General features: G+C 53.6%; 4 protein-coding genes and 2 non-coding genes across 13 annotated transcripts; 4 read left to right on the forward strand and 2 right to left on the reverse strand.

Annotated features, from left to right (window-relative positions):
- The first annotated feature begins 11,942 nt into the window (after window positions 1-11,942).
- TRNAV-CAC (transfer RNA valine (anticodon CAC)) lies at window positions 11,943-12,015 on the forward strand. Its single transcript has one exon. It is a non-coding gene; the product is annotated as a tRNA-Val (tRNA).
- A 337-nt stretch (window positions 12,016-12,352) lies between these two features.
- Window positions 12,353-12,424, reverse strand: TRNAG-UCC (transfer RNA glycine (anticodon UCC)). The gene has a single exon. It is a non-coding gene; the product is annotated as a tRNA-Gly (tRNA).
- Window positions 12,425-15,036: 2,612 nt separating this feature from the next.
- On the forward strand, window positions 15,037-34,643 carry DPP9 (dipeptidyl peptidase 9). 7 transcript variants are annotated; one of them, XM_059831924.1, is made up of 20 exons: window positions 15,037-15,099; window positions 18,080-18,333; window positions 21,100-21,212; window positions 22,276-22,449; window positions 22,677-22,845; window positions 23,005-23,118; window positions 23,426-23,554; window positions 24,070-24,131; window positions 24,668-24,768; window positions 26,207-26,384; window positions 27,196-27,361; window positions 27,468-27,547; window positions 29,095-29,247; window positions 29,463-29,598; window positions 30,309-30,454; window positions 30,756-30,902; window positions 31,058-31,210; window positions 31,745-31,887; window positions 32,225-32,336; window positions 33,378-34,643. In XM_059831924.1, exons 1-20 carry the CDS (start codon window positions 15,044-15,046, stop codon window positions 33,468-33,470), a joined length of 2,679 nt encoding a protein of 892 aa, XP_059687907.1. In that variant the 5' UTR covers window positions 15,037-15,043; the 3' UTR covers window positions 33,471-34,643. The 7 variants fall into 7 exon arrangements, with proteins under 7 accessions (XP_059687907.1, XP_059687909.1, XP_059687910.1 ...); XM_059831926.1 differs by having other exon boundaries at window positions 30,762-30,902; XM_059831927.1 differs by having other exon boundaries at window positions 30,321-30,454.
- Window positions 34,644-37,678: 3,035 nt separating this feature from the next.
- LOC132319910 (procathepsin L-like) lies at window positions 37,679-39,812 on the forward strand. Its single transcript, XM_059831940.1, has 7 exons — window positions 37,679-37,795; window positions 37,940-38,062; window positions 38,304-38,453; window positions 38,709-38,933; window positions 39,019-39,187; window positions 39,386-39,500; window positions 39,713-39,812. Exons 1-7 carry the CDS (start codon window positions 37,679-37,681, stop codon window positions 39,810-39,812), a joined length of 999 nt encoding a protein of 332 aa, XP_059687923.1.
- Window positions 39,813-40,762: 950 nt separating this feature from the next.
- MYDGF (myeloid derived growth factor) lies at window positions 40,763-44,761 on the forward strand. Its single transcript, XM_059831939.1, has 6 exons — window positions 40,763-40,918; window positions 41,757-41,807; window positions 42,382-42,443; window positions 42,773-42,854; window positions 43,442-43,514; window positions 43,886-44,761. Exons 1-6 carry the CDS (start codon window positions 40,763-40,765, stop codon window positions 43,963-43,965), a joined length of 504 nt encoding a protein of 167 aa, XP_059687922.1. The 3' UTR covers window positions 43,966-44,761.
- A 2,007-nt stretch (window positions 44,762-46,768) lies between these two features.
- Window positions 46,769-54,322, reverse strand: TNFAIP8L1 (TNF alpha induced protein 8 like 1). Of its 2 annotated transcripts, none has more exons than XM_059831937.1 (2): window positions 54,290-54,322; window positions 46,769-48,225 (listed from the first exon to the last, which is right to left on the reverse strand). In XM_059831937.1, the coding sequence occupies exon 2, from the start codon at window positions 48,221-48,223 to the stop codon at window positions 47,663-47,665; it is 561 nt and encodes a 186-aa protein (XP_059687920.1). In that variant the 5' UTR covers window positions 48,224-48,225; window positions 54,290-54,322; the 3' UTR covers window positions 46,769-47,662. The 2 variants fall into 2 exon arrangements, with proteins under 2 accessions (XP_059687920.1, XP_059687921.1); XM_059831938.1 differs by lacking the exon at window positions 54,290-54,322 and adding an exon at window positions 50,502-50,537.
- Window positions 54,323-60,948: the final 6,626 nt, after the last annotated feature.

The raw sequence follows: 60,948 nt of genomic DNA on the forward strand, positions 1-60,948 counted from the left end.
TAAAATCTGGGATTCTATGTCCCTTAGATATTTTAAATGCTGTTTCTCACAATACGAGAAGTTGGTGCCCCAGTGAAATTACCGGGCAGTTTAAAACAAACAAAAATAAGTGCTTTTTCACACAGCATGTAATTAAATTTTGGGGCTCATTTGCCACAGGATATTGGGTAGACTGAAAGTATAAATAGGTTCGAAAGGTTTTAGACAAGTTTATGGAGTTTTGGTCTATCTGTGGAGATTAAACTTAATAGTCTGGATGCAACATCCAGGCCATCCTCGCAGATTGCTGGAAGCTACAAAACTACAAGTAGCAGAAGCCTTGTTCTTTATATACCCTTGTACACTGTCCTAAGCATCTTCCTCTACTTACTACCAGGGCCAGTGCACTGGGATGAGGACGTGTCTGCTGTGGATCGGTCAGACAGGGTTTATATTCCTAACCATACCGTGAATCACCAGTTTAGGCTTTCAGAGGGATCTTAATAATCAATCATTTAGGAATCCTGATCTTCAGTGATCCTCATCTCATTTATTCTGCTACAAATTAGATGCTGTTGCCCCTAGATCCTAGCGGAATTACACCTCCGTGGAACTCACCTCATATGGTGATTTCCAAACAGTTAATTTAGGGTCATTTGACACTGGATTTGAACCCAGTGTCCCCTCTGCAGAGAGATCTAGAGGAAGGTTGGCAAAAACAAGGCTTTAGTTGGCATAAGAGTACATATTACTGCATAGCAAGACAGTCCGATTCAGATCCCACCACACTGGTCAGAAGCAAATTCAGAAAACATGTGGTCATTGTGCTTCAAAGAGATTTTTCAGGCAATGCTGCTCCACATGCCCATCCCAGGAGAAAAGTAAACTGCGTGTGAGGAAAGATGTAAAGGCAAATTCCATTCTCACATGCAGTGGTGTCAGTATGGAGTATCTCCAACAAGCTGACAGATGCTTAACTAGCGCAGAATTAGGCTGGCAATTAGTGAGCACAGTGCTGATCAGAGAGGCTAAGTCCTGAGAAACTCCACTGATGTGGGTAGAATTACCATAACCTGATACTAATTCCGAAGTGACTGGGACTACCAGAGGCAAATGGCAAGGCTTGGTCACTGAATATCTAAACCAGAGAATAGTGGCCCATTGATGTCCGTATGTCTTGTAATACTTCACTTCTGGCAGCAGACAATGCTGCTTCGAAAGACAGACGTGTCCCTTCCAATATACAAGATCAAATGTCCGGTAATCGTTCTCTGTGTGTGTACGTATGAGTTCCTCTCATTGGGGTCCCTGGAGACCGTATTGGTCCAAACCACAACATGCCTGTCCTGCATTTATTCCTGTCCCTTCTTCATTTCTTTTCTCCTTCTACTCTTATCCATATTTCTTCTCTTCTGCCCTTCTCTTCCCCTCTGTTTCTGTCCCACCCTCCCTGCACCCCACTCCAACTCAAACCCCCAAGTCTTTTTTTGGATGAAAATGATGAAAAATAAACCCCTTGTGAGAAGTGTGTGCTCTGCCAGAGAGCGGTCTTATTCATTAAGGTAATGGTCTTGTATGCATTTGGGCATGTTATCAGTAACACTCCAAAGGGAAATGGACTACTTAAACCTATTATATCACTGCTTTATTCACCATGTGCTGCCATTTACCTCCTACATGACGCTGGGTTCTAATAGCACCAGTTCTGAGAAACCCTGCACATTAGCCACAAGCAGCTCATTAATCCACTGTTTTCATTCTTGCAAAAAAATGGGCTCCGACCACATGAGAGCTCAGATGCCGAGCACTCAGCCAAAAACAAAACAGCTTTGTTGTGCCAGCAGCTCTGAGGTAGCCCCAAACAGAACAGCACTTTCTGCTGATGGGGCACAGAGGGGGTCCTTGGGCTTGGGGGACAGGGATGTGCATCAGGGACTGGGACAAAGCTGTCAGGCAGCAGCTGCTGCAGAGAGACTTGGAGAATCCGATTCCTGGAGGCTCCAAGCCAGGCCCGTGTAGCCTTCACTAGAATCGATGCAGCTCCATCCCAGGATGTCAATTGTCCCAGACAGAAGAAAGAAAATGGAAGGCATCTCTTGAACTCCAGCATGGGGAGTCTGTGATCAGACCGGGGATTGGCAGAATTAATTCCACGCAGGTACAATGAGATCTTCCTTGAGAGCCCTTGAAGAAAATGAAAGGCCCCGTGTCCCAGCCCCGAGCCACAAATCTATGAGCCTTTTTGCTTCTTTGCAAACACACAGCGGTTGTGGCATAAAAAAGCAGTCGCATCTGCTTCATCAAAGAGAAGAGCCCTGCTAAGGGCCCAGGCTTTCTCTCCCTAGTCCACTGCTTGCACCACGCTGAGGAGGCAAGCTGCTCCATCTCCTGGCTGACTGGGCTCCCTGTCCAAGCCCCTCTTTATTTCAGGGCAGAGCTTGCTGGAGGATGGTGCAGGTGTCTCCAAACGTGATTATTTCTGCTGAAATCTCCAAGGCTAATAAACAAACCCTTCTAACTAGAAGATGTGCGGCTTGTGGACAGGAGCTCACATAAAAACAACTGCTCATCCATGTGGGAATAATAGAACATCTGTGTCCACAAACTAGGCACGGACCAGAAAGAAGAGGCAACACTTTTTAATGAGTGGGACATCAGGAATCTGGGATCTGTTCTTCTGGGACCTCTTGGTCACTATTTCCTGCCTTATTTATCAAAATAGCTGCTGCTGCCTGGCTGCAGATCCCTGCTTTCCTACAGAATAAAGAGAAATATAAAGGCACGAGGATCTGGCCAGGATCACTGGTGGAAATGGGAGCCGAATTCAGGAGCTGCTGCAGTATTTAACAACCCCACTCTGAGCCCTGCCTTCTAGTTTAGTAATTCTAGTTCAACTACTGGCTCAGCCACAGCTCTGCTATGTCATGGCCATTGTCAAAACTTCAGCTCTCCTTTTCAGTCTTATGGAAAGCTGTTGCAGAGGGAGTGAGAACCAGAGATGCAAACATTGGTCTTTATGACCTACAGCATCTTGTTAACACCTCTGCTTCCTCCAACGCAAAGAGATCGCTTTCCCAGCTGGAAAGAAGGGTAGAGATGCTGCTACCCACAGAGGAAGGGGAGCTGGATGCGGGATTCAGCTCTGGAGATACTGTGGGGCAGAATTAACCACAAGAGACAGTCATCAAATGATGGATCTTCTCTGATTCAAGATCCCAGCTGCTGCTTCTGGACAGCAAGCAAACCTAAAACCACTGCCGGCCTACTAGGTGTGCACAGCTCTGTCCCACTCCCAAAGCCCTCCCAAAGTCACTGGTGTGCACGTGTCGCTTTATTTGAGATGGCTCAGTGAAGAACCTAAGCAGGGAAATAGAGCTTAGAGGTGTGCACTTGAATTAATTTCTGCTCTTGGGTGAGGACATGAATGAAATGGGAGGCGAGGGCTAGAGGGCTGCTACTGGCGGAAGAATTCCTGCCCAGCTGGGCTATGAGCTCTGCTCAGAAGAGCCTACAGCCAGACAGTGCAAACTGCCCAGGGAGACCAAGGCTGATAAAATAGCTACTGCCAAAGGAAATGTGATTACAGGCCTGATCCTGTGCCCTGCCTGCTTCAATGTGTCTATGCAGAACGGCTCACATTGAGTGCAAGGCTGAGAGGCACTTACAGAGGCATTTAGTCTAACACAAAACGTTCTCTTGGGGCACAAGGGGAATGGAGCAAGGCTGGGCGGACTCCTCTCCATTGAGCTCAGCTTCACTGAAATCAATACATTATTATGGTAGTGACTCCAGCCCTTAATACTCTACCTCTGAACAGTATCATGTTTGTGTTGAACAAGGAAGACTTAAGCTAGACACCAGGGAAAATTCTTTGCAGTGATAGGGACAATTAAGTCCTGGAACAGAGCACTGGGGAGGGGATACGATTTCTAGTGCACCAGGTTTTTAAGAAGAAATTCAGACACAATTCTTCCAGAAGGGATGTGGGGCAGGGAGGGAACCTTAGGGCAGCAGGACGGGACTTCTGCTCAAACCTATTTCTGCTCTCATGAAACAGAGTTAGAGTGGGTTTTACAGAGCTGTATGATCTCCTGACAGCTCTTTGAACAATATGGGTGACAGGCCCCACCTTCAGGCTTCTGCCGCTCTTTCCTACCTCCCTTCTCTAGTCCATAGCTGAAGCTTACCTGCTAACTGACATGTAAAACAAAGCTGCAAATCCCCTCTCCCCCACCTCTTGCATGTCTCTGCCTCTCGCTGCCCCACCTGAGGCCTTGTTTTCTCTTTTGATGCTGCTAATGAAACTAAGTGGCTGCAACCAGAAAGTTTCCACTTTCTGCCTCTGGGCTGATTACCACGGAGCTGACACAGGCAGCATCCTGCGCCGGAGCCTCTATGGATGGGAACCCTCAGGGGAGGGGAGAAAGTAATGCTCCGTGCCCTCTGCTCGCCAAGCACCATTAGAGTACTGACTGCCTAACCTGGCAACCTAAGAGAGCAGGACCTCACCAGCCTGACTTCTGGGAACAAGGTCTCAGGAAAACATGCGCTAGTGCATGGATGCGTGATATCCTCTGCAGTCCTTGATACTGGGCCTCAGTATCAGAACCTAGGAAAGAATAAGTAAAGTTCTTTTATCAGCCGTGCTGCAGCAATTTTGGCTGGTGCTGCTAAAGGGGAGCTGGTCTCACTTGCTATTTTTGTGTGCGCTTAATACTGTCTAGAGACACTTCCCCACATCCCTGGTGGATGGAGACTGTTTGTGCCCGGAGTGGGGACAGAAGGAGCAGCTGTAAGGTAGTGGTCCATCTTTCCAACCCCCTCCGCCTAGCCAGCCTCATTTTTGAAAGCTGGTGAGGGAAGAGTCCAGCACAAAGGCCAGTTCAGGTCCTGGTTTTCCTGCTGACAAGGATTTCTACTAGACATTTCCGAGCATTAAGGCTGAACTTTTCCAGAGCAGCCACTAGCTTTCTGCCTAGCCAGAAACACTGAGGTTGAGTAAGCTGAGCTCACTAGGATTTGCAGATGACTGAGACACCCTGAAAATTGCACTTAGGTCTTAGAAGGCAGGCTGCTGCCTTGTTATTCCCCCTCCCTCAGTTCAGGAACTGTGAATGCATGCTCAGAACTTGCCTCCAGGTAAGGTCAGTGCCAAAGACCTCCACCAAACATACCGTGTGTTTATCAGCAGTCCTGGCACTAACCAGTTTGTCATGGACAAGGCTCATGTGCCTATTGCTCCTGGCACCTCTCCTGCAGGCTGCCCCTTTACTTTACTGCGGATTTCTCCTTTAGCCCGCATGCTCTCTTCCTGCATGTGAATCAAGGGCTTCCCAAACAACATCCTGACCTCTTGCAACTACGGCCCTGTTCTCAGGCTGGACTCTGACTTAGATCAGGGCTGGTTGATGCCATATTGCCTGGGCCTCTCAAAGATGGCTCTTGGGTTACGCTTTTACACCTTTGAGTTCCTGGCCGCTCCTGGAAATCCGGGCCTGTAACATGCTGACATGAGGGGAAAATAAACAAGATTCTGCTCAGCACTGCAGAGACCAACTGCTCCAGTGTTGCCTGGCAGATGGGGCCCAAAAGGGAGACCATCTGTTCCTGAGCAAGGCCCTAAATTTCTCCCTGCGAGATCCTGGGCTGAAGATATCCAACCGAGTTCAATGGGCGCAGAGGCACAGGGGAGCAGCCACGACCTTCATTGCTACTTCAGTCCTTGGTGAATGGGAGTCTTGCAGAGCTGAGCCAGGGCTCGGGCCTCGATTCCGTGGGCTGTTGGATTCCTGCAGCGTTCCTCTTCCCTACATTAATTTTTTTTTCTCTCTCTCCACAACTCCACCGTCTTTTCCTCTCTGCAGTCCTTCCCACATGCGTGCAAAGCTCCAGTACAGTACGTATTCCCTGCTGCAGAACCAGGCAGAGGCTATGTAGTTCCCCTGCAGCCCTCACAGCTGCCACTACCTCTGCCCTCTACCCACCCTGCTCTCCTTCTCCAAAAAACTGCAACTGCCCTGTGCAAAGGCCATTTGCGTGGTACCTGGCTGTTGGCAGTTCATCTGGCTCCTCCAGGACATTCTGGTGTCACTGGAGGGAGTTAAAAAGAGGCACACTGGGGAGGTTGCAGAAATGCTGTTTGAGCTCAGGGAAGGGGCTGGCATCTCAGAGAGAGAGAGAGAAGGGGATGACATCCAGGGAAGGCTGGAGAAGGAAAGAGCAATCTGCTGATAGTCGGCATGTCTGAGAAGCCGGGAACATATTGCATTAAACCGATAATAACACCTTGAACAGCAGGGTGGTAGTTTCCATCTGGCCTCGTGCTGAGCTTGGTCTCTCTCATTTCTTCCCCCCTGCAGCCAGGGAATCTGAGGTGTAGGGTTGGCCACAGGTCACCCAGCAAGGCTGTGGCAGAGCAAGGATGAAACAGAAGAGCCTTATAGTGAGAGCAGGGTGCTGAGAAGCAGCAGCACAGCCTCTTGACTCTCCTTTCGCCCCAACTAGATCCTCCTTAGGCTTGGGAGGTGGGCAGGCACTAGAGCTCTTCGCTTAATTAGTAGCAACAGCTGAAGCACTTGAGAAACAAAAGCTCCTCTCTCTCTCTGCCCCACTTTTACTTGGGAGCCAGGGGTGGGGAGCAAATTGCTTGGAAGCCAGAAAGCGCCCTGGATCTTGTCACCATGGCTGCACAGACACAGCCTCCTGTTATCTCCAGAGGAACAAAACCCTCCTCCCACCCTCTCCTGTCTCAGCTGGAGCTGATAAAAGAAGAAGAAATAAACAAAACAACTAATAATACTAATAAAAAAAATACCCCAACCCAAACCAGCAAATAAATCTCCAGGGAATAAACCAGCCTTCTGCAAAACCTATTTGTTTCTGCAGTGGTTTTGGGGTTACTGGAGAGCTGAAGGACTCCAATGAGCATTTCAGGTTATAGAGTCCATCTCTGTAATACTGGGATTTACAAAATCGCAACTCAGGAATATCCCAGATCATGCCATTTGCTTGAGAATAATGATCTCTAGCTATACATACACCTAATTGTATAGTTCCGATTTATTTATATATATGGATGTGGGTACTATTAACATGATTATATATAATTTTTATGTCTTCTTGTTTGGAATCCACAGGGATCGCATCTGTAAGTTTTCTGTAAGAGCTGGAGTCTTGCCTCTTCTGTCTCCGCATTGCACCACGTGCAGGGAGAGGCACCAGAGTTGCGAGTGAGCCGAGTGAAGTAGTAGAACAAATCGGGTAACACAGATTTTTGTGCTACCACAGTTAAACTGCTTTTGGTATCTGGGCACCTCCAGCCTTCACTGCAGCGTGGACAGGGGCTTTAGAAAGTAAACCAGAATGAAAAACAAAGTGGGACTTTGTTGTTGTGTTGGTTGAGTTGTGTTCTCACAACTAAAAGGCTGAAAATATGCCAAGTAGCATAGCAGTAAGGCAGTGAAAACTAGCAACCATATATTTGTATTTTGAGAGAAATTAGGGCTATTATGGTTGCTCCAGACGGGCTTCCTACATAAACTGGGTAGATAATTTCACTTGGTGCTTCATGCATCAAAGCTCTGACCATCTGGCTGAACACGAACATACCTTTTAGCAACATGTCTGATTTTGGCTTGATGCCTTCAGGGCCACCTCCCTACAACAGGCACTATTTCAGTGCTTAATTACACTTACTGTTAAAAAAGGACAACTTATTTTTAGTGTGTATCTTTCCAATAACAGCTTCTGGCCACTGAATATTCTACTGTCTGTGTATGCATGTAGGAAGGTGTATGTTTAAATCAAGCTGTGAACTGTGTAGGCCATCGGGGCTCAGAAGATGGCCCACAGAATGACTCTAAGTTGCCTTGGGTTTTAAAAAAAGTCATTCGTATGTGAACAAACAAATGAAGGAGAATAAGAATAACTGATAATTCAAAGTTTAACCTAGTTTTCTCCTTTTGGCACTAGCTGGCACACTCAGTCCTGTGGCTCACCCACTTTTTTACTATCAGTAGTTGAAATTATAATGCTCGCAATTCTAGTAAAAAAGTTATGATTTTGTGATACAATAAACATTTTGCTTACATGATAAGTATTGTCTTTGCTTACAACTTTTTCTTCCAACTGCCAAAGAATATCAGGTTGTCCTTTGATTCAAAAAGGCTGAAGAACACCATATTAAATGGCTGATTATGTCTTTCAACTTTTCCACACCCGTGTTTTCTCCCATCAGTAGTTCTTTGGCCACCTGTAGCAAAATGATACCTGTAGAAGTCCCATCTGGGTCACAAAAGACCATTCAGTGAGAGACATCTCTGCCTGGGAGACTTACGGGGGTGGAGGCTTGTTTTTAAACTTACTTGACCTTCCTTTGCATATGGACTTACCTCGATAAACTCATTTAGACCATGACAACAGCTTGCTCAGCCCGGCCTGAAAAGATCAGGCTCATGGCTAGCTCTGAGCACGCTGTTATTGCTAAAGAAAGCATGCTGCTCTCATGTTCTCCCGTTGCCAGATAAACACGAACATCTGCATAACTATTGTAATAACAGCAATACGAATATTAATGATAGTGGGGTGAGAACTGGGACTAGTCTCCAGTGCTTATATTCTCCTGTGCAACTGTCTCCAGGACCTCTCTCTGAAGGCAGTCGGACACTCAGATGTCTTTGAGAACCTCAGTTAAGAGATCATTTTGAAGGAGCTGGTGATTTTGACCCAAACCCACCAAGCGATAAGGAGCTGAGTGTAGGATTTCATAGCACATCAGGTGTTCAGGCTGGATGTGGACTTTTGATGAACTTACGAGGGGAAAGAAATTGCAAATCCTGGTCAACGCTGGGGATTGCAACCCAGGTCTCTGGGGCTTCACACCCTGACTTGCTGGGTGCTCCAGAAAAACTACTGTCCCTTTGCAATTTATTTTTTTTTGCCAAGAGGAAGAGCAGTATGTCTGGGCCTAGGCTGCGAGAAGTAAGTCCCTTAGTACAAAGGGCCCAGAGGGTCTCTGCCCCCCTTCCCTCCTGTATGATCAACAGAGTTTGCGCTAGTGCGCAGGGAGGATGTTACGGGTCACCATCATTGTCACCCCCTTTGCCTCATAACCAGTTATGACTAAAGACCAGTTTCCAAGGATGCCTGGCTGTGCTCTCGCACCCCTTGGTGTGGCAGAACTAGCTGATAGTTTTGTTTCTGCAGAGACAGTGTTTGACCTCTCTGTCCCCTGCTGACCATGTGCCCCCTTTTATGTATTAGCGCGGTGCTGGTTGGAGTGTCTGCCCCTCTGCTATCACTCACGTACATACACCCCTCATCTCCCAGCACCCACCAACTCCTAGCATCTGTGCCACTTGCTTGGCCTCTTTTCCTTTATGCTGCTCCCCTCCACAGTCGTGTGACTGCTATTGTGTGGTCCCTGCCACACAAAAGCTAGCCTGACCTAATTTAAATCAGTGCTATTGAAGCCGTTCTTGTTTTATCTCCCAGCACAAGGGCTGTGCTCCCCATTTCAGAGGTAGCAGGAATGAATGGCTAATTGGGGGGGTATTGTGCAGGGCGGCGTTGTCTCCCAGCCCTGATTGTCAGCTCTCCCGCTCGACAGTGCTCCGAGCTCCCCTCTCTTGTAACAGCCATGCAGGCTGTTCAGGGAGTGGAGGGAGGAAAAGGGGAGAAAGGGACTCCGCAGCCATCGCAGCGTGTCAGGCAAACAAAGCAGAGCATGGCCGCCTTCAGCGCACTGGTGAAAAGGCTGGCTGGGGGAGGGTTCCCTTGTTCAGAAAGGGCAGATGCTGGTGATAATAGCAGAGAATACCCATCCTTCACCTCCAAATAAGCCCCCTGCTTTCTTTTTCCTGGGTATTTATGTGACAGTCCTTCCTAGCGCTCTGCAGACTGTCCTTGGGGAGGGGGTGAGGCAGAGGGGGCTCTCACACGCGAGCAGTGCCGCAGGGGTGGTAAGTCTTGGGAGCAGAGGAAGTGGGATAGGTCAGGGACCAGAGGGGAGACTGAAATGCTGCCAGTCTCTTTGTCCTGCGGGGCAAAGTCTGAGCAGTCACTGACAATGGATCTTTGTAAGAAAAGCGAGAACATCCCCGGGAGCCATTCCAGCAAGCAGCAACCAGCACGAAGAGGAAGCTTTGTCTGGGCCCTCAAAGTCAGAGTTGCCCATGCAAGGAAGATCTAGAGCCCACAACCATCTACACGGTATGTCTCAAGGCTACCAGGCTGCCTTAAAGAAGCACCAGCGCATTATTTGGGAGTTAATATTGGCAGCACAATGTCTTTTGTCTAATTTCTTCCTCTGCCTCCCACAAGTACCTTCCAAGAGCTTCCTCCCTGGGGCTGTCTGGTCTGCAGCTCTCCTTTCACCACCGATCACCAGACTGAAAGAGGTCTGTGGAAGGAAACAAAACCCGAAGCGTTTGAATCTTTCCATTGATGGTCTGGGGTCACTTACAGATCCACTTCCTCCTGCTCTAGGCAGAGGACTTTGCCCCAGCTATTGATCTGGTTTGCCCCCAGTGCACTCAGCTGATGCACAGTGCAAAGGTTGCTACCAGAGTCCTCTCCTGCCGGCTCTGCCAGCTGCGGGCAGAAGGAGTGCAACACCGGGATGTTTAACAGCAATGTGAAGCAACCAAGTCCCAGAGCTTCAGGTTTGTCATGGACTTTAATGCAATGTTCTAATCCTTATCGCAACTCAGATCAGAATAAAGTACTGACAAGGCCTGGAGTTGAAGGACATGTGACAACCTCCTCTCTATGCCTTTTGGCCCCAAATCAAGAGATTAGCTACAAAACTGTAAAATTAAAAGTAGGCTTTATTAAAAGTAAGTTCTATTAAAAGTGAGGTTCTTTTCGCTTTCATCTGGGTTTTATGATTCATTTCTCCCTTCTAAGCTCTCTCTGCAGCCAGCAGAGCATAAAACACACTTCAACAAACAAAACAGGAAAAATAATTCTCACATTACCACCTGATTCCAAGGGCTGAGGTTTTAAAAAAAAAAAAAAAGAACGATTGCCATGGGTGTATGAGTTGTTAACACTGCATTAAGACGAACAAAGAGGAAGTAGCATATTCCTAGAACCATCCGGGATTGTCCACAGGGACTTTACCCAAGACCTCAGTGATGGGCTGCCCTGTCCCATCCTCTCGCACGGCTCCCACTGCCTTGGGGAGACGCCGGTGATGAGAACGGAGTCTGGGCCACTGTGCGTTAGAGAAGCTTCGTTTGCAGGGAGGAAAAACTTCGCCCCAGCGAAGGGAGAGCACGAAGGGTCTGTGCTTTTGCTCAGGAAACAGCCAGTCCTCTTCCAGCTCCGCTCCCCTGGGCTGGATCCTCCCCCTCCTGAGCAGCTCTGCAGGGAGCTCCCCTCCCTGTTGCCACTATTCTACCGACATCTGGTGGCAGCTGCCTCAGGAAGAAAAGATGCTTCTTCGAAAGTGGCCCAAGCCCTGGCACGTCCTGCCCGCCTTAACCTGCGCCCGGCCTCCACCGGCTGGCGGGCCCGGGGATGTGCCCAGGTTGGAGGCCGAGGCCGGGCCTGGAGGGTGAGGCCAGGCCTGGGCCTGCCGGCAGCCCCCGTGGCAGGGAGCAGGGTGCAAGGCCCGGCCAGGCCGCTTTGGGGTGAGCCCCTCCTGCTCCCCCTCAGCGGGAAAACTCAAGTTCCTTTCGGGGCTGTCCACTGAGGGGAGCGCCACCCAAGAGCAGCCGCGCGTGGGCCGGGGACACCCGCCTCAGCCGCCTCCTGAGGTGAGCGGGCCTCTGGAAGCACTAATTACTCATTAAGGCTAATCACCTGGAATCCCGCACGGCGTTTCTCGGTGTTTGGGGTAGGTTTTGTCTGAGGTTGCCGTGCGGTGAGGGACGCGTCTCCTCAGGCGCCGGGACGGCGGCGCGGGCTCGCGCAGAAGGGCGCCAACATCGGGCGCCGCCCGCAGAGGAACACCAGCGCGGGTTTCCGTAGTGTAGCGGTTATCACGTTCGCCTCACACGCGAAAGGTCCCCGGTTCGATCCCGGGCGGAAACACCTACTTTTTTTTTTTGTTTGTTTGTTTTTTCTGTGGGTTGGGGGTTTTTTTGTTTCTTTGTTTCTTTTCTTTTCTTTTTTTCCCTTCGGTTTTATTTATTTCCCCACCGTTCCCCCATCGGTTCGGGCCCCGCCGCGAGCTGGGAGGGAAGTAACGGTACCATGTGCCTCAGCGCTGGGCAGCGCCCGCGCCCCGCCGCGCCTGGCAAGCGACCGCCGGGGTTCGGGTGGGTAAAACGCAGCCGGGCGGGGCGGTTCGCGTGCAGACGCGTGCAGAATGTGCTTTGGAATCGGTGGGGAGCGGGAAAAAAAAATTGAAATTGAGAAAACACAAAGCTGCGTTGGCCGGGAATCGAACCCGGGTCAACTGCTTGGAAGGCAGCTATGCTAACCACTATACCACCAACGCCCGCTTACACGCTTTTCCCCGGCCTCCCTTAGCAACCTCTACCGCCTGGACCCAACCATCCTCCACGGGCCGTGGGGGGGCGCAGCGAGCGCCGAGAATAGCACCACACTTGCCCCACGGCGGCAATAAATGCTGAATTAGGGGTCCGTCCCGCAGCTTGTGTGGGGAATGAATATTCTCTTTGTGCTTTTTTTACTCTGTCAGCCTCAATTCTCTCTCTACCCCTCTGACTAAGGAGAATGGTTCCGTCCTCCCGCAGGCATTCCCCCCCCCCGCAGTGGTTCCTCCCAGCCCCCGCTCTCCCCCACCACCACGAGTTGGTACTTTCCCTCCCGCCGCGCGCTCCCGCCATCCCGCCCCGCGCGCTCCCGCCACTTCCGCCGCCGGGTGAAAGGTCGCGCTGTGGCAGGCCGCCGCCCCCCCCCCCCCCCGCCCCCCCCCCCGCCGTTTCCGGGGCTGCCCAGTGTCCGGGACATGGAGCGGGAGTGACGGAGCCGCCGCCGCTCCCCCCCCCCCGCCCTCCCGCAGAGGAGCCGCCCCCCCGCCCGTCAGGGGGAGGTCGCCGCGCCCCGGGGTGAGTGAGGAGGGGAGGGGTGCTCCCCGGGGCCGGCGGGGGGGGTACCCCCGGTACGGGCAGGGCTCGGCCGGGGGAGGTGGGGACCCACCGCAGCGTGAGGGCGCTGACGCTGGGGAAGGAGTGTTTGCCCCCTCCGTGGGCCGCCTTCCCCCTCTCCCCTGGGCTGGGGGGTGCCTTGGGGGGCGAGGGGTGTATGTTTGGCCCCCCCGTGACTTGTGTGTGCCCCCCCAGGGTGCGGGGGGCCGCCACCCCTTCCCCGGGGGCGGGGGGTGTTCTCCCGCCGTCCGCCCTGCAGCCGTGGGAGGGCCGCCCGGCCCCGGGGGGGTTGTCTGTATCTCACCCCCCCCAATGCCCCCCAGGGATGGGGTGATGGGGCGGGACGCCTTGCCCTGGGGCGGGGGGGGGGGGGGGGGTGCCCCCCCTGTGCTCTACCCGAGTGGGTGAGAAGTGCTGGCTCCTCTTTTTCCACAGGCAAAGAGCCGTCCCCAGCAGTGGAGGGAGGTGGGGGTCAGCGTGCCCCGTCCCCTCTCCTGCTAACGCGTGGCTCAGCCTTCCCTCCACAGCAAGGGCAGCAGCGCCCTGTCAGGGCTTCCAGCCCCGCTCTCACAGCGCAGAGACAGACAGGGGCTGCTGGCAGCCTTTGCCAAAGCTCATCCCTCTGTAGAAAACCCCCCACCGGTTTATTCCACCCTCAGTTGCTTTTATTTTTGGAGAAGGAGGTCTTAAAGCTCCCGGCCATTGCAGAGACACGTTTATAAGGGCTCCTCGAGGTGACTGTGTTGCTTTGGCTCTTCCTGAATGCACCAGCAGGCCCCTCGGGGTCTCGCTGACAAATGAGTATCATGATTCATGCCGGATTTCTGATCTCTCCTGTCTGTTTTGTTCAGTTTCTTTTTCTCTGGGTTCAGCACTGGGGATGTTATTGTTCCTTTTCTCTGTGTGAGCTGTGGCGGGTGGGATGAGGGTGAGATGTTCCTCTGCATCATTAAAATCACAGAATAACCGAGATTGGAAGAGACCTCAGGAAGTCTCTAGTCCAACCCCCTGCTCAAAGCAGGGTCAGCTGTGAGATCAGACCAGGTTACTCAGCATTCCTGAGCATCGCTCCTGTTGTCCTTCATCCTTGCATTGAAAATTGCCCTTAAATTACTGGATGCTGCTACTTCGTCCCTCTCTGTTCTCCTCTGCAGTTTAGGAACTTCACTGCTGGTGCTTCTTTGTGACGCTTTGTCTCTCCTGATCCTCTGTGAGTGCGGTTTTGGTGGAGAAACGGCTGTTTGGGCAGACCAGGGGCCTTGGCAAAAGATAGTGGCAGGTCTCGGGTGTGTCCGTGATTCAGAGCTCTCTTGAAGAGGAGACAAAGATCTTTGTACTTCAGTGTACTTGGGTAGAGAGGATGATAGTGGAGGTAGCGCTTTCGTACGCTCATGGAAAATGGGCTTGTGTGGTGAGCCCGCGTTCCTCCGTGGCATCAGGCTGAGGCCAAAGGAAGCAGCAGTCTGGCTTGGAAGACAGATGTGTTTTTTATGTCCCAGGTGGGACTGTGACGCTGTTGGTAGTGGGGCTGCTGACCCTCTGTCTGGCTCCTTATGGTGTCCTTTGTTTGACTCTTGCCTGTAAGTGTATGGACCAGAGCTCTGTTTTCTCAATTCTTAGTACCTGATACTTAAGAGAATTTAAAGATTTTGGGAGGGGAATGAAAGGAAGGGTCAGTACTGAGGATACTCAGATTTTAAGATGAAATTTTTAGGAAAGAAAGAGATGGGCCACAGAGTTCACCGAGTCCCATTGTTCAGGTGAAGAAGTCTGTCTCAGGTTTATCTAGATTGTTAATATCCAGCCTGTGCTGGTGGAACAATTTGGACTGCAAAATGCAAACCAAGGATTTTGTTTGTGCCTCTGCACTCAGTTGGAAATGTGACCTATGGAGGACGCTTTTATACAGTGTTATTGCTATGACGGGGGAAACTGCAGTGATATGAAATTTACTTTTTTCCTCTTCCTTCCTAGTTTCCTGTCCTGCCCAGCTCGCTGAGTAGTTAATGCAGAAGATAAAGAGGGTTCGTCTGGAAAACGAGACTGCAGGAAGTTGGAGAAGGTATGTGTCCCGGTTACTCCCAGGGCCCTTATTGACCTTTAGGTTGTGTGGGACAGAGCAATAATCACCTCCTGGAGTGAGTGAGGTTTCTGAAAAATCCCAAGTATATAATTCTGCCCGGGGGGCTCTGTGTCAGGATCTGTGGGTCAGGAAGTGACTCAGGAAGTTAACTTGTTTCACTGACCTCCAGTTCCAAGCTTTACAATTTTTTTCCTGTGCCGATGTCCCACCTGTGCTTGCTTGTTGTCTTCAAACTAACACGTTTCCCCTGAAGGAGGGCTTGGTGGATGTGTGCCTGATCCATCTAACCTGGCCAGGCAGGGCAGAAGAAGCATAAAAAAGACCTCCAAGGGACAGCTGGAGGTTTTTGGGAGTGGGGTTAGTGATGCTTCTGCAACAACACTGAATCATCTAAATCAATGCCTCAGCGTGTGAGGACTGTGAAGGACAGCCTTTTTCCAGTAAGGTGTAAATCTCAGATGCGCTATATTGATGCCGAAGTTTCAAGACCGTCTAAGAATAAGATGGTTAAAATTGGTGTCTTGATCCAACTCACCTTTGAATAATCTCATCCCAAAATTCACCCTGCAATTGCAGTTGGCTAAGTGACTCCTTATACTTGTTACTAGGTGTATGGTGTTGCCAAATACTTGTTACGTTTTGTCCAAGAGATGGCTGTATCGACCTATGAAGCAATTGGATTTTGTTTTTACTCTGTATCATGCCAGGACCTGAGTTTTGTGAGTTTCCACCAGCTCCAGCTATGATAGTGGTGTTTCCCACTGCTTTCACATAACTTTGTGTGATGGCTACTTTGCTTATCCCACTACTCCACTGTCTTCAAAATCACGAGGATGAGAGCAGTACCAAACTAAAAGTTGTGCGTTTTAATTCCCTAGTGAATCATAAAAACATGGCAATACAGTTTGGAAGGGGCTGCAGCCTCCAGCTCAGTTTGGGACAGTTACCAGTATTACATTTGTGGACTGTTTTGAGCCCTTAAAGGTGCAACTTTCCCTCGTGAGGAGCCGAGCTGTCTGAGTAAGACACTGTCACCCAGCTGGTGAAACCAACCTAAGGGTCAGGCACCTTGAGCCAAAGCCAGATTATTTTAATAGACTGCCTTGACCTGCAGTGCGATTGGGTTGAGAGAACTGTACCCAGTTTATGGGGTTTTGTGGTCTTCCTGTCACGCGGTTCTGATAGGCAACACTTCTGCCTTTAGATGGAGACCCTGGATATAAGCAGTAGAGGCCGCAGGCACTCTCACAGTCTTAGAACATCCCGTCACATTCTCTTTTGTGGTTTTACTTGGGCTTCCTGCCTGGCTTTGATTGGAAAATACTCCTCTTTATTCATTTTCAAGCTGTGGATTTACTGCTGGGCAGTAGGTACCAGGAGTACCTACAGATTTATTTCAGGAGATGTTCTTCTGTTATTATTCGCACATTTTGTACAATTTGGGGACTTAGCAGTTTGAAGATATGGTTATATTTACAGCCCTTGTACTGTGTGCCTGTAGTTTAAGGAAGTCCAGATGTACTTTGGTTTAGGTTTGCTCATCTCCTGCCATAGTTGCGTAAGAATGTCAAACTAGGTGAGAGCTTCCTTTTAGAGAGTTTATTAGAAGGTGCAAGCTCGTGGGGAATCCTCAAGGAACACTCGGGGTTCTCCTGAAAAATACTCCTGTTAGAAAATGGGCAGAGGTGACTGTTTTCTTGTGGTGATATAAATAACCATCCTTCTCCTTTCCCCTGATTCCCTCCGCTGGGGAAGAACTCATTGTGCATCTTACTGAGGCTGAAGTCTTCAAGATTTGGTTTATGTGTAATTCCTGCTTAATCCTTCATCTCAGAAACTGCTCTCCTGTCAGAATGCAGATCACTGTCACAAATGACAGGCAGCATTCAAGAAACATCTGATTTGAAAGTGTAAATCTAGGGGCTGCTGAGAACAAGGCCTTTTTTGGTGTAATCCTTAGTCACTGGTTTGCTTCTTGATGCTGTGTCAAAGGTAGTGATTCTGTCTCCATGGAGCAAACTTCTCCGGGCTAATTTTTCCGTAAACTGAAGTTCGTCTGAAATTCTTTGTAACATTCTTCCAGATACCCCCAAAACAACTAAAATGTCCCTGTGGAGGGAAATCCAGCTTCTCAAATGGGGTGATGGAAACTGGTTTCCCTAGTCCTAGGCTCATTCCTGCTTTGCAATAGATTACATCATTGACCTTGGGCAAGTCTGTTAGTCCACCTCTCCTCAAATTAACATTTGCTGTAGTTGCATGTGGAGGCTTTTTTTGTAGACACTCATTCAATAACTGCTAGCGTGGAAATGTATGAGGAATGCGTGCCACATTTTGCAGGATACGACCAGGTTCTGTTACTGCTGTCTTCTTTCAGTTAGCAAAGACAATTGCACTGTTGTCTTCCTGTTTTGCCATCTCTCCTACTTCATTCTGGCTGCAGTAGCTCTTCAGGTAAGTGAAGTGCTGTGTGTGGGCTTAAACCTCTGTCTCTAAGTGACGAAGAGGCTTTCCTGCAGGGCAGGAAGGGGACTTCACTTTTGTGGTCTTCCAGGGAAGAAGTTTATGTGCCTTTACGATAGGTCATAGCTTTGATGACTTATCCATCCAAATTCCTGGGGTGGTTTTCCTTTGAGTCAAGCTGATTGTTTTCTGCACCAGAATCTGCTGCTTGTACTTCCTTTAACAGCTTATTTCTAGAACTAGTCCTGGGAGAGTGAGTTTTCGGAGGTTAATATCTTCATTTACAGGACTCGGTATGGGATGGGAGACTGACTTTTCCTTTCAATACATCGATGTATGTTTAAAATGTAACCTTCGAGTGCAGAGAATCCTAGGATCTGTAGTTTAAGGAGCGCCTGTTCTCTTAAGCTTGTTGCATGCTTACAGCTTTCTCTAAGCAGCAAAATGTGCCTGCTTGATTTTATGGCTTAACTCTCTCCCTCAACTCCTCTCTCAGTTTTTTGTCCAGTTCTGAAGGGGAAGAGAGGATGACTGCAGTGGACGCGCTATCAGACAGCTCTGAAGTGGTCGAGATGGAGGATGTGCCTTCCCAATTCCAGGTGCAAAAGCATTCTTGGGATGGGCTGCGTGACATTATTCACAGCAGCAGGAAGTATTCGGGCATGATAGTCAACAAAGCTCCCCATGATTTCCAGTTTGTCCGGAAAACAGAAGAGTCCAGCCCGCACTCTCATCGTCTTTATTACCTGGGTAAGCCAGCATGCCAGACGCCGGGTGTGAATATGTTACAGGAGAGCTTCCAATCTAAACAGGCGAGGAAAAGGATGGGAGGTATCTCCGTTTATGAGATGGGGGAACTGAGATTAACGTTGCTCAGGGTTTGCACACTCAATCTATAGCAAAGCCTGGAATTCTGAGCAGAGACCTCTCCAGTCCCAGACAAGTGCTTTAACCACAGCCTTTCTGCTTAGCGATAAGGGGAAGGGCTGGCTAGCCAGACCTGCCTCATGACGGAGGTATGAATGCAGTGTCCTTTGGCAACCCAGGTCAGCCCAGGAGATGAGGCAAGAGAAAGGATGTTCCTCAAACTCAGGACTATCTCATGCCTCTGTAGCTTAAGAGAAATGGGATTTATTTGACTGATAACCTGACTGACTTTCCAAGGAATTCGCTGTCAGTAATTACTAACTATATGTTGCAAGTTCTAGGTACTAATGGCGGGGGGGTGATGTCTCCCTGCTTTATTAACTACCAAGTAGGTAGAATGCTTTCAAGAGTAGGGGGGGAAAAAGATAAGGTTAGGTGGGAATGAACTATTAATGGTATTCACAGGGAAATATCCTCTTCCTTACAGTACGATTGAGAGACAGCAGAATGCTGTGTTGTACAGGTCCCTCATTATAGTTGGAGCCACAATGTAATTAGTGACAGAGCGGTTGGATTTTAGTAACTGGATAATTTTGTGGTTGGTAACATGGGAAGCTTTATAGACTATAAAGAGTTTGTTGTGCTTTGGGGCATGAGCTGATCATTACTGGGCCAGTAAAGAAATTGCCTGATGTGCAACTCCATACAGTGACTGCTTTCCTGAAGTGACCCTGCTTTTTTTTCTTCTCTTTTTTGAGTAGTTGAGTGTAGGTCACTGTAGGACATTGGATGCTGGATTTGAGGGACTGATTTGTTTTGTCATTAAGCAGTCCCTGTGTGTCAGTGACTTGATTTGTTATAGTTCCCCATACATCCTAATGACACAAATGCTACTATAAAGGGCAGTATCCAGAGTTAGCATATTTTTCTTGTTGAGTCTGAACAGTGAGACTTGATTTAAAGCTGAATGTATTTCAAGGGCAAGTTGACTTTGATACAGTTTTTGATCTAGTTGACTAAAGAACTAAGGATCTAAGTGGCTAATTTAAAATTTTTTTAACATACTTCTGTTGTATGAAATGGCAACCAGACCAGCTACCAGTTGGTTGGTGTTCTGCACGGGTGTGACTTTACAGGAGCCAGAACCAGGAATGAAGATACACGAGCGTCTTCTCAGTGTTCTCTTCCTTAAGGAAATGTACAGGGCATAGAGCAGATTGAGCCATCATTTAAGATCAGTTTCTGCCAGGTAATACCGGGGTACCTCTTCTCAGGCATTCCTAATAAAGAGTAAACACTCATTCTTTCTGTTGCCGTAATGAGCATCTTTAGAGTCACATACCATGTGCTGTTAAATACTCAGAACCCATTTCAGCAGTTCATAAGTGTTTAACATCAGTGTGCTATTACTGTCCCAATGTTAAATAACGTTTTCATGTGAATACTGAATGCTGGGGGGTAGGATGAAGACTTCTGAAGAACTTTGCTGTAAAGGTTGAATACTTTTCTTCACTTGGGAGCAAAGTATACTGTCTTTTGGGGAGGAAGGCGGTATTTTTCTTGTAAATGCTGATTGATTGTAGTCAGCCTGAAGTCATTGTAGAAAGTACTGATATAATAAGGAGAAAGGAAATCCAGGTCACAGTTGCATGCGTGTCAAATGTGTGTCTATATAGTAATTTGTTCCTATCTGCAGTTTTTTCTGTTTGGACATGTTAAATCATTCCTGGGCTGTGCCCATAGAATTTTATGTTGTATCATGGCAGATGCTGCTTATATTAAACACCACATGCTCAGCACTTTGGTGTTTCTCTATCTCTGAGGATTATATGCTCACAGATTGCTTTGCTTCCTAAGCACTTATTAATATTTCAGTTTTAATTTTAAGTAACTGTACTGCTGGGTTAACCGGCTCAGAAGTCTTTCTGTTCTGCCCAGAACATGGGCAGAGTAGACAATACCAGGGCACATTCGCCTGTGCAAATTTCTGACCTAGGGACTCTCTACAGCAAATCTAGAGGGCAAGTTCACGGTCTTTGATTTTGTTGAAACTGCCAAAATCACGTGTCAGAATATTGTATTTTTTGTGGTTGTTTTGGAAATTGGATGAAGGCCAACAGCTTATTTGATAACCACAGTCAAAGGCTTATGTGCAATGACAAGGTCTTTTGACTATGTACTATACCGTTTCACATCTGAATGGGCTCTCTAGAGCTTCCAAGCTTTTTCTTCCCCTCTTGCAGGCTGGTGCGTTGGCCTGAATGAGGTCCCTGTAGCACATTTCTGGCTGAGAAATGTGGAGAGTAATGTTGAGTCACCCATTCAGGGAGTGGCTTTTTTAGAGTAGATCGAGGGCGTGGGTTGAACAGTCCGCAGAGAGGAAAGTTGGACGTAACTAATTTTGAAGAGGTTGGTTAGTGTTAAATCTTGCTTAGGGGAATTTCTAAATAAATTAATATCTACATTTAAATAATTTAGATATTATTCTGTGATTGAACTGAGAGCTGCTTAGGAATGACAGCTGGTAAAAGCCTCTGGACAGCTCCAATTCCTCTGTTATCAAAGACTTTTTTTTAATAATTTGCTCTTGGTCCTCTTTGTCCTGGCTAACTAATCTTAAGTAGGATGATGCTTTTGTCCTCCTAATAGGAATGCCATACGGTAGCCGAGAGAATTCCCTTCTTTACTCAGAGATTCCCAAAAAGGTACGGAAGGAGGCCTTGCTACTCTTGTCATGGAAACAGATGCTGGATCACTTTCAGGTAAGCCGAAGTGTGAAGAGCCTGGGTTGACAGTGCTTGGGAAAACTGGCTGATGTTGTGGGGCTGGTATAGTGGCTACTACTCTACTGAACAGTAGAGGTAATAACGTGGCAGTGTATGAGACACAGATAATGGTATTGGTAGGAATGTTGTATCAAGAACTGCTTTGCTTCGTAATACAAGATAGTCGCTTGTGTGTGCAATGAAGCTGTCAGTGAGTGTGAAACAGCAGTTGATGTGGCAAGCAAAGGGCTGACCTAGCAAAGAGGACTCTGTAAACTAGCATGTAGTCTACCTCAGATTATAAGCTATCAGGACAGTGCACCTTTCTTGTGGGTATCTTGTCTGGGATCTTGCCATGCTCATTGATGTGCTTGGTGGAATGCCTGTCATCTTTCCTGCTTTTAAGGAAGTCGGGAAAGTTGAATTTAAACTGTTACTTCTGCCCCGCACTATATTGCGAGTAAACCAGAAAGGGGGTGAATTTTCCCTTCCCTGATTTCAGAATCTTAATGTCCTTTGTCACTAACAGCATTTATGAAGAAGAATGTGGAGGGTGTTGGTCTGTCTTCCCTACTAAAAAGGCTCCTGGTGGAAAGGAATTTAGCTGTCTTGACCCCATTTGGATTGCTAGTCTCCTTCAGGGTAATTCAAGATTCCCGGAAGAGCTTTTGTTTGCAGTGTCTGACATGGAAACTGTTTGTGAAGGCTGTAGATAACGTCATTAAGTTAATTGGTTACATCTGATTTGCATAAGCAGAGCAAGTGCAGCTGTCATGCTGTTCATGCTGAAGTGCCAACTGCAGAATTGACAGATTCGCAATTCATCTCTCATGTAGAGGGAACTTTGGGGCATGCAGTTGGTTTAGTCCTCCTGGGCCACACCTGGAGCCTAGAGTACAGTAGTTATGGACCTGTGTGGTAAGACTGCTGGCTGGTTTTGGCTGGTATGTTGTATTTTGGGCATTCACAGACTAGCTCGTGCCAGTCTTAGAGCATTCCTGTTCTGTGAAAGTTTCTCTCCTTGCAGATTCTTTCAGATTTTCCTTTTCTTCAATACTAGGCAACCCCTCATCATGGGATGTATTCTAGAGAAGAGGAACTCTTGAGGGAACGCAAGCGACTTGGTGTCTTTGGTATAACATCTTACGATTTCCACAGTGAGAGTGGCCTATTCCTCTTCCAGGCCAGCAACAGCCTCTTTCATTGTCGAGATGGGGGCAAGAATGGTTTCATGGTGAGTCTGCTATTGGTTTTATGAATAGCACCTGAAAGGGACTTAGTCTTTTTGGTTGGAGATGGCTGCACATCTGCATCTGTTTGGTTATGGTCATTTCTCTTGTGTCCTGTCAGGGCTATGTTTGCCCTCATTTCACGGGCTGTACTGTGTCTGTGGTTTGGGCCTTTAAATCTGAAGCTGGAAGCTGATTTGGTACAGAGCTGTTTGTGTGTCTGTTGCTGTAGGTGTCTCCAATGAAGCCTCTGGAGATCAAGACTCAGTGCACAGGGCCACGAATGGATCCCAAGATCTGCCCTGCCGACCCTGCCTTCTTTTCATTCATTAATAACAATGATCTGTGGGTAGCAAATATTGAGACGGGAGAGGAGAAGCGGATGACATACTGCCATAAAGGTAACTGGTGCTTCTTGCCAGATTCAAAAGGAAATTCCTTCTGACAAATTCAGGCTGTAAGGGCTCATGTCTTGATGGCTTATTTCTTACAAGTACATTCTTCTTTTGGATCAGCTTTTTCCAAGGAGATGTAAATGCACTCTCTTTGTTCCTCTCCAGGCTTATCCAATGTTCTTGATGACCCCAAGTCTGCTGGTGTAGCCACTTTTGTCATTCAGGAGGAGTTTGATCGGTTCACAGGCTATTGGTGGTGTCCCACAGCTTCCACAGAAGGTCAGTCGGTGTTCTGCTTATCAAATTCTGACGCTGTAACTGCTGCCGGCCCCTGCTATGAATGATATTTTGAGCAAGGTTTTCCTTTGGCCTGGGTTTGGTCTGTTTCTGGGGAGGGCACCTGAAGGAACAAAACACTGAGAGATTATAATTGTGCTCTGGGGAGCATTTGCAGGTGGTCACTAGAAGCTGCGGCTATACAGGAGATGTACACTCTGTTGCACCAGAGTGTACTGCCGCAGTGCTCCAGGCAAGTCAGAAACAGCTGGAAAACACTGTCGCAAGCATGCTTACTATCTGTTCCTAGGTTCAGAGGATTTAAAAACTCTGCGGATCTTGTATGAGGAAGTGGATGAGTCAGAGGTGGAGATAATTCATGTTCCTTCACCTGCCTTGGAGGAGAGAAAAACAGACTCCTATCGGTACCCCAGGACAGGTAAGTGAAATACCACGGGGCTGCTAATGCAACTCTTGACTCCTGCTGGCAGGCAGAAGCCGTGGAATTTGTGCTATAAACTTTGCATGATTAGTCTGGGTACTTACTAGAATGTAGAAGCTCGTTGTAAATGTTGAGGCCTAATTGAGTCTCTGAGCCCAAAATCTACTGCAAGAAAGGAATGGGATTTAAAGTTCAGCTTAAATGAAAGGATTGCTGAGAAAATGGAATATATCTGGTGGCATATCCTGGAATACATTTTGAATCCTGTCTTTCCTCTCCCTCCTGAGAACATGCGCAGCCAACTAGGCAAGGCAAAAGGAAACTTTTCCCATACCCAGAGTGACTCTTGTGGTTACAGTGGTGTTTGCTCACATAGATAATTTGATATTTGTACATTCACACACAGACATTTTAGTAGGACTGGGGTCAGTTCTTCTCTAGAAGCTGTGTTGTGTGTAACCATGGGGTGTTCAAGTTGATCATCTTGGTATTCTTTCACTCCTTCTCTGCAGGCAGCAAAAACCCCAAGATTACATTAAAACTGGCAGAATTTAAAACAGACAGCAAGGGTAAGGTAAGTGATAACAACTCAGAATGGGATATTGCACAGGAGACTTGATTGCTTCTGAAGCTCCCTAGATAGAATTAAGACAAGGTCACTGAGAAATCCTAGATAGTGTTAGCCTTTGTTTTCATCCTTTTGTAACACCTGGGTCTATAATGTGTTTATCCAAGAAACAGAAAAACTTTAAAATGCTGAACAGTATTGTTCTGGTGGAGAGGCAGCTGGGAGAAGGGAGGGGAGGGAGAAGTAAGGTTAGCCTGGTTATACCACATTGTCAGTAGTAGAGCAGGAGGGTTGAAGCCTGATTTAATCCTGGGCTTCAGTCCCTGGCTGTATCCTTTTCTGTGGCTGAATGCCAAAATCATTTTGCTTTGAAGCTTGTTTTTCCCTTCTCTTCCTGCCGTTTGTAGAAAGGCTTGCTTCTCCTGGCCTGACCCTTGCTGATGCCCATAGTTAAACTTCCTTATTCACCCATTCTGCTGAGCTTCCATAGGAGGAGGTCTGGTAGCGGTCTGATTTGATATTGGACCTTCCTTTTGCTGCAGATCGTGTGTGCTCAGGACAAGGAGCTGGTGCAACCATTTGCTGCATTGTTTCCGACTGTGGAGTACATTGCCCGTGCTGGATGGACCCGAGATGGCAAATAGTACATAAGTTTTTCTTCCAAACTAACACTCCCAAGGGCTTCCCTGGCTGAACTACTGCAGGCCCTCGACATGCTTTGTATTGTAGTCATGACCTGGTGTTAAAGCCATGCATTCTTCAGTGTTATAACATCCTAAAAGTAGGCATTAATCAAATGTAGACCAGAGTGACAAGCTGTGGGGTCTAAGTCACAATCAGAAAGTTAAATGACTTTGATATATTAAGCAGGCAGTCCTAGGGAATTCTTTTGAGTTGAAATGTTTAACACAAGTACAATACACCTCCTGCAGAAAATGAGAATGTACTGTAAGCAGGTTTATCATTGTTCATTGGTCCAGTTTGTGATCAATGCCAAATGTATCATGGGAAAGTGGGCAGTTTGCGTGGTGCTAAGCCCTTCGTGCAGTGTGTACAAGGGGAAAGATTGCTCTGTGGCCAGTGTGCTCCCTTAGCTCGCTATTGCTCTAAATGCGATACTCAAGTCTTGTGCTGGCCAGCCTTGCCTGAAGAGTTACAGAATTCACACGAAACTGATTGGTTTGCAATTTTAAAGCTCTTAATTTTTTCCCTTCAAAAGCTTGCTTGACTGTTAACCAGTTTCTGTCCAGACAAAGTTAAGGCGACTTAGCTGTCTTTGAAGATTGCATTCTGTAACTCATCATTAATTTTCTGCTCTGGAAACTAAATTCATACAGCTTTACAAAAGGTAATCCCATAGGTGATTCTTATGTTCTGCACCAGAGCTTATCTAAATGTGCTGAATATATCAGTTCATGAAATCCACAGTCACTGAGATGCTAGGGGAGAACTGGCTCTTTTGAAAGTCTGTCTTAATGATGAAACTTCCCTTGATGCACTTCCAGGCCTTGGGGTAGCCGCACTATGCAGCGGTGGCTTGCCATCTGTCATGTTGAGAGGCCTGCAGTGCAGCACCACTTCAAATGACTCTCCTTGGAGAGGAACAAGGCTGAGACTGAAGCGACTCCTTCACTTGGCAGTTGTCTTAGGTCTGTGCCTTTCCCTGCTAGTGCAGCGTGCGATGAGGAAGCTACAAATGGATCACTTTAAGAGTGATCACTTCAGCTCGTTAGGAGCTTGCTAGAAAACAAATAGTGCTTCCTGATGGAGGGGCTGTCCAAGGAGGAGTTACGTTCCGGAGACAGGGTTCTGTTAACAGTGCTCCCTTGGAATAGACACTGGCAAATCTGTCAGACATCTTGTCTGAACGATACCCCTGTGAAATACCAGAGATGTCTGGCAATACATGTTTGTTGGCAAAGCTTCCAGGAGATTAGAAAGCAGCAATGATGAGAAAAGCTTTGCATTCAGATGCCTAAATCCTTTCTGCCAGCGGGGGGAAAAAGGGTTGCATGTTCTGACTGTTAGAAAGGGACGTCTATTTTGTGGTACTGACATTCACCTCCAACTTCTTTCCCTAGTGCCTGGGCTATGTTCCTAGACAGACCTCAGCAGCGGCTGCAGCTAATCCTTTTGCCTCCAGCACTCTTCATTCCAGTCCCAGAAAATGAGGAGCAACGCACTGAATTTGCCAAAACTGTGCCAGAAAATGTCCAGCCATTTGTGATCTATGAAGAAACCACTGATGTGTGGATAAATGTAAGATGCTCAGGGCTGGGAGGAGGACTCAGGCTGCCCCTTCCTCCCCCACAGTTAGCCATTTTTGAGTTGGCTGTGTCTCCAGTTTAGTCCATCTCCAGCAGATTGCTTTGCTACTCAGTAGTGCCAGATTTGGTGTTAATTCAGGGAGTTTGATAAAGCTATGAGAAGGACTTTCATGCAGTCAGCACTGGAGGAGATGAGGATCCTGCCATCTCCTTGCAGTTGGAGCTGTTCATTTAATTCTTGCTAACGTTTGTCATGAACACAGACAGGCATTTTGGACATCGACACTTTGGGATATAACCCTGTCATTCTTTTAGGGGGTATTTTATTACAAGATTAAATGGCTTCTTGAGGCATGAGCAACCCTAATCCCTGGAATTTGTGCTTGTTTAGATGGGTAATGAACATAGGGGAGAAGGAATGAACTTCAGTCTCTAAGATTAAGCGTCTTGGTACTGAAGTGACAAAGGGGCCTGGAATTCACACCATGGCATTCCTAAGGTGTTGGAATAGCAACCACCTTGTGGGACTCATATCACTGAAATGTCTAGCTCAGAGGCAAGACGTGCTGGTTTCGGTGGTAGCCACAGAAAGCCCAGAGCACATGGTCTTCTGCATGGGCCCAGAGTTTCTTTGTGGTAATAGGAAAGTAAGGAATGTTTTTTCCCCACTAGCTGCTCATCTGAGATATTTCTCCCCCTTCTCCTTTGCTTTGAAAGCCCAGTAGTTTTAACACTGACTCCTTTGGCTATGTCTCTGCTGTCTTAATACAAATCACTCATGGGTCTTTTGCCTTGTGTGACAGGTTCATGATATCTTCTATCCATTCATCCAGCCGGAGGGAGAGGAGGAAGAACTCTGCTTTATCCGAGCCAACGAATGCAAAACAGGTTTCTGTCACCTGTACAGAGTCACAGCAGTCCTAAAGCAAGGCAGCTATGACTGGGTGCAGCCATATGTCCATAGTGAGGGTAAGAGCTGCATTTTATCAGCATTTCAGCTTTGGGAGTTTGCTCTGATTTGTTTGTGTTGTCTTTTGGGGAAGACAGTGACTTATTCTCATGTTCTCTCTTCTAGGTGACTTCAAATGTCCTATCAAAGAGGAGATTGCCCTGACTGGTGGGGAATGGGAGGTGTTGGCGAGGCATGGATCGAAGGTAGTGGTTATTTTTATTCTCTCTTGCAGTGTTACAGCTCTGCATTGTCTGCCCACAGTCCTGGCCTACGCCCTCTGTTACGCCTGGGACCAGCTAGAACTACTTAAGCTTCATTTTGTTTCTCTTTTTATTGCTGCCTCTGCTTTCCCCAGAAGAGCTGTAGTCCAGTGCATGTTGAACTGATTGCCTTTTTAATCAGACTTCAGATTGCTCCTTAGGTAAATCCCATGAGTAAGTCAGGCCATAAAAAAGGACACAAGTCTGAGGTTCAAGAGCAACAAAGAACTATTTTGTGGAGAAGCTTGGGATTGCTGCCTTTGCCAAAGCATTTTAACCCCAATAAGTACTGAATTGGAAATGTGTCCTAGCGCTGAGAGTGAACTCTTGGTCTCCAGTTGATCCCTCAGTAGAGCCTTTAGGAAGAAGGCAGCTAGGGAGTATAAAGCAATTTAGAATATGGAGAAACTGTATCTGTTATTGGTTGCAGAATAGCCAGAAATGAATTTTTATTAATCTTGTAGAAACCTAGTTCCATTTTTGCTTCAGGAATTAACTCTGAGTCTGATCTTTAATGCTCCCAGGTGATTTCTGTCAAAATAAAGACCTTGTCTGTTCATTTCCAATTAATCTGAATTTTCACTTCTCGCTTTTTAAAAGGCCTACAGCTCCATGCATTTGGTTTCTGCTGCTTTTCCTCAATCTGCAATTAACCTGCTGTCCCTTCCCATGTGGATTCTCACTGTACATGCTGTTGATTTTGGCCGCAGCTCTTCCCTGCATGTGTTATGGCTAAAATTGTGTTAGCAGCAATTATTTTGATGCATTTGTTGCTCCGCAGGGCTCTGCCCGGTTTTCCTGGCCAATTGAGTGGACACTTTTTTTCCCTTTGCTGTCCACGTGGTCTTCAAACTGTGGGTTAGCCAGAAATAGCATTTGGGCTTCAGCATTTGGAAACTGTAAGGCGGAAAACAGTTCAGTTACTGTTGCTGGATCCATGCAGTATTTAAAAGCTGTAGTCTCTATTCCTGGCTGGCCAGGTGGTTTTTAGAAGCAGCTTTACCCGGACACTAAAAACATATTTTAATGTGACTTGAAGTTTGGTACTGTTAGAGCTATTAGACTCATCCTTCCACAGATGGGAGTTCGTTATCACGATTGCTGGAAAAAATACACGTATACCCTTATAATCCAGACACACTGTGGGAAGACGCCATATTTAAGCAGAGAATCTTCCTAGTTTCACCTGTGGGGAACAGAGCCCAACTTTTTATGCTCCTTAGTAGGCAAGTGCTTTGAGTCTCTCAAAAAAGCTGAGTGACCGCTTTTCATTACTTCATTGGACTCGGTGCAGTTCTCCATAAGTACTGCCTCTGTGTTCTCCAGCCTATCGTATCAACAGGCGTTGTGTACGGTCCCTAATGCCATGAGCGGTCTGTCATGGTCTATTTGTGTTTTAAGCTGACTCTGCCTGGGGCCAGACTGTTTGACCTGGCAAAGGAGCAGTAGTTGTCATCCTTCTGTCGCTGAGCCCTCTCTTTTCCACGTAGATCTGGGTCAATGAGGCTACGAAGCTGGTGTATTTCCAAGGCACAAAGGATACCCCGTTGGAGCACCACCTCTACGTAGTCAGCTATGAGTCTCCTGGAGAAATTGTGCGACTCACCACTCCAGGCTTCTCCCACAGCTGTTCAATGAGCCAGGTTTGTTGTTTCTTAGATGCAAGACACCCTCGTCTCCTGACTGACAGGTATCCTAGCTAGGAATGGTAATGAATCATGACCAGTAATGAGTCCTGAGGGCTTCTTTGTCTTGGTTGCTTGAGATGTGGGAGCTCTTGTCTGAGAACTGCATGGAGGAGATAGATGTGGGAAATGAAAGACCTTGTTCCCCTAACTCTTCTCTCTTCCATCTGTAGAACTTTGACATGTTCATCAGCCACTACAGCAGCGTGAGCACTCCGCCTTGCGTGCATGTCTACAAGCTCAGTGGCTCCGATGATGACCCGCTCCACAAGCAGCCCAAGTTTTGGGCTAGCATGATGGAGGCAGCCAGTAAGTCCCGCAGAACGTGTCAATGCTGGGTTATATCTGTGATACTCTTCCTACTAGTGGTAGCTAAAGGTGATGGAGAGGGAAGTGGCCCAAGTAACTTGACTCTAAGGGAAAATGAATTGTGTTATCTTGCAGGGGAGATATCTCTAGTGGATAGCTCACCCAGGAAATGGTATATGGGCTTTTAAGATGTTACTATTTCATGCTTTGAGCAAAAGCAGTGCTCCAGGGTGCAGGGTTTAGATGGCTGTGGGTTTAGGTGTTTCTTTATTCATGATTTGTCTGAAGAGTGGGGGTGCAAGTATCTAGGATGCAATGGCTACTTCATTGCAAGGCCTTTAAGGATTTAGCTACAGCTCACAGCAGCACATGAACCCCTCCTGCCAGTGTTTTCTCCATTTGACCTGTCCCTGTTCTTAACCTTCCACATCTTGCTGTTGTGGCGTAGCATGCCTTGTCTGAGGATACCCAGCTGATGATGTTTTCTTGCGTGATCCCTTCACTCTTTATATGGCCTATTGCCCTATGCAGGCAGATAGAGGCTGTTTGTTTCCCAGGGAGAGGCTTCTCTGAGAGGCATTGCTAAGGCTTGGTATGGTTTGGTATTGAAAGAGCCCTGACTAGGGTCAGAATGAGCTAGTTCAGGTGGGGTAGGAGGCAGAGCCTGCTGCCAGTTACTGCACTGCTAATGTCTGAACTGCCTTCTGCAGGTTGTCCCCCAGATTACATCCCACCTGAGATCTTTCACTTCCGTACTCAGTCAGATGTTGAGCTCTATGGAATGGTCTACAAACCTCATGATGTCCAACCTGGGAAGAAGCATCCCACAGTGCTCTTTGTGTATGGAGGCCCTCAGGTAATAATCCAGATTGTTGACTGCTGGTGTTGGCCATGGGATTGCTGTCCAGGGCACAGTTCTGTGTAGCTCAGGCATGGATCAAGGCTTAGGCTTTGGTTAGCACTGAGCACTGGATCTCTGTTCTGACCTCTGCTTCAAACCTCGGATGATTTTTCCAGCATTTAGTCTGATTTGAGTGGCTCTGATAGCTCAGTTAGTGGCTGCTGTCCAGCTCAGGATCCTACACAGTGGGACAGACAGAGGAAGGTACTAGAAGGCAGCTGCTTAGCTCTGAAACTTTTCTTCCCTCCTCCTGCAGGTGCAGCTAGTGAATAACTCCTTCAAAGGAATCAAGTACTTACGGCTAAACACGCTAGCATCCCTAGGCTATGCTGTGGTGGTGATTGATGGAAGGGGTTCGTGCCAGCGAGGACTCAAATTTGAAGGGGCCCTGAAAAACCAAATGGTAATGTACTTCTTTTGTTGATAAATCTCTGCTCATTTGCTCTTTCTAAGGCTGCCTGCCTGCATGTTTCCTGTGTGAGTGTTGCTCTTGTCTTTTCTGTCTCAAGTTTCTAGATTTAGAAAACCACTAACTTGAGCTTCCTTGTTGCCTTTTAGGGTCAGGTGGAGATAGAGGACCAGGTGGAAGGTTTACATTATGTAGCAGAAAAATACGGGTTCATCGACTTGAGTCGGGTAGCCATACATGGCTGGTCATATGGGGGTTTTCTCTCCCTCATGGGTCTCATCTGTAAACCCAATGTCTTCAAGGTAAGTGTGGATGTGGGGCTGTCATCTTGGGACACTTAGCTCTCTCAGCTTCTGTAACTCTTGGCATCTGGAGTTGGCTTTTTTGCCTGATGTTTCTGATGGACGGGTGAAAATGTCCCTCAGTCCTGCCTGTAGCTCCTGGCTACAGTCCTGCATTCTGCTTACAGATCATACCTGTCTGAGGCTTGATGAGGATGGGGTCGTTCCCCTCTGACTGCCAATGAGATAATTGATGCATTATTCCTAATCCCCTTCCCAAGTCCCTAGCGCAGTTTCTGGATCATTCCACAAGTCCTCCTTGAAAAGGGGAAGCCTTTAGTGCTGGTATGCAGGGATTTGCCCCATTGTGACCATAAGAGGAATAGCGCAAGGAGGAATCTGGGGTTTATGTGGGTTTGCAGTAGAAGAATTCTGGTCTGAGTGAGAGAACAGTCCCGAGCCTGTTTTTCCTGCCTCTTCAGGAAGACAGGGAACACTTGAACTCTTTAGCACATGATAATTGAGGCTGTCTCCTGCCACCTATTTGTTTGACAGATTGCTATAGCAGGTGCTCCTGTCACAGTTTGGATGGCATATGACACCGGGTATACTGAGCGGTACATGGATATCCCAGAAAACAACCAGCAAGGTTATGAGGCTGGCTCTGTGGCGTTACACGTAGAAAAGCTTCCCAACGAGTGAGTACTGTGGGGTTGAGTGATCTGCTAAAAACCTGCTCCCGGGTCCTGCTTGGTGCTACCAATTGCGCCTCTGCTGAATCTCAAAAGAATGGATGGATTTTGATCCCATTTAATTTTAACTCAGGTGGCTGGTCGCTGCCTTCTTCAGCAAGCTGGGGCATTGTACCCCCAGCCCCCTTTGCCAGGGAGGGGTGAGGACCACATCCACGGCCTTATACTATTCTGACTGCTGTCCATTGCTCAGTTTTGACTTGCCAAGTGGCAGCTCTTTGCTCCAGACCCACTGCAGAGCTTTTTGTGTGGTTTCTCATCCTATCTCTCATCCCATCTCCAGGCCAAATCGTTTGTTGATCCTCCATGGCTTTTTGGATGAAAATGTGCACTTTTTTCACACCAACTTCCTGGTATCACAGCTAATCCGGGCTGGAAAACCTTACCAGCTGCAGGTAAGAGGAACAAGAGTGAAGTGGGAAGGTCTCTTAAATCTGGAAAGAGAAAAAGTTTTCTGCTGTGTGTTCTGGGGGGGGTGGGAGAAGGTGGAGGCAGATGCTCCCACATCTTGTTGCAATGTAGATGACAGTAAATGCCTAGTTTGACTCCAAGAGGTGGCCGGGAGGTGGCACTGTGGGTGTTTCATTGCTGGCAGATGTGGCCTGTATCTAAAAGCATGTGCAAACAGGGCTCCTGCCCTCAGGCCTGGAACTTTCCTTCTCCGCTGAACTGTTGCTGTCTCACTTGACTGGTGGCAGCAGAGGCGGCTGACTCACCGAGCGGACTAGCAGCACACGCTGGCGCGATGAGGGAGGGGGCTAGTGCTCTAAACCTTCCCTGGCTCCTCTTTGTCCCGATGGAGACTGGGTTGAGGGAGGTGATTCTCCCCCTCTACTCTGCTCTTGTGAGACCCCCACCTGCAGTACAGTTCAGCTCTGGGACCCCCAGCATAAGAAGGACATGGACCTGTTGGAGCGAGTCCAGAGGAGGGCCATGAAGATGACCAGAGGGCTGGAGCACCTCTCCTATGAAGACAGGCTGAGAGAGTTGGGGTTGTTCAGCCTGGAGAAGAGAAGGCTCTGGAGAGACCTTCTAGCAGCCTTCCAGTACTTCAAGGGAGCCTGCGGGAAAGATGGGGAGGGACTTTTTACAAGGGCATGTAGTGACAGGACAAGGGGTAACGGCTTTAAGCTGAAAGAGGGTAGATTTAGATTAGATATTAGAAAGAAGTTCTTCACCATGAGGGTGGTGAGGCACTGGAACAGGTTGCCTGGAGAAGTTGCGGATGCCCCCTCCCTGGAAGTGTTGGACGGGACTTTGAGCAACCTGGTCTAGTGGAAGGTGTCCCTGCCCATGGCAGGGGGGTTGGAACTACATGATCTTTAAGGTCTCTTCCAACCCAAACCATTCTATGAAAAGGGCTGACGTGAGGGAGGCTTGTCCATGCCGAATAAGCTGCTCCTGGCTAACTGCCCTGTCTCTCTGCTTCTGCACAGATCTACCCCAATGAGAGACACAGTATTCGGTGCCCTGAGTCAGGAGAGCACTATGAAATCACGCTGCTGCACTTTCTACAAGAATACCTCTGAGAGCACAAGCCTCTGCGAACTGGACACTGACAGCTCACCTTCCCCCTCCTGTGCCCTGCCACTACCGCCTCCCTCGAGAGCCGCCTACCCCAGAGCACAAGTGGCTGAGTGCCCGCGGCCGGGCTGGGTGTCCCCCCCGAGCGAGGGGGGAGGGCGGAGGGCACCTTCCCTTTGGACAGTGCCACCTTCTTTCACTTTCCACGCTGGAGGTCTGCCCCTGCTCGGCTGCTCGTCCTGTTCCTCTCCTCCGGCCTGGCTGTTAATGCTTTTTTTGCTGCTACTCCCTCTATCCTGGGAATCAATGGACAGTGGTCTGTCTCCCGAGGCTGAGGTTTGTGTCCATCTCTCTGTCCCCCATCCTTTTCCCCTTCCACTGCACCTCTGCAGCTCCCATACTCTTACCTGCAAGAACTCAGTGCCTGTGTTGGAAATGGAAGAGCCGAATCAGCAAGCTGCCTTAAGTCAGGAGTAGGAGGGAAGAGAGAACTACCTATTGTTAAGCCCCCAGGGAGCTGATCGCTGCTGCTGTGTCCTGGCCCTGCTGCAACAACGTGGAGCCCTGGGATGTGAAGAGAGCTCTACAGAAGCATGCAACACTAGTCTTTTCTATTTTTCAGCTTAATTTTGCAGAGCAGATGGAGGAAGTAGCTGGGGTCGATATCAGCGTCCTCTGATACCTTTCTCTAATGGCCGCTCACAAGCAGAGTTGTGCCAACAGGTAGCATGGCAGCTGAAGCAGCTGGCTACAACCAGAGATCATCCCTCCGGAGATCACAGCAGCATTGGGGTTTTTGCAACACAAGATGGATGATATTTATGCAAATCCTTCCTCCCTCCGTTCTCTGTGCTGCCTCCTGATCCCACCTTCGCCTTCCCCGACACCCTGAGCTTTCAGATGTGCACTGAAATTGGCTGTGCTTCAGTTCTCTGCGGGTCAGTGACTGTTCCCCTTGCCCGTCTACTCAGCAAATGCTCTCTTCTGGTTTTTATTTACCTGGTCAACAGGAACTGTAGTTCTGGGGAGGGGGGATTGAGCAATCGCACCTCAGGGGAGCACATACCCCCCCTCAAGCCAAGGGTTCTGCCAGGGGCAAAAAGGAAAAAAAAAAAAAAACCCACCCAAATGAACCACGTTGACTTGCCCTGGAGTATTTTAAGTGCGTATTATGAAAAGAAAATATTTTTATGGATTCTTATTCTTTTATAATTATGAGTGTAAGATGTAGCGACTCATTAAAATATTGGAAAGAGACGCTGGCTGGCATTTGTGCCTGGTTTTGGAGTGCGGGAGAGGGCTCGGGAGGAAATGGCAGCTGGCTCACGATAGCCAAAGCCGTGTCTGTGGTAAAAGCAAAGCGCTCTGTTCAGTTTCTGTGCTGAGCAGTGGAGAGAATATTAAATCCCTGATGTTCCTCGGGGGAAGCATGATCCAAGCAATTGAAGATGCAGGGTGGAGAGTTGAGAATCCTGGACCGTGTTCTTGGCTCTGCCGTTAAGGCGCTGTGTGACCTTGAGCAAGTCGGACATCTCATGCTTGCGAATACCAGCCTCGGCGCCGGAGGTCGGTACCTCGCCCAGTGCCCCGACTCCCTCCGATGACTTAGGGGGATGCAGCTGCTCTGATCCAAGCGCTTCCAAGCTCTTGCAGCTCTGATCCCACGCTAGGACAGACGGAGCTGCTTTTTGCAGGTGCTGGGCCTGCCTATGCTCGCCCTCTCTGGAGCTTAAAGCTTACAAAACCTGGCCTTGCTGTTTTCTTTTCTATACGGCAGTCAGGCATTAATTAAACTGCCATTAAATGCCCTGAGGATGCAAGCTGGAAGCTTCTATTTTAAATGCAAAGCATCTTACAGCTGGAGCATTTTGTTTTCTGAATGCGGTTCGGAGCATATTTGTTGCCCCCTTCTCGTCCCCATGCCCAAATAATTGGCCCGACTATTGCAGTTGTGTGTTAGCTCCTACTACGCACCCCGTGGAGTAACCCCCAGTGCAGCTTTTGAGGTTGGAGGGGCGGAAGGGGATGTAATGGAGGAAGTTGCACATCTCTGAAGTTTCCTTAGGAGAAATCTGCAGACAGAAAAGTTGCTCCCCTTTCTCCCTGCCTTCTTTAGAGCCGAGTGGGTGCCAGTGGATGGTAAGAAGCTTTATTTTGCAGGGTTTGTTTCTTTTTAAACTGCTTTTTCCTGTCCCAAAAGAGCAAGTGTTTCCTAAAATGTCTGCAATGCACTCTTAAAACGCTCTTCTCTAGAAGAGTTTACAAATCTGTCAGCTCCTTTGATCTTGCTTCTGAAGCTGCAGGATTATTTGACGCCATAAAAAGGGGCTGCTTTTCTTTTTTGGGGGATTGAGAATCCTGAGAGGCATTAACTGGGAGATCACCTACCGCAATCCTGAGCTTTTCAATATGTAACAGGCTCTGTCGGGGATTGAAATACAAATGATGTGGGAGGCCCCCACCCAGCTGTCCTGTGGGAAAGGTAGTGGGAGTATGAAGCATGGTGCAGCTGGGTTCACGGGGTCTCTTGGATAGAGGATTTGCAGCTGTAGTGTGAAGTTAATTTCCTGAGCGAGCGGTAACGGCCAGAGGAAGCGGCGGGTGTTGTAACGGGTGCCGGGGAAACCGGGCAAAAATGGCTCTTCCTCAAGAATTGGGACTAAGCATGAGAGTGGCTTGGGAGGCATTTCTCCCATGAAAACCCAACATGTGGGGCTTTATTTTTAGGCGGAGGATGTGGAGGGAGAACAGATGTTCTTGATGACTTATTTTTAAAACAAAAACACTGCTCAAGCTACAAAATTAGCTTAGAGAAGCCACCACTCTCCCTGAAAGATGCTCGAATGGAAAACTTTCCGACATCTTCATTCCCAAAGCATGTGGAATAAAGGTGCGACGATGGTTCTCGCTCTTGGAAAGCCACATCAGTGGAAACTCTGTATTTGGTGATTTAGGGGTGTCTTGGGCATTTGATCTCTGTCCTCTGCCGAGGCTCTGCCATGTGCCACATGGCTTTGCAGAGCAGCACCCCCAGAATAACTGAAGTTGCTCAGAAATACCAGGGTCCATCAAAGGAGGCGTGGGGCGTGCGGCGGCGATGTGAGGAAGACAAATGGCTGCGGTGAAGGGGGGGCTGGCGGTGACGGGGGCCGGGGCTGGGCGAGGGCTGCGTGTGGATGCTGGCAAAAAGAAAGGGTGTAAATTGATATTGGAAAATCCTCCCGGAGGGATTTTGGTGAAGCACGTACGCACGGGCATCCCGCCTTCATGCTGGGACAGATGCGAGGCTTCAGTCATTGCTGTGGAGCGGCAGCTCCGCTGCCTCCCCACCTCTGTAGAAAAACCTCTTATCTCCGGTTCCAGCTCGAGCCCCTTGCTCAGAGGCTGGTGCAGATTTGTGCTGGTGCAGATTTCCGCTGGCTTTCAAGTGAAAACAGCTTGGTCCTGACCCAGCGGCCGCAGCTCTTGCTCCACTGGGCTCTTCTGCTTTGTCTCACATCCCAAAGCTGTTCTGGGTTGGAGCTCAGAGGCTGAGTTGTCTCCAGCCAACAGGCAAACCTTGCTCTGGAGGAGTCCAGATATGACCGACCCTGCATTCCCTGCTTGTCCTTTTGCTTGGGGCTCGATCCTGCTGGGTGCTGAGTCCCTGAGCAGGGGCAGTTAGCTGTGCTCCTTGTCGGTGGGGCAGGGAGAGCTGCTGCAGCCAGGGTTGCTGCTGTGGGAAGGGAGAAGAGAGGGCCGGGCCCGTGGCGGAGAAAACCAGCGGGGTTTTGCAAATAAAGAGTGGGGAGAGGCCGTAGGGAGCGTGGTGGGGCAGGGAGGGGGGAGAGCCAGCACCGTCCCGCCGCTCTTCCTGCCCTTTCGTCTGTGTTTGCCTCCTCCTGCCGTCCAGGCTCCCCTCTCTCGCAAAGCTCCTTGTTCCTCTCCTAAAAAGGACAGTTAAATGCCACCCAAAGGACGGCTAAGACCTCCTAAAGCTCCTGTCAAAACAGCAGCGCAGCCACGCAAAAGCTGATCCAGCTGAAGGAGCCAACGGGTCTCTCTTCCCTCTGGCTTGGCCGCTCTGCTTGCATTTCTCTGCCTCCTCCTCACCTCTAATCCAGGCTTGGAAAGACTCGTCCTGCTCCCAGCCCATGGCCCATCTGGTAGCCCTGGGGCTCAGCCCGGGGACCCCCCCTGACCCTGCTCTCCCCGTTCCCCCCAGCCTGGTGCCATGGCCGTGCCGCTGGGGCTGCTGCTGGTCCTGCTGGGCTGCACCGTGGCGCCGGATCCTGCCCTGGAGGAGGCCTGGGAAGGGTGGAAGAGCCTCCACGCCAAGGAATACCATCGGGTAGGTCCTGCTCCATCCAGGCCTCCCGGCATGCGCCGGGGCCGGCTCTGGGGAGGTCTCGCTCAAAGCCACCCACATGCACCCACCCCATCCCGTGCTCCCGGGGGACATTTCTGATCCTGCTGCCGCTCTGCCCCGTGGCAGGAGGCCGAGGCTGCCCGCAGGGACGTCTGGGAGAAGAACCTGCGGCGCATCCAGCAGCACAACCGGGAGGAGTCGCAGGGGCAGCATGCCTTCCGCCTGGCCATGAACCACTACGGGGACCTGGTACCTGCCGACACACCCGGCACCTTCCCTGGGGACCCCTCCCTGCACCTGGGGACCGCACACCCCTCAATGCACCCAGGGCTTGACTCGGGGATCGGGTACCCCCAACGCGCTCCGCTGGGAGCTGCAGGTGCCCCTGGGTCTGGGCTACTTTTCGGGGGTCAACCGGTCGGTGGGGAGCCACGGGGCCGCTGGCCGGGCACTCATGGCAGCACACGGGTTTTCCCTTGGCGACATGCAGACGGATGAGGAGTTTAACTGGCTCCTGAACGGCTTCACCCTGGCACAGCGCGAGGAACCGGCGCCACTCTTCCAGGTGTCAATGGCCCTGAAGACCCCGGCAGAGGTGGACTGGCGGGCGAAGGGCTACGTGACGCCTGTGAAGAACCAGGTGGGCACAGGGTGGGGGTCCAGCCAGGGCTGTGTGATGGGTGCCGGGAGTCTGGGCAGCAGAAACAGGCGGCAACATCCTCCCAAGCACCAAAAAACCTCCGGACGACCCAGAGAAGCAGCTCTCATAGTTCCGGCTGCTGTAGTTTTGCAGCTGAGGAGCTGGAGAGCAGCATTGGGGGGTCACAGCATCCCTCTCCAGCGGGTTTTGGGGTGATGCCGTGACCCCCCCCCTCACTGTCCCCATCTCACCCAGGGGCACTGCGGGTCGTGCTGGGCGTTCAGTGCCACGGGGGCCTTGGAGGGGCTCATCTTCAACCGGACGGGGAAGCTGACGGTGCTGAGCGAGCAGAACCTCATTGACTGCTCCCGAAAGCTGGGCAACAACGGCTGCCACGGCGGCTACATGACCCACGCCTTCCAGTACGTGCACGACAACGGTGGCTTGAACTCGGAGCATGTCTACCCCTACACGGCCACGGTAAGGAACAGCGGGCAACCCCGGGGATGTGGCAGAGCGGTGCCAGTGGGTCCCAGCCCCAACATCGGTCTCTCTCTCCACTCAGGACAACTCCAGCTGCCAATACAACCCCCAGGACAGGGCAGCCAACTGCTCTGCCATCTGGCTGGTGGCCCCGGGCAGTGAAGCGGCGCTGGAGCAGGCAGTGGCAGCCGTGGGCCCTGTGTCTGTGGCAGTGGATGCCAGCAGCTTCCACTTTCACTTCTACAAGTCGGGTATTGTCTCGCTCTTCGTGGCATGGATGGGTAAACTGAGGCAGGGCCGCCTCACTGCAGGGGTGGGCTGTTTGTTGAGCCCTGGAGTTTCCCCAGGGCACCCAGCCCAGGGGAATAGGATCCACCACCCTGCTTTCACCCGGAGAAGAAGCGATCGGGACTGGCCCCCCCAGCTCACCCCGGCTCTGCTCTTCCCAGGCGTCTTCAGCAGCATATTCTGCAGCCAGCGGGTGAACCACGGGATGCTGGCCGTGGGCTACGGCACGAGCCAGGAGCACGGGCGCAACGTGAGCTACTGGATCTTAAAGAACAGGTAGGGGCTGAGGGTGACCCCCCAAATCTGCCACCCCTTCCACCCCCATGCAGGGTGGGACTCCTGCCAGGGTCAGAGCTGCATGGCAGGAGTATCCCTGTCCCACGGGGTGCTCTGGCTCCCGGCCCCCTCTTGCTCGCCCTCCCTGAGCGGGGCCAGGTCTCCACGTGCGTGGGAACGCGGATGTGCTCATTCTCCATCTCTTCCTGCAGCTGGTCGGAGGTGTGGGGCGAGCAGGGCTACATCCGCCTGCTGAAGGGTGCCGACAACCAGTGCGGGGTGGCCAACCAGGCCAGCTTCCCCGTGCTGTGAGCCAGGACATCCCTCCCTCCCCGGGCGTCTCTCCCTGCCCTGGCTGCGGATCCAGTGCCGCTTCCTTCTGGAAAGGGGCTTTTGTTTGTGTGCGGTGAGAAGCAATTAAAAGCTGCACGGCTAATCGCTCTGCGCCTGAAAACGGGGGCCGGGCATGGTTTGGTGGCCGAGGCAAGGCTGATGCAGCCGGTCCTTTTCCTGGGGGGAAAGGCAAAGCTCCCTCCGCACGACGCTCGGTGAGAGGCTCTTTCTCCACACCTTTCCTCCCAGCCTGGCCACCTCGTTCCCCTCCTGCGGTCCCTTTTCCTTCCAGCTCAATCCCAAAGGCCACCAGCCAGGGCTGGATTTTGGGGCCATGGCTGCAGATCTGCCGGGCCTGAGCCGACAGCCCTGCCCCTGCACGTTGAGCCCTTCGAAGAACGGGTCTTTACTCCATTAAACCTGCGTGACGAGGCAGAAAACAAACCTTCCCCCCACCCCCGGCCTGCTCTTTATTTCCCCCCACTCCTGAATAATTCGGAGGGGGGGTTAGTGGCACACACAGCCCAGCAGCCCGGAGGGTGAGCGGGGGCCAGGCTGGGCTGAGAGGGGTTGCGGGGACACGGGGCACGGCCCGTGGTGGCCCGGTGGCAGCGTGGGCTCCCCAAAATGTCCCCAGCTGCCCCATATCCCCCATGGGAGCAACCACCCAGGAGAGCGTGGCCCCAGGGGCACCGGTTGGGGGGAGACTGCTGTCTCCGTGTCCCCTTGTTCCATATGCCAGTGGCCCCTTGTCCCAGTGTCCCCACGGCGTCTTGTCCCAGTGGTCCCCTGTCCCCACCGCGGCCTCCCAAGGGTTAACCCGCCCGGGCTCCCTGCCCACACCCAAGATGGCCGCCGGGGCGCCCGCTGAGCGGCCGCAGCCCGCATTGATCCCTCCCGCCCGCCGTAGCCCGGGCTTCCTTTCCAAGATGGCGGCGCCCAGCGGGAGGAGCGGGCGGAGGCTGTGGGCCGCGCTGGTGCCCGCCGCCCTGCTGTGCCTGGCGGCCCGGGCCGCGGAGGAACCGAGCACGGCCGACTTCGACGTGCGGCCCGGCGGGGAGGTTCACTCCTTCTCCCGGAGCCTGGTGAGAGGCGAGGAGGGAGGGGGTGAGGAGGGGGTACGCGCCTCTCTCTGATTGGCTGCACGGCACGTCGCTCGCGCGTCCCGCCATGATGATTAGCTGGCAGCGAGGGAAGGCGGGATGAGCTGGTGGCTGGGGGGGGGGGGTCTGGGCCGGTTGCTAGGGGGCCGGTTGCTAGGGGCGGGGGGACCCGGCCTCTGACGGGGGCAGAGGGGGGGGTCCCGGGGGAGAGGGGTCCCCAAGGGGGGGTCTCTGAAGGTAAGAGGCTCCCAGGGAGGAGGGGGGGTCCCCGAGGAGGGAGGGAGCCCCCACGGAGAGGGGAGTCCCCACGGAAAATGGCTCCCCAAGGTGGGACAGCCTCCACGGCGAGGGGGTGCCTAGAGAGTGAGGCCTGCCATGGAGAATGGCCCCCCCGGGGGGGTTCCAAAGGGAGGAGGTACCCCAAGGGGAAGGAGGGGTCACCAGGGGGAAAGGGGTCTCGAAGAAAGAGGGTCCCCACGGGAAGGAGGCTCACGGAGGGGCCCTGTGGAGAGGGGGGCTGGGAGTCCTGGGCCCCCAGAGCACGGGTCCCCACCCCAGCACCCCGGGGTCCCGCTGACACCCCGCGGGGGATGAGGGCTGCGCGGTCCCTGGCTCTGTCTGCGCTCCCCGAGCTCCGTGGTGCGTGCTCCTCCTCGGACAGCCCCGGGGTGAGACCGCCGGGGGCTGCACCATGCCGCAGCCCAGGTGATTCTCTCAGGTGTCCCCAGATGTCACCTCGTCGTGGAGAAGTGGCTGATGGTGAGCGAAGGAAAGGTCCTGCTTGAGCGAGGCTGCTCATTGTCATCTTCTCTTCTTCCAGGGGGATTACACCTGCACCTTCACATACTCAGCTCAGGGAGGAACGAACGAGGTGAGTTGGGCAGACCTTCGAGTGTTTCCCTTACACTCGGTCTCTACAGCTGCACAGAGCGAGAAGCTGTTCAGGACGATTTTGTTTGTCATGAGCTGATTCCAAGGACCAGGAGCTGTGAGGAAAGGTGGCTGCACCGTTTCCAACGCCGCATGTTTGCAAAAGTAACTTGTTGGATTTGCTCCCTGAACGGAAGCGTCCTTCGTGCGTTGCAATGATGCTGTGGTTCGCGAGGCTGTGACATTTGTAAGGCTTAACAAATCTCTGGGCTGGATGTCTCTGGAGAACAGAATCAGGTCCTTTTCTTTTAATGCAAAGAGAAATGAGACTTTAACTCTTTTCTGTAACTGTACTGATGGACTCGTGGAGAGGAGAGGGCAACCAAGCCTTGAGCTTTCTGCAACACAAAGTAAAAGGGGCCATCAGCAAGTGTTGTGTAGTTATGTTGAGTTATTTTAGAGTGGCTGAAACTTGCCATGCCTGCAGCTGGGAGTGGATGTGACTGGCCTCAGGGGTGAGTGGGAAGTGGGAGGCTCTTACCCACATTAACTGTTTGGACCTTTCCCCTCCGCAGCAATGGCAGATGAACATTGGAGTCAGCGAAGACAACCTGCTCTTCTCCTGCTCCGTCTGGAGGTGTGTTCTTTAACCCCAAACTCTCAGAGGCAAAAGCAGCAACACGGCAGGTGGGATCTGGGCCAGGGACCCTGCCTCCTGGCTGGGTTTGCCTCCCTGCAGGGCAGCACCGGAGGACTTTCCTCTCCTGAGAGATGCTGTGATTCTGGGTGGGTTCTTTCGCCAGGCAGTGGTTGATAAATGCTGTGTTCCCCCCTCTCCACCCTCCTCACTGGATGGAGCTACAAGAGAGCCAGAGGTGGCTGTGGAGGGAGGGAGCCCTGAATCCTGAGCTTATCTGCACCTCCACCCTCTCTGCTGATGTCAAAGGCTCTGCTTTCTTGTTTCAGGCCCCAAGGGAAGTCTTATCTCTTCTTCACCCAGTTTAAAGCTGAAGTGAAAGGAGCCAAGATAGAGTATGCCATGGCTTATGTAAGTCCCAGCTGATGACTTGGAAGCAGGCATGTGGGAGGCTGCTATAAAGCATGGATTGGACATGGAAAACATTTATTAGACATCTGTCCAATAAAATGCACTCCATCACGTCCCTAATTAGAGAGTGGTGGCAGTCAGGAGAGAGGCCGCAGGTAGCCCTCCTGCACCATTTTATTTCTGCTGCCTCAACACCATTGGGTGGCTTTGTCAGCGTCGGTGACTCCAAAAGACACCGTCCTGCCAGGGTGCACTGCACAAGGGGAGGCTTGGTTTGCCTCAACAAGTTGCACGTGACAAAGTAAATAAAACCTCTGCTGGTGCTTTTGTCTGGTTCGTTCTTCCATTTCCCAGTCTTCAGTGGTGAGGCTTTCAGTCACCCGAAGCACCCAAGTTTGTAGTTTAATAGGAAATGGAAAAATAGCCAGAGATTTTCCTTCATATTTCCTTTGTGGATTTAATTCTTTCACTCTACGTTATTAAAACACAAGTTCGTTCTTCAAAATGTGCTGTTTGTTTGTTTGCTTTAAGTACAGTAGCTTCTTGGATTGCCTCAACTGCTTAAACCTTCTTCCTTCCCATTTCAGTCTCAAGCTGCAGTGGGTGGACAAAGCGACGTCCCCTTAAAACAGGAAGAATTTGAAATCACCGAAAAAACAGGTCTGTGACTGAGAGAACTATGTAAGAAAGGGGCTGCTGTGGGAGACAAGCCTGGCTGTCTACCAGGAGACGAGTATTAAAGCTTAATGCAGATAGGTGGCAATGTATAGGAGGACAGCACATGTTACGGAGTCGGGGGTATAGTGCTCTTGATCCATAGCTGGCAGCAGGATTTTGCGGGTCCCATTCCAGTGTAAATGTTAAATTAGCATGGGGGAAAAACGGGTTTATCACAACGTGCTTGTCGTGTGCATAAGAAGGAAGTGCAATGCCCGACTTGCTGGCTTTATCATCCTGGAAAGGAACCAGCGGGGCTGTTTTGTTCATGCCTTACCATCTGTTTATCCTGTGCTTGTTTTCTCTCTTTCTAGTGTCTCACAGGGAAGGCAAGTTCCGTTTCGAACTGTCCAAACTCATGATTGTAGCAAAAACACCCCGTGACGAGCTGTGACCCTGAGGACGGTGTTGGGCCGGGTGTTTTGGCCAGAAGAGCATGGCAGATAGAGAGGATTACTTGTTAACTGCGGGTTTTTTTTGGTTGGCCAAACCTTTTATGTTTTCCATATTGAAATGTGCTAGGGTCCAACACAAGTGGGGCTTGGAGGTGTTAAGACAGATGCATTCTGTCTTGTGTCAGAGTAACAATGTGCTTTGCAGCTGGAAACCTCCTCTGAGACTCCTGATCTGCAGCCAGCCGTTCTGTCACCCGGTTTCTGCTTGGTTGGTCTGCTGAATATGGTAAAGCTCCCCTCCAGCCGGGGGCTCCTTATCTCCCTTGCTAGGAAGAGCAATGCAGAAAGATAAGTGGCTGGATTTAAACAGGGTTTGCTAAAGGAAAGTTGTTAACTCTGTAGTCTCTGGAGGGGAGACAGGATTTCTCTCTCTGCAAGCATGACAGAGGAAATAATTAAATTGGGTGGGAGGGGGAAGGAAGGGATAGAGTTGGCCAAAGCTATCTGACTCCTTGTTGAGCACGGCTACCGAAGACCGTCGCTGGCTTCGCTGGGGAGGATGTTCTGGACCTGCCCTAGCGCAGAGCACGGGTTGGGATAACTTGGCATGGGGAAGGCAGAGCTGCTTATTCTGACACAACCCAGGAATCAATCCAAGCAACACTTTCATGTCTCAGTACAACTGCAGGACTATTTTCTACATACAGAAGTGATTTTTTTCTTATCTAGAGTAATAACAGTGAGGGAATGTGGAATTCCTTTCCTGTGTAAATACAACACAAATAAAGAAATAAAGCATCACGCTCTCGCCTGAGCTTGCTCTGCTCTGTGACTCCTGCCCTCTCCAACCGGATGCCCAGTGAGTGGCGGCGACCTTTGGCGTTTGCTTGGCCAGGAGGAGCTGAGGTGTCACACGGGAGGTTGGAGGCTGCAGAGGGTTTATGGGGGTTCTGCCCACTCGAGAGGAGTCCCAGCACGTGAGAACAAGGCTCCAGCTGTAAGTTTGCATAACCCAGCACTGCCATGACGGGTGCTTTTGACGCCTGGTGATGGCTGTGGTCGTTGGTAGCTGCTTTGCCCATTTTGGGGGAGTTCCCTGGTTTTTTGGCCGTCTGGGGGTGCTTTGCACCAAGGATTTTACAAGCTCTCTTTTCCAGGCTGTTCCTAAATGCTTCTTTCTCTGCTCTTTGTCTCCTTCTGGATCTGCGGATACCTGCAGGGCCCAGGAGGGCTGTTGGGTGAGGAGGTGCATCCCCAGTGTGCTCCTACCTGACCTCCAAGCCGCATTTAGGGTGCTGGTGTTGCTGGTCTCTGACCTTTCTCCCTGTTTAACCAGTCGCTTGGAGGGAACCAGACCAAAGGGAGTTGAGGGGACTCATTTCCCAGACTTCTGCAGCCAGGGTTGGGATGGGAAACCCAGGTCCTAAGATGGCTCTTCTAGCAGAGAGTGTGCTCTCCAGGGCTTCCTGGGACAAAAAGGCAAGAGTTTGGGAACGAGGTGGGTGTTTGCCGTGGGGTGTGGGGCAAAAGTTTTGGATTAGACACCTGTATGTGAAGGAAAGCTGGTGCCAGGCAGCTGGTGGGTTAATTGTGGTCCTGGGGTGTACAAAACCCTGGGGACAAAGGGAAGAGCCGTCAGTTGGGGCTCATCTGAGCAGAGATGTTTCATGCAATTAAGGAGCATCTCGCAGCCGGTGCTGACATGCACCTCGAGAACAGAACAGCGAAGCGTTTCTGGCTGTCAGCACAGCAGCTGCTGCCACCGCATCCATCAGCCTCGTTCCGCTTTGCCTGCTCGCCGCATCTGCTGATAACTCCACCGAGCTGTTCCCAGCTCCGGCTCCTCTTCAGCACATACCTGACAGCTGCTGCGAGCCCAGGAGGGACGGGAACGTCTGTTCTCAAATGCCACGCGCCAAAGGCCGACTTCACCCTGCACTCCCCGAGGGACCAACACCTCGGTGGATCTTGGCCGCGTTGTCCTCCGTGCACACCTGTAAATGTGTTTTACCCCCCACCCTGAGCTGCGTGGTGCAATTAAATTAGCTACGATAGCTGGAGCCGGGCCTATGAAATGACAGAGATAGGGACTTTATTTCTTTTATTTAATCTTTAAGGCTGAAAGTTATCAGTGCCTCGAGCCAGCGGTGGAAAGGGAGCAGCGAGCGGGAGCCGTGGAGACGCTCTCTGCCCAGGAGCGTTGGCAGCCTCCTCTGCCTCGAGACATCCCATGGAACAGGAGGCACAAGAAGGTCGTAGAGATAAGGCCAGCTGAGATTGTGCGGCGTCTTGTATGCTAAAAGGGCAATTTTCAGTGTTTAAAGCCGAGATCAACGTGTTGGAAGCGGGCCATGGCTGGTGCATCCATGCTCTGAGAGCACAACGCTTTTACAACACGCCTGTATTGAATTCTGCAAAGTTGCCCGTTGCTCTCTGCTATCAGGGTTGTGCTTTTTTAGCTCCCGCTGCGCAGCGAGGGGACGCGGGGATGCAGAGGTGCACATGCGGGTGGGTGTCTGCGTGGGAGCAGGATTTGCTCCCCCCGGGACCCCAGACCTTTGCTATCGGTTTGCGCTGGGTTTTGCACCGCGTTTCCTCCCACCAGTTCAGCGCCGGCCGTGCAAAGCCCGGAGCTGCTGTGCCACAGAGCAGGGGCAGCCTGGCCGGCAGCGATGCCGGGGGACGGGGAGTAAAAACCCCAGGTCACAGAGAGCAATTGCCATTTAAAAGACAAAACCGACTGCCCCCGGCTCTCACTTTATCACTGTCAACCGCCGTTGTATCAGCCGCATGGAGCACCCAGGCCAAACAGTTGAGTTTATTTAAATAACTCATCAGGGCTACAGAGTTTGCTAAAAAAAACCAACCATAACTCAGTCGAGGACACGTAAAACGTATGAAATGCTAGGGAGGGCTTTGGACAACCACCGAGGAAGGCGTCGGAGACATCACAGTGGTACCATCGTGGAAGGCTGGCGGGGGGGAGTTGAGTCTTGGATGAAGGGGTGTACCTGGGATGCAGAGCAGGTCCCTCCAGCTCCCTCCCTGCCCCGAGGGACAGCCGCTCGCCCAGGCGAGGTGGGATCCTTCTGGTCTCAAGGACTTGTTTTTCAGGAGGCCGAAGCCCCTGCTAGCCTGCAAGGTGCAGAAGCACCTTCCTACCCTGGGCAGCACAAGTCTGGACCATGATTTGCTCCCACCACATCATGGAGCTGCTGAAAGAAAATCATGGGGCTCCACAACCCTCAGGTAATAGGGTCTCACAACTGTTCATCCAAGCAACTGCCCACCCACTCCGAGACACCTTAGAGGTGTCAGGCACCGCGAGTCTTTGGTTTGGTTTTCCCCCCAAGAGGGTTATGATAGAGTTCAAGGTGAGGAGTCCAGTTCCTTGGACTCCGAGCTAAGAGCACTTAGTGGGCAAAGGAAATCAAACTGTACAGCAGGAGCCCAGAAGCCCAGGATCACCTGGAAAGGACTCAAGCCCAGTGCAGGGGGGCTTTGCAGACCCTGGGCAAGGGTTAGACAAAGTCAAGAGGTTCAGACTTTTGTAGAAACGAGGAGAAAATGAGTTAGCATTACAGAGGAGAAGAGGACATCAAGCCTGGTGATGGTCAAAACAGGCATACGTCCTGTCCTCGGTCTCACAGGAGGCAGAGTCCAGCAGTTGCTGCCGATGGCCCATCTTGGCCAACTTCATATGTTGTCCTCCTCCAGCATCTTGTTAATCCCTTCGCAGATCCTCTTCAGGTGGGTGCGGTAGGGCTCGGACGGCCCGTAGAGAGCCGAGAGGAACTCATAGTCCGCAAAGTGATTGAAGACGTGGTTGATGCGGGAGTGGGATTTGGCCGTCAGGTGGCCGTTGACAGCCTGGTGCAGCAGGTCCCGGCACTCTGTCAGCACACCCGACATGACCCTGCGGTCGAAGGTGAAGTCTATCTGGTGGAAGCTGACAGCTGTCATGGCCAAGGTATGCACCTTCTTGCGGAAGCGCTCCATCACCAGCAGCTCCTCGGGGTTGAACTGCCCGTTACGGTAGAGCATGCCCAGCTTCATCACGATCTTGATGAGGTTTTTGATGATCTTCTGGGCTTCTTTGCGGTTGTGGGTGTATTCCTTGGTGGCCCGGTAGAGCTCGTCCAAGATCTCGCTGCTGGTGTCATCAATGAAGACGTTGGCTATGGTCTTGGTAGCCATCTTGCTCAAGAGCTTCTTCTGGGCCTGCAGGGCCAAGTTCTTGGTGCTGAAGGTGTCCATCTCTGCAGGGGGAAGAGGCACACACACAGTTCAGCCCATGCCCTGGATCAGTCCCCATCCCCTCTCCTCCCCTCGCAGCCTTTGGGGAGGAGAAAGAGCATCTCAGGCCAACGGCAAGACCGAGAGGAGCTCCTGGGTGCCAGGGCAGGCGAGAGCCGAGCTCACGCCCCAGGTTTTCTTGGTGGGGTGAGTTACAGGGTGTCCCCACCTTCCTTCCCCCAAATTCTGGGGAGAAACTACAGTGCAACAGGGAGTGTTGGAGGTGAGCGAGGTCTCCCTACCTGAGCATCGCCTGTGACCCTCCATCCCCATCTCCCTCCTGTGACTGGCACCACCCTCCTCCCCATGCAGGAAGGACTCTTGCCCCATCATTTTAACATTTTTCTTCCTTAAAACCTGACTCACTTCCTGCGGGGTGAGTTAGGGACAACCCAGGTGACAGCTGAGTCACCCACTGCAGCCGGCACAGCCGCGTGCTGGCGTACAGCCTAGCATCTGCTGAGGCCAGGGCGGCACGGCCGGTTTGCGGCACCCACCGACGTGTATCGAAGCCCTTTTCCCCAGCTCTGCCCGCCCCGGTATGCCCACGCTGTCGGAGCTCAGACTCGTTCTGCCGCCGTCTCGACTTCCTCCGGAGTCGGCACGAGCATCGCACAGAGGTGAATAATTCGGCAAGCCAGAAACCTCACCCCTTGCTCATCTACAGCCTGACTCTCCGTACCGCGGCGGGACCAAATCAATCATCTCGGGCAGATTACAGCTTTAAAAACTGCTGTGAATGAATAAAACGCCACCAACCCTGGAGATGAATCTTGCCCTGGGAAATCGCAGCGCTACAAATCACAGGGAGGCGAGAACAGCACGATAACAACCGGCTCCCGCGCCAGGATGGATGGGCAGAGATGGGGGTTGCTTATGCAAGAGCCTGCACGTGGCACGGTCAGCCTGGCAAAGCGAGAGCGGGGAAGGGATGGGATCGCGCTATAAATACATCACCGGGGAAGGGAGAAGAGCTATTTAAGCTAAAGGATGCTGCTGGTGTGAGAATGGATGAGGATAAATTGGCCATGGGTATGGAGAGGAGAGTTAGGGTTAGGGTTATTCTAGCGCAGAACTGAGTCCATCCCCATTGCGGGCAGCCCTGCGGACCTCCCTGGCCAAGCTGCTACCCAGTCCCGGACCCCCTCCGCAGCCCCTCGATCCCACTCCTAGCATCACGGAGCGCACGCCGGGCTCTCGGGACCAAATCCCAGCTCCCCATGGGGCTCGGATACCCCGCTGTGGCCAAGGCTCAGTCTTGCTGCAGCCAGTCGTGCAAGAGCAACAGTGCATGGGCAACGGTGCAAGCTGAGCCCCAGCTCCCCAGGCACCATCCAGCCGCCGGCTCCCCGAGCCCGAGGGCGGCCGAGGCTCTGCGAGGGCGTGAATTAAGTGAGCAATAACGGATTCGCCGTCACCGGCGCCATGCGAGCTGCCGCATGCGGTGTTATTTACAGCCCTTAGGAAAAACACAGAGGTTTGTAAGTATTTCCTTCGATGGGAAAACATTGATTTTTGCCAGCGTGAGCTTTGAGCTGAAGCTCTCACGCTTAATAAGACAGAAATGACAAAGCAGAGGCTGCTCTCGCAGAGCCATCGGCAGCTCCCAGGTGGGTCGGGCTCATTTAACGCCGATGGCCCCGTGCACGAGACGCTGCCGGAACCGAGCCCGGAGGGACGGGCAGGATGGGCAGAGGCAGCGCGGCTCAATTTTCTCTCCCTCGGCTGTAAGGGGGACCCGCTCTGCCCACGGCGGGCAGCCTCTTCCGGGAGGAGCGCGGCTTTGCCGCGGCATTGGCACCCTGGGAGTGCCCTCCCTCGTGTCCCGTGGCGGTTGTGGGGTACCCTGGGCTTGCCGCCGGGAGCGGTGCCCGGATAAGTAGGAATTCCCAGGTCTGAGCTCACTGTTGGGCGACCGCAGGCGTAAAACGAGGGCAAACTCCACCTAAGGAGCCCATAAAAATTAGGAACTGCCAGCTATTGCGAGCTGCCCCGCGCGCCCACGGCTCCCAATTGGCGACTGTAGTAACAGATCAACCCTCCGCTCCCGGCACTGAGTAACGCCTGGCTGCCCCGCAGCCCTCTCCTGCCAGGGACCAGGCAGATGAGCATCGCTCGTGGGGGGGAAACTGAGGCACGAGTGGTATAGGACCCCGAAAATGCGACCTGCTCCTTCTCCAGCGCTCGTGGGCTCTTTTGCAGGTTGCTCTTTGCAAACCCCAAGGAAACCCAAGCTCACCTCCTGGCACGTTCGCTCCCGCTCAGCACCGGGCCGGTTAACCCGGCACCCTCCGCACCACGCTCTGTCCCACCAGGACCTGCTGACTCAGCACCAACCAGGAGATTTCACCGGAATGCGCCGTTTTCCTGCTGGGAAGGGCCCCGCGACCCCATTGTTTGCAGAGGGGCTGCTATCGGTGCACAGAAGAGGCAAGCCTTGCCCCGACGAGCAAACTCGAGACCGAAATAAACTACCCGGTTTCCTTCCTGTCGCTGAAGTTTTCAGCCTTGCTCAGGGCTTGTTTTCCACCCCCTCCCTTCTTCTTTTTAATGAAAACGCCCTCAAAAACCAGCTTCTTCCACCAAAAAAGAGCAACCAGGCGTTGCTTTCAGCGAGTCCCTCCCTGTTCCGGAAAAGCACGGCAGGGCTGTGGTCCCAACGGTAGCTTTGGGGACAGTCACAGCCCTTTTTTTTTTTTGGAGGGTTTCCACCCATTTTGCAGCCCTGAGTGTTGGTGTGAGGGCTCGGCTGAAGGTTGGGACATCCGGATGTCCTGCGCAAGGTGGGGATGCGGTGACACAGCCGAAGTCCCTGCCATGGGGACGGATGCGTGCCAGCGCCGGGGCACAGCCGCATCCTGGCCGCGCTGCCACGGGGCAGGGGAGCCAAGGGCCAAATCCAGCGCGGGCAGAGGACAGGCAGCCCCGCCGGCACCTCCGCCGGCAAGTTTGGCATTCCCCCTCTGCCAGGCCAGCACCCACAAGCATCTCATCCAACACCCGGCTGCAACCTCAGCCCTCCATCCCGTGGGGACCCCCCGTAAAACATCTACTCACGTGGGCGCAAGCGAGAGCAGAGTCCGGCCCTCTCGTTAAAAAGCATCAATTAAAGCTCCTGCCTGCAGCGGGGGGGGAACACGAGACCCCGTCATCCTGCCGGCACCTGGGGCCGGCGGCGCTGGCACGTGCCATGGCAGAGCCGCTGCGTGAGCGCCGGCTGGCAGCTCGTTTACAGCAGAGGGGCCGAATCCAGCAGCGACGCTGTCCCAGGGCTATTTCTACGTCCCCCAAAGATCCCTCTCCCCCGACCGTCCCAGTCACCGGGTACCCACCAGCGGCTCCATGTGGTCATCCCCCCCAAACCCCCCCGGCTCCCGTGGCAGAGGGCTGAATATTTCATGCAGGAAAGCAAAAGCACTTAAATAACGTATGGGGCAGCGCGGAGTACGCGTGGGGCGCGAGGGGAGGGCTCCACAAAGCTCCAGCTGAGAGCAGAGGCACCTCTGCCTCCTCTTCCTCCTCCTCTTCCTCGCCGGGGCCATATTAACTTGTAGCCGTCTTGCTACAAGTTTCCTCTGACGCAGAAGTATCGTCTCCCCAGCCGGGGTAAACATTTAATGGTGGAGATCTCCCCGGTTTTCCCTCCATCCCCTATGCCGTTTCCTCCCGCTGCTCTGGAAGACACCCCTGCTCCGCACCCCAGCATCCCCGGTCCCCCCGAATCCTTGGCCAAACGCCGGGGGGTTGGATGGGATCCCGCTGCTCCGGTCTCCATCCCCTGGCATCGCTTTCCACCAGCTCCGCACGCCTCCAACCCCTATTAATTAATTAAACCCTGCCGCCGTGCTGGATTACAGGGTCGGAGCGCCGGCACGGCACAGGGATGTAACCAGAGAGCCCGACCGCCGTCACCAGCCCGTCCCCCACCAGCCGTGACCCCTCCAGCTTCCAGACCCCATTTTACCAGCGCTGAGGTGGCAGAGGAGGAGGAGGAGGAAGGGCACACGCCGCCTTTTGCAATAGCCGTCCCTCGCACGTTGCCATGGGTGCAAACAGCACCGAGAGCCGCTGGGTCTGGCGCGTGTGTGCCGAGGGGGGTGAGGCCAGAGAGGAAGCCACTGAATAAACACCTCAGCCGAGGAAAAACTCATTTCTTGGCAAGGACGGCAAAAAAAACCGCGGCCGCTGCGGCTCCTTGCAGCCGGCTACAAGGCTGGAGCGAGGACCGGGGATGCTGCGGTGAGCGCTGGCATCGCCTCAGCCGGGCACCGCATGGTGCATCTCGCTCCGGGCACTCATGTTAGCGGCTTGGCCATGTCCCCATCACTGTCCCCACCATCTCTGGCACCGGGATCTAAACTCCTCTATCCCATAATCTCCTTCCCGCAGGTGCCCGCGCCGGGGCAGCCCCGGCGCGGGCACCTGCGGGAAGGAGCAGAAACTTTTTGGTTTCTCCTTTGCACCAAATCCGGCGCGCACCGATGCCTGGGAACGCCGATCTGCCCCGGCAACTCCAACGTGTCTGTGCAAGGAGCCGGGCGGCCGATCCGAGGGGGCTCCGGCGATGCCAACCCTGGGCGTGGGTGGCGAATCCCGCCGGCGCTTCCCGTTTGCCAGCACCGCGTGGGAACGGGATCCCAGCACATGGAGGGGTGCCGACCGCGGGTGCTCCTCGGGGTGGGGGTGACATCCCCCGTGCGATCCTGGGGTGCTGCCCGGTGCCGATTCAGGATGGGGGTGCCGATCCGGCGCTGTATCAAGGAATCCCCCTGGGATTACCGCGCGCCGGGGCGGGAGGCAGCTGCAGCACCGAGAGGAAGAGGAGGAGGAGGAAGGGGGGGTTACTTTACGGAGAGGAGGAGGAAGAGGAGGAGGAAGGGGGGGTTATTTTGGAGCATCTGTCTCGCCTTCCATTTCCTCCTTTTCTTTATCAGGCTGCCACCGAGCCGCTCTCTCCGGCAGCAACTTCCTTTCTCCTTCGCTCGGAGCGGACGGAGGCTCAGGAGACTCATGGGGAAGTGGAAAACGGAGCAACGAGGGAGGGGAAACAGAGGCCAAACCACCATCCGTCTGTCTGTCCGTCCCGCGCCGGGGGCCTTGGCGCATCACATGCTTCCTGCCCGGGGATCGGCGAGGACAAAGCCGCTCCGGGAGGGAAGAAAAATTCCTCGGGACAATTCGGATCCGGTGCTGGGCTTGGGGTCGGCAAAAAATATTTATGGCCCAAATCCTTCCCCGCTCCGGAGCCGATAAAGCTTGGGTTGGCGGGAGTTGGGAAGTTTTACACTCTGTTGCTCCGGGCAGGATCCGGCCTCGCCAACGGGATTTGTCTCTCCGGGAACGGAGGAATTTCATCCGTTAAAGCCCAGGGGATGGGCAGCGGCCGAGGAAGGACGGGGCGACGCACGAAGCCAAGCGCTGCCATGGGGCACCCGTCCCTGCACGTGGGCTCCGCGCCTCGCCGGGAGACGTCCCCCGTGGCGGGGGGCTCCGGCACCTTCTCCAAGCTCCCGTTAGCCATCGCCTGACGGGTGCGGCGGCGTTTCCAGCCCCCCTCGGATTTCCCACCGGTTTTGGGGGGAGAGCGCCCTTTCCCCGTGTTTTACCCGCCTGGGGAAACTGAGGCACGGCCAGGGGTTCCGGGAGCCGCCCCCGGCTCTGCCCCCCCAGCTGCTCCCGCCCCTCGGGGCTCCCCCAACCCCCGGTGCGTCCCCCCCGGGGCTCCCCGGGGTGGCGCTGCCCCGTGGGCCGGGTGGGGCCGCCGGTGCCCGGTGACACCGGCGGGGGGGGGGGTGTCACACACAAAGCCGACGGCCCGGGGGCGCGGGGGGGCGGTGCGCTCTCTTCCGGGGACGAACGGCTTCGCCCCGCTGCCGGTGCCGGAGTGAGAAGCACGAAGCGGGCCGGTACCGCGCGCGCCCACCCCCACGGACCGGGGGAACCGGGGAGAAACCGGGGGAACGGGGCGGGGGGGCGCGATCCCGGCAGCGCTGCACCGGCGGGCAGCAGAGCCCGGCCGGCCCTTACCTGCTGTCTGCCTCGGGGGAGCGCGGCGCCGGGTCCGGGGCTGCTCCGGTGCCCCCGGCGGGGCGGGACGGGGCGGAGCGGGACGGGACGGGGCGGAGCGGGACGGGACGGGGCGGGGCGGGACGGGACGGGGCGGGGCGGGGGGTTTCGCTTACCCGGCGCCTCTCCCTGCCCGGGCGCGGCGGTGCCCCCGGAGCCGGTGCCGGTGCCGGTGCCCGGTGGGTCCGGGCCTCCCGCCCGCGGCTGCGGTGAAGTCCCGAGCGGGGCGAGGCGCGGCGGCGGCGGGGGCGGTGCCCGCGGGCTGTGCCAGCCAATGGCGGAGCGGGGCTTGCTACGAAGCAGCCAATGAGAGCGCGCGGCGGAGGGTCCCCCGGGGGTGGGAGAGGGACCGGGGCGGCCGCGGCCCCGCGGGGGCACAGTCGGTGTGCGTGGGCCCGGCCCGTTAGCGCGGCGTGGGTCAGGCACGGCGGTGCCGTGCTCGGGGCCTCCCTCGTGTCTGTGCGGAGCGGCGTGGGTGACGGGGTCCCGCGTGGGTGACGGGGTCCCGCGTGGGTGAGAGGGTCACGCGTGGGTGAGAGGGTCACGCGTGGAACCGGCGCGGGATGCTGGCCGGGTGCGGGGCGCTTTTAAACAAGACCTTAGGTGGGCGCTGCTAGACCGGGCTGAGCGTGGGCAGCACCGGGGGGGTCTCGCAAGGTCCCCCCTCACCTGCACGTTGGGGGCCCCGGGTGTGCCACGGGCATGTGACACCCATGGGGGGGGGGGGGGGCGGCGCGGACACCTCCTCCGGTGCCAAGACCCCGCAGTGCGCCCCTCTCCACCCCGCTCCCACCCTTCCCCGGGAGCGGCGTGCGGGCAGCTGCTGCGGGGGGGGCTCTGGGGGGGGGTTTGGGGGCCCCCCATGCCCTAAAAACCCCATCCGGCCCTGATCCCCCCCCCACCGCCAGCACAAACCGGGGACGGGCATCTCCTCCGCTTGGCCGTGGGGCCTGGCATCGTGGGTGGCGGGTGGCAGCAGCCCCCACGGTGGGCGCAGGGCCGGTTTCTCACCGGGGTGCCGTGGGGACCCCCCCCGAGCTGGGCAGCCCGGGCCCCGCTGCTGGCCAACGTCAGCCGGGGTGCAGCAACCGGGGGGGTCACGGCCGTCACCTCGTCCCTGTGCAGGGGGGACCCCGTGAGCCCCACGGTCCCGCCGAGCTGTGCCAAGGTTTGCACCTGCATCCCAAGCTCCCCAGCATCCGGACTGTCGGAGCATCCTCCTCTTCCTCCTCCTCCTCCTCCTCCTTCTCCTTCTCCTCCTCCCAGCTTCATGGGAAGGAGCCGCCGTGCAGGATCCTAATTCTGAAAGGTGGCATTAAACAGATTAAAGGTGGGATTTAGAGCGGATTAAAGTCCGGATTAACCAGAGCCTTGGCTTGAATCTTGGTCTCACGCAGCGGCTGGGAAGCGAACCACAGCCCCCCCAGATCCTCCCCAGCCCCCTCCAGCCCTGCCGTCCCCCCACCCCACCACGGTGCCTGACACCCCCAGAGCAACACCCGCCACAAGCCCCCCGCTCCTGCCGCCGCCACCGAGGATTTGCTCCCGGCCCCACGCTGTGCCGAACAGCCGGAGCAGCTGTTGCCGCTCTCCCGAACAGTTGCGGCATCAACCTGCCTGGCATAAATCACCCTCCCGGGCTCGTCTGTTCCTGGTGGCCACTTGCAGCGATGGGAAACAAGCCGTTAGCCGGGAGCAGCTCGGCACGGGCCTGCGGGCTAAGGAGACGGTGATAGATCGGTGGGAGGCGATGAATGGAGCTGGGGAAGCACCGGCAGAACGTGGCAGCTTCGCGCTGGCAGGGCCAGCTTCTGCCCTGCACCATGTCCCCATCGCTGCCTGGTCCCGTGTCCCCATCGCTACCCTGTCCCGTGTCCCCAGTGCTGTGCTGTCCCACTGTCCCGTTGCTGCCCTGTTCTGCATCCTCATTCCCGCCCCATCCTGCGTCCCCATCCCTGCCCTGTCCCATGTCCCAATTGCTACCCCGTTCTGCTTCCCCATCGCTGTCCCATCCCACGTCCCCCTCGCTGGGACATCCCTGCAGCCCCAGCCGCTCTGCTCACCCCGCTCAGGCTGTTGCTGAAGGTGCTGCGGAGGGTGACGGGATGGGCATGTGGGGGGCACCCTGCTCCCCCCAGTACACCCCCAGCACACCCAGCATGCAGACCCCCACTCCCTGTCTCCAACCCCTCCCCGGGAGCATCTCGGGGACGGTCCCCTGCGTTGCACAGCTCTCCACCTCGCTCCCAGCCCTGGGGCCGGACCCCAAACCCTCCCGGGGTCCCAGCAGCGGCTGAGGGTGGTGCTCGGCTGGGGGCCACGGTGGGGCTCAGCCCGGCACGGCCCCGTCCCTGCCGGCTGGCACCAGCCTGGGGGAGTGATGGAGCGGCCATTGCCGATCAGCGGCGGATGACAGCTGGCGCCACACGAAAACAGAGAATAAAAAAAGAGAAGGAACAGGATGCGGGCCAGTTCGTGTGCTGACTCTCTCCCCCCTTTCCTCCTCTCCTCCATTCAATGAAATGAAATGGTGTTTGCAGTGGCTCCTCTCCCGCACGCTGAGCATCGCCCTGTGCTTGGGGACGTCACACGTCTCATCCCGCTCCCTCTCGCACCACACGTCCCGCCTGGGCGGCTGGCACGCGATCAGCAGCACCAGCCCCGGCTGCTCCCCACCTCTGCGGCCCCCGGCCGGGTGCAGGGGGGGTCCGCTCCGGGAGAGGGGGAGCATCCTCAGAGAGGCAGCGTCTGAATAATTCAGGAGAGCTCAGCAAGAGAAACAGGAGCTGCTGCCCGCCGGGTCGCGGAGGAGCGCTGGGAAGGGCATGGAGCCGCTCTCTGTCCTCCCCTTCGTCCCCAGTGTCACTGTCACGCCACTTCAAGGACTGCCATCTCCATCAGCCTCAAGAGCAGGTTGCTGCTGGCACAGCCCGGGCTCCAAGGGGACCGGGTCCCCAGGAGCACCCCAGCACCCAGCACCACCACCCCGCTTTGCTGAGCAGGGCTGGCCCGTGGCTGTGCAGGGGGACCAGGTGGGCACAGGGTGTCCCCAGCACCCATGTGGCCCCATCAGGATGGCACATGCCAGACCCCAGCCGCTCCTGGGACAGGGGATGGTGTCGCTCCCGATAAAGCCGCTATTGTCACCGGGGCACGTGCGGGGTGGGGAAACACCCTCGGGGGGTGGTGAATCCCCCAAGCCTTTCCCGTCGCTGGCATCTTGCATTCCCATCGCTCCCCTCCCGCGCTCTGCACAGCTGCGCCTCACCACAATGGCCCCTTCTTGCCATGTTACCGGCGCCGGCTGTGCCGCCTCGGCCCCTTCCCCAGCGCCGACCTTCCCTGCCGGCAGCCGAGGCGGAAAAATTCATCTCTGTAAAAAAAATCCATCCCAGCGGCCGCCGGCTCCAGAGGAGAACCATAAGTGGGAGATGCTCTCCCTGGCACACACCGGAGCAGTTATCCTGGAGATGCACCAGGATATTTAGCTGGCGTTGGATGGGGGGAAAGGGATTGCGGAGGTGTCACTTAGGGGTGCTGACAGCTTTGGGGGCAGCACCTCATGGGTGGCCGGTGAGCCCGCAGGGCTGCCCCAAAGCTGTAGGGACAGGCTGTGGCAGGACCATCCAGCTCCTGCATCCCGGGAAAGACGGGGTGGATGGTGCTGGGACAGAGGTGAGGCTCATCCCTGCCTGCGCCGGGGCACCCATGGGAGAGAAACCAATAAGGATCCCTTGGACCCATGGATGTGTTCTCTCCCCGCACCCATCTCCCACAGCCTCCGGAGATTTTTCAGGAGGTGCTGGCTCACTTGCTCTCTGCTCGCTGCCTCCAGACGCCGCGTGCCGCTGCACACAAAGCCGGGGCATCGCTGGCACAGACCCTGCTGAAAGGCTGCGGATCCCATCCGGGGTTATTAAACCCTCCGGGCATGGAAGCAACCCAACAAACTTCGTTAAGGAGAAGATACAGAATCATTTCATAGAATCATTTAGGTTGGAAAAGACCCTTAAGATCCTCAAGTCCAACCGTAAAGAAAATAAAGATAAAAATAGGCAGAGCCCAGCACTGCCTCAAGCATCCTGGTCGCATCGGTGTCACCAGCCGCCACCCCGGCAGGACCCATGGAGGGGTGCGGGGATGGCGGCGCATGGCCCCCCCGGGAGCCACTAATTGATAGCAGCAGTAGAAGCGTTGCCGTTAACGCTTGGGGCCGATAATTAGAGGTGTTGCTCCCGCTGCACCCAGGGGAGTTGTTGGTCCCTGGGCTCCCGTGAGCACTCGCCGTCAGGAATTACAGCTGTATCCCAATCCCGCATGTCCTCTCCCGGGGGGCCGGGGCCGGAGGAGCCCCTTCCGGGCTGGGAGGGTGCGGTGAGTCCCGGTGAGCCCCCCGAAGGACTTGCGCTTTGGTTTTGGAAGATGTAAGGAGCCGCCGCTGTAAGGACCAGCTCTGCAAGGGCGGCTGCGTCTGTGGGGCCGGATCCAGGCAGCGGCCGGGGAGGGTGCAGCCCTCCAGGAACGGGGTTTAAATGGGGACCCAGGACCCACTGAGCCGGAGGGGTGACACTGAGAGTGCTTGGTCCCGGGGTGGGGGGGCATCTTTGGGGTGGCAGGTGCAGATGGGAGACGGAGGGTGATGGGGCTGGGTGCTGATGGTGTCCCCAGGGGTGGCACCCCAATATCACCTTGTCACCACGCACTGGGGGGACACTGCGGGAGCACTGGGGGCTGGTCCCCAGCCCAGGGATTTAACCCCTTTGCTCCTGGTGCTCCTTTTTGCTGATACTTCCCCTCTGCCAGAGCAATGGGGTTTCATGGGTCCCCAGGGCCATGTCACCGAGCAGGGCAGTCCCCACCCAGCAGCATCTCCTGCCACCCCTCCTGGGCGCTCCCCCCCACACCCTGCTGCACATCTGGCCCCCAAGCCACAGCTGGAGCGGGCGCCTTCTGCCTGTGTTTGTTCACAGCAGAGCGGCTGCGAACGCCAAGACTCGTTAGATAATTAAAGCTTGATCAAAGCTGTCGTCAGCAAGTGCCGCTCCTCGAGAAGCTGCCGAGCGCTCCTGTCCTCCCGCTCCTGTCCTCCCGGGAAGGGACGGCGTTGGGATGAGGACGCTCTGGGGGAGACACCCTGGGGAAGGGGCTCCTGCTATTACCCTCCCCAGGAGGAGGAGAAGCCTTGTCCCCATCTTGGGGACACCGTGCCCTGGCCCGATGGCACGTCATCACCGCCGCCTGTGCCGATGGCAAGCTGGGCGCTCGGTGTGACCTGCTTACCTGGGCTCATTAGGGGGGCAGCGAGGCTGAGCCCTGGATGCTTAATCTGGGGGCTGCTGAGAGGGACCCCCAGTGTGGGGCGGCGTGCCGAGCCGTGCCATGCCGTGCCATGCCGAGCCGAACCCAGGGCCCCGGGCACGCTCCGGCTGCGCCGTCCAGGACAAAAGCAAATGTAGGTTAAGCACAAAGCAATGCTGCTGCCGCACACGGAGCTCGGCCGCGCCGGGGGGGGGGCATGGGGCAGGCGCCCACCATGACCTCTCGCTGCAATTAGCTAATTGCTCCGTATTCCCGCGCGGGGGCCGGGGGAGATGCCATTATCGCTCCCCGCCGCGCTCTCCCTGTGCTAAAGCCGCCCCGGGGGACGCCGTCCCCTCCCCGCCTGCCCCCCGTGCTCCGCTGCAGCGCTGGGGGGGATTCGGGCTGGAAGGAGGGGGAGCACATTGCCCCCCAAAACCTGCTGTCCCCGGCCTGGCTGGATGCTGCGTCCCTGATGTCACCTGCTGGGGACAATGCTCTTCCTTAGTGCTGGGGAGGGATCCACTTTTTGGGGGTGCCCTGCTGCTCCCCAAGGCTTTGGGACCCTTCACGCCCAAATTATTCCCAGCCCGTTGAGTGGGAACCGGCACCATGGCACTCAGGTGGCACCTGGGCTGAATGTGAGAGCCTGTGACATCATCACGAGCCTGCGTGACAAATGACATCATCAGACCAGGGGGGCCCTCGTTCTGTCGCCTTGCTGGGCGGAGGGACCCCCACCCTTTCGGGTGATGGCAGCGAGGACAGGGAGGTGTGGGAGCAGGCAGGATGCTGATGACATCATCAGCGTGGTCCGTGACATCAGATGGTGGCAATCAAGAGGGGGCAGAGAGAGGGCTCAGGGCAGGCTGGGCTGGAGCGACACAGGGGCTGGCCGGGGTGTGGAGGAGGAGGAGGAGGAGGAGGAAGATGCTGGCCCCATGGAGTGGTGTTGCCAGCTCATGGCTGCAGAGCCTGTCCTTGTGCTGGTGGCGTATTGACTGACAATTCTTAATCAAGTGGATTATTAATTAGCAGAAGAAGGCGGCTGCTTAATCCTCCCCATCCTTGGCCGGGCTCGGAGCCGGTGTTTTATGCTAATGGCGCCCGTTATCGCAGCGCGGTCGGTAGCCGAGGCCGTGGCTGCCAGGGGAGCGCCGCTGCAGCGAGAGCCGTAATCGCAGATTTAATCAGATGGAACATTTGCTGAAGCCGACCGCGCCCAACGCCTCCGCCGCCCCGGTGTGCCGGGACCCCCCGCGCTGGCCCAGGGCATCCCGCTGCCGGCGGAAAGGAATGGTTGCATCCATGCTGCCGTCCCT

The sequence above is a fragment of the Gavia stellata genome, chromosome 32 (assembly GCF_030936135.1).
Source record: "Gavia stellata isolate bGavSte3 chromosome 32, bGavSte3.hap2, whole genome shotgun sequence".
Taxonomy (NCBI): Eukaryota; Metazoa; Chordata; class Aves; order Gaviiformes; family Gaviidae; genus Gavia; species Gavia stellata.

Bases quoted from the DNA above. Each gene is read 5' to 3' on its own strand.
- LOC132319910 (XM_059831940.1), top strand. From the start codon at position 37,679: ATGGCCGTGCCGCTGGGGCTGCTGCTGGTCCTGCTGGGCTGCACCGTG. The intron at 37,796-37,939 runs GTAGGTCCTGCT...GCCCCGTGGCAG, and splicing joins ACGCCAAGGAATACCATCGG to GAGGCCGAGGCTGCCCGCAG. The intron at 38,934-39,018 runs GTAAGGAACAGC...CTCTCCACTCAG, and splicing joins TCTACCCCTACACGGCCACG to GACAACTCCAGCTGCCAATA.
- MYDGF (XM_059831939.1), top strand. From the start codon at position 40,763: ATGGCGGCGCCCAGCGGGAGGAGCGGGCGGAGGCTGTGGGCCGCGCTG. The intron at 41,808-42,381 runs GTGAGTTGGGCA...TCCCCTCCGCAG, and splicing joins CTCAGGGAGGAACGAACGAG to CAATGGCAGATGAACATTGG. The intron at 43,515-43,885 runs GTCTGTGACTGA...CTCTCTTTCTAG, and splicing joins TGAAATCACCGAAAAAACAG to TGTCTCACAGGGAAGGCAAG.
- DPP9 (XM_059831924.1), top strand. From the start codon at position 15,044: ATGCAGAAGATAAAGAGGGTTCGTCTGGAAAACGAGACTGCAGGAAGT. The intron at 23,119-23,425 runs GTCAGTCGGTGT...ATCTGTTCCTAG, and splicing joins TCCCACAGCTTCCACAGAAG to GTTCAGAGGATTTAAAAACT. The intron at 26,385-27,195 runs GTAAGATGCTCA...CTTGTGTGACAG, and splicing joins CCACTGATGTGTGGATAAAT to GTTCATGATATCTTCTATCC.
- TNFAIP8L1 (XM_059831937.1), bottom strand. From the start codon at position 48,223: ATGGACACCTTCAGCACCAAGAACTTGGCCCTGCAGGCCCAGAAGAAG.